Below are 52,110 nucleotides of genomic sequence, written 5' to 3'. Positions count from 1 at the left end.
TAACTTATATAAAGTTTTAAAAGACAGTTCCATGAAGATGCCTCAAGAACACTGCAAAATTTTGTTAGTGATTGATGACATTAAGCCTTCAGTTCGGCTCCTGAAGACCTACCTCACTTTGCTGTATCTACCTAGTTACCATAAATAAGACACGCACAAAGCAGTGGTCACTCTGCCACAGCAGCTGGGGCAGTAAAAACATGTAGATTTTAGTCCACAACTCCCCCGAAGAACAATGGTTATGTTGAATAAATTCAATCAATCTTTTCCCTTCACAGAATTTATTAGGAATTCTATAAAGGCCTGAGGGTTGCTAACCACTGCAATGTCTCCAGAACTGAAATATAAAAAGAGGAGGACACCCTATAAATTCACCTCATATTCTACATTCTACTAAACCCTAGATTAATAGGTACACCTTTATTATTGTGCAGTTAACCAGCAAATAGGTAGTGTATACATGTCTCATGCATGTTTTTCCAAATCTTCTCTGGCCCAAACAGCCTCCTAGCCCCGCGGCATTCTGTCTGTGGTGGATTAGTAATGCTTCCCCTCTGCCACGGCCTGGTGCATCAGCAGAAGGGGAGAGACATGGAGCGAACCTGTGCCAGTCCTGAGGAGTTCACACCCAGTAGGGACTCTGATCAGACTCATCATCTTCGTGCTTATTACATAAGTGCAAATAGCTCTGGTGGGCAGGTCAACAATGCTTTAGTCATGTGATCTGTCAACTTCAGTGATTAGAGAAAATCGTTCTGGAGAAACTCGCTTTATGAGTTCTAGCTGTGAGGAGAAGAAGCAGCCTGAGAAATCAGGTTCTAGTTTAGTTCTAGGCCATCCAGACATTGCTAACACTTGCACACACACACCTTGAGAACAGAATGCGATGCTCTGGAGCAGCTGCACATGAGTGAAATGTCTCCCCAAGAATCAGCTAGTGGGGTATAAAGCCTATTGAGGAGCAGTAGCATTTTCATTACTCTGTGATTGTCTTATAATACATTTGGGATGATTAGTGATGTTCCAGAACTAACTATTCAACATCAGTACATGACCTCACTAAGGGCTGCCATCAGATCCTCATAGCAATGTTCCACTGTGTAATGCAATAACTGCCCAGGAGAGTAAAGGCTGTACATAAGCAAAGCAGAGGAACCTCTATTCTGCCATTTCTCCACAGCCTAATGCTGAGAGGCTTTATATCCTTCCAAAGTTGGCGACTATGCTCATGTGCAGCTTCTCCAAAGGGTCCCCTTATTGTTACTGGCCCAGAAAGTGTATTCCAGTTCATCCCATTGGAAAAATGCACTAATTCTGGCATCTAGGAGTGGTCCTTGATCAGCCCTCCAAACCCTGAGAGCTCGTTTCAGTGATGAACTCAGTGGCAGACTTCTCAACCCACATACACAGCTCCCTCAGAGGTGCAGGAAAGCTCCCCGAATGGGGCCTAGGTGTTATCGCAACCTAGCAGTTTTTGTTTGTTTGTGCTATAACTCGAGTTCATAACTTTTCTTTGTGAAATTTGAGAAGCGACAGACTGGGGGAGGAAGGAACGATGACAACAAGACGACATGACACAAGGAAACAACAACAAGGGCTATAGATATAAGTGTGGGCCATTGATTCCCTTAACACTTTAAAATTCCATGAACACTTTCCAACATCTCCTTGGCTCTTTAACAGGCTGTTTCACTGTCTCTGAAAGGCTGGTACATACAAATCAGCTGTGCTCTGATTGGCTGACCCCAAGGGAAGGGATCTACACTATATGCTATACACAATATTATATATGAACATATAATGAACACAGAGAAAAGCAGGCAATGAGATGGGATGCTCTGGAGCTGCACATGAGCCTAAGGTCAAGATGCCATCAGCCCTGTTCTCCATTGATTCTTCTTCATGTTATAAGATAGACTTTGTACCAAACACCTTGTGGCCTAGAGATGGCAAAGATTCGGTACTAAATTTTTTCAAACATGGACGCCCCCATGTGGGGCACCCCCTCCATGGAACATAAAATCGCTTCATTCACATTACAAGGCAATTTGATTCTCCATATACACTGGCAGTATTGGTTTTCGAACTGAACACAAGTCCTCTGGTCAGGCAGGTGGTTCATGAGAGCCCTTCCCAGGTTTACAGTGCTCTCCCACTCAGACTCGGCCGATAACCCAAGGGCTGTGGGAAAACTATCCTTGATGCTCCTGTTTCAGACACCTCCTGGTTGGTTTAAAAAAGTCAGGGCACCTCAGGCCCCGATGAAAGGGGTGACCATCCAAGACTGTTGTCAGTCGGTGAGCTGCTCTTTCACATTGACCAAAGATGGGGTCTCAAGGTCTTCACAGAGCGCCAACTGCTCCTCAGACACAGAGGTGGCTGCCATAAGCTTGGGTTATGTGTGCATTCACAGTCTTTAGTCACCGGCCTCTGTCTGTGTGTGGGGGGGCTAATAGCATTGATACACAACATTCAAATCTGAAGGCGGCTCTGGCACATGAGTCTGCAAACGTGAGGGTTCATTCTTCCTGATACATTTGTGTGTTCTGAAGGAGATGACACACACACACACACACACACACGGCTTTGTTCAGGCTTGAGCGAAGTGCAAGAGGTTCTGGAGGGTTACATAAGTGTAGTAAGTCATCCCTCTGCAGGGGAGAGTGGCGGCTCAGTAGGAGGACATGATTTGAGGGGGTGATGGTGTGGTCACACCTGCTCTTCCTCCGGTCTCATCTGCGCTTGAAAACTGCGTTGTGCCTCGCCGGCAAACTTCACAAAGACCTCAATAGAAACACACTCATCAGCGAGCAGCAGGTGATCCGGAGGTGATGGTCCGTAACGAACGGCTCCATTTAAAAAGTGGAGGCAACTGAGGATGATCAACACAGCCTACTAATGGGTTGGGTCTGGGTTAATTTGGTCCTGTGTTTGGTAGAATATTTTCACTGCTGGAACACAACCTTCTCTTTCCATTTTTTTAAAGTCATTTCTGTAAGTCCCTTTTTACAGCACCATCCTGAAATCAAGGGGGATTGGGAGTGGGGTGAGGGTGGTTTCCTACCCTCCTCGAAAATTTACATAGTGAAGTCTCTGCAGTGCTGAGCTCCTGAGTAGCAATAACAGAGGCTCTATTCTCCCTATTAGAAGTCAGAGGAACATCACAATGATTTTGAAGCTGTACTTTTATGCAAAAATACTGCCTAATGTGGGGGCAGCCGTGGCCTTGAGGTTAGTGAAGTGAGCTTGAGGCCGGAGGGTCACCGGTTCAATTCCTGGGACCGGCAAGGAAAACTTGTCGGTGAAAACTTGCACAATGGTGCAGCGTGTAGTGTTGCGATCACACAGCTCCAGGGACCTGGAGGTTGTAGGTTTGAGTCCCAATCTGGGTGACTGTCTGTGAGGAGTTGGTGTGTTCTTAAAAGTGTCTGTAGGTGTGAGTGTGTGTTGCCCTGTGAAGGACTGGCGCCCCCTCCAGGGTGTATTCCTCCCTTGCGCCCAATGATTTCAGTCTCTGGACCCACCGCGACCCTGAACTGGATAAGGGATATTTACAGATAATTACAGATAATGAATGAATGAAAAAAATGACTACCTGAGAATGTGATTTGCTTGTGCTGTCATGTCACCATTTTGGAGATACAGGATTTTGTTCCAGCAATGCTGACACAAAGGCAAGACTGTGTGTTAGACAAATATTTATGTTTATGTAATTTGGCAGACTCCCATCCACAGCAACATCCAGTTACAACATGTTACAGATGTAAGCTCAGATGTAAACACAGCATTTGGAGTCTTGCCAAAGGACTCCTATTGGTTTAGTATGGCATTCCTGTGAAAAGGGGAACCCAATCCCAGTCTAGCTGTGCTACACACTAGCCTATACCAATATATGAAACTTCTTGTGGTGATTTTGGAGACACACATGTTTCTTTTACAATGAATAGTAGTGATTCTGTTAAGTGAATGTTTTATTTTTAAGTAGGGTTGTATATTTTGGTACAAGAATGTAGTATTTCTCACTGGGAGATTAGTAATCTATTAAAGATTTGAGAACTTCATACTGAGGTCATGTTCTAGACGTTTGTATAAGAGCAAGACTGGTGTTCTAGTGAACTAAAGTTGAAGTTTACTCTGAACTATATATAACATATGGTTTAATATGCGGTTGCTGTGAAATTGTCCTCAGGTGTGAGTGAGTGACGTTGTCCACAGATATCAGAGCGTGAGTGAGTGTTCTGTTGGTCTAAAGAAGCAGTTTCTCTGGATCATAAGAAGAACATAGGGATTTCTGCTGAGATAATATTGATCTGCTGAACATGGTAGGGTTTTTTTATTTTTTGGAATACTTTATCTATATCTATATCTATATTTAAAGCAGAACACAGAGGGGCACCTTAGTGAGGTTCTACTGATCTTAAGAACATTGGGTTTCTTATTAGAGTGCAAGAGCTAACAGCACATTCAATCTCGTCTCGTCTGAAACCGTTGGTCTGTCAGACGTTGGCAGCTCTTGTCCAAGTCTACACTCTGTTTATGAATGCCGTCATGCATATTTCATGACAGGGCCCTTAAAACTGACAAAAGATTGGCTGCAGATTGACGGTCCGGAGTTTGAACACATTAACATAACAGAAAAAATAGAAGTTCGATTCTCAGCCAGTCATCGCTGAGAGGGTTTATGTCCATGTTTTATTCAAGACTTTAAAATGCCTGCTCTGTTGAAGTCAAAAATTACAATGGAGGCCGGCTCTGCCGATGCTCCTTGTGGCTTAGATATACAAGCCACAGATAAGCAAGTGTATTTTTAAGTGTATTTTTTAATTACACTGAGTTTCAAGACTGGACTCAGACTGAGCATTATCAAAGGAGAGTGGAAATCCCTAGTGCTGTCAAAATAGTCATTAGAGGCGATTAGTTAAGGATATTGGGCTAAAAAAACATGGCTTTCAAAAGCTGAAAAAGGGTCTTCTCTACCCCAGCGCTTATGACACATCTGTTATAGTTCACATAACAGAACTGGGTGTCTAGTGTTCTCCTCCAAGCGCGTTGAGCTCCAGTGTCATTGTGTTAGCAGTAGAACAAAAAGAAGTAGAGTCTGGCTTCTCATTTCTCTGAAGAAACTACCTGCTAGTCTTCTCTTGGCTTCAGCTTGGTAGCATGTTGTGATTGAGGGAGACCTTGCTAAAGCATGGAATGAGCAATGACTAAGATTAAAAACTGAATAAATATCTCTTAAAATGCACAACCCACAGTAGGCAGTGCTTATGGGACAGTTGTTTGGGTTCACAGCTAAGCTGCCAAAGTGACCAAGCTCATTACTGGCACTGAGTTTGCTCATTTGTCCGGCCGTGTGTTCATACTGCGGTCCACAAAATGGCATTCGGCGATGTATGTTAGCATCAAAGGAAGAAAAGGTGATGAAAGAGTGTAGAGGACGATAAGCCGCTGACCAGTGTCAGAAATATTAAAGTGCGGTGAAGTGAAAAAGTTGCGTCTTGTTTTCTGAGGCTTGTTTGGAGCACTGCTGCGCATCTGAAGATGCCATGTGACTCATAATCGCCGCCGATCGGCCAATCACACTGAGTAAGCGTTGGCGCGTGCCAGCTGGACAGGACAAGACTGGCCACAAGTGATCATTGACTCAGAGGGTGTGTGTGTGTGTGTGTGTGTGTGTGTGTGTATGTGTGGGTTTAAAAGCATGAGCGCTCTCTCTCTGCTTATACAATATTTCCCAGCACTACTTTCCTCCCAGATGATTTGAAGCTCCATTGTGTTTTACTTGACAGATATCCGTTGAATAAACAGAGATACATACACCATTAACAACCACGTAAAGCCTGGAAGAAGACGAAAGCTTTCCAGATAAACAGTACCTGAGATACAATAGAAAACTCAGCTCCACCTGACATGTAAACATTTCATCGTCTGATTCATGAAACTTTTGTATAATGTGGAAACAAATGGAGCTTTGAGCGCAGTTGATGAATCAGTTTCAGTGTGTGAAATGAAGCTCAATCCTACAGGCCTCATTTACACAGAGACTCCTGTGAGCTTGCAAGGTGCTGACCAAATTTAAATTGACGGGGAGTGGAGAAAGTCTGCTGCATTGCGTTTACCTCGTATGTGGATGTTGGAGCTGGGAACGATGTCACACCTGAGCAGAAATCATTCGTTACTTTTCATTTTTAGCTTGTTCCTGGTTAGTACTGTTAGACATGCCGGTGGATACAATACTGTATACATCCAAACACCATGGAAATCCATCCACATACAGCCATTGGACGTTACTAAATGTATGACTGATTCCAACCTGATATCATGGCTGAAACGTACCTATGCTACTAAAAGACCACACCAGCTAAAACGTACATTTAACTACGTTTAACTTGATATGCGCCCCCTAGCCTCTAAGGCCGCTTGGAAAACTGCATGCTGAACCAAAGCATTTAAGAAGCATAGGTACGTTTCAGCCATGATATCAGGTTGACTGATTCAGTTAATCAGACACAAAGAAAAGCACTAATAATAAACTGTAATGATACCGCTGCTTTCAAATTGCTGATGTGTGAGCAGCCATCTTGTATTCTTAATTTGAGTTTGGTGAGGCTCCCCTAACTTTCTGAGTGGGAAATTTGACTTGTGGGGGCATTCCAGTTTAAATTTCCCACTTGCAATTCCTACATCCGAGTTCAAACAGAGCACAGCAATAAACACTGGTGTAAACAGAGGGTGTTGATTGGCTGAAGCTGATAGAATGATGTGAAGTTGGGGTGTGATTGTGTTCCTAACATAATGGATGTTGTAGGAACAGTGTGTTATTGCAGTAGCTTAGAGTGTTATTGTTTTTGTCTATTTCTGATCCATGGCTGTTATTGATGATATGGAAACGCTTGGTAATTAATAAATTATTAATTAATCAGGGTGTTTTATCTTAGAGTTAAACCAAAGATGAAACTGATGAAGGTCAAAAGAGATCAGTGAACTTTGAGTGTGGATCAGAATTAACCAAATACAACTTCCCAAGCACTTCATAACCGGCAAACAATTTTCCACTCTCACTGTTTACACTCTGGTGCTATGCAGATCCTTAAGGTGCTCCATCACATTGTCTTTGTGGGGGTCTCTGATGATTTCCCTGTGTGTCACTGTGGTTTATGACTGAAGGGAGACTGGGGTGGATATTTGCACTCGTAGATTTGTTCAGATCTGGCATGAGAAGCGAGAGTGGAGCTTGACGTTTTCACTTTTCTCTCTCCAGGTTGAAAGTCTTGAGTGCTGTTTACCTGGGGAGAGGTCTTGGTGGCCTTGCACTGAACAACAGGCTAAAAGGGGCTAGCTAAAAAGGTATGCAGAGCAACTGGTGGAATGCAGTCTGGAATGATAGAAGTACAAAGTGCAGCTCAGTGGTCAGCAGAGCTGATAAAGTGATGATGAATGTAGAAACAAGCCAGGAATTTTAAGGTCAGGATGTGATCAGGGGGTAAAAACAGTACCCTGTGCAGTGCAGGTGGGCTACAGGACTGGAGCCGCGGGGCATATGAGGATTGTAGTAGCAGAAGTGTGTATTTCTTAAAACAGGAGTTCATTCAGTTTGTTTATTCATCTGCAAAGCAACACTATAGTCACAGCCATTCGCACTCTCAATCTGTCACAAACATGAGCTCTTTCTCTCTCTCTCTCTCTCTCTCTCTCTCTCTCTGGTGATTCACAGTGCTGTAACTGTTACAAAAAATTGGGAATCAAAAACCCTCAATGGGACAAGAAACTGAACACTGAATCTGCAATGAAAACTGTAACTATTAACACTACACCTCTCTCTCTCTCTCTCTCTCTCTCTCTCTCTCTCTCTCTCTCTCTCTCTCTCTGCACATGCTCCCATCTTTCCAGAATCTCAGTAGCGCTGACCAAGACCTCATTTGCTCTCTCTCTCTCTCTCTCTCTCTCTCTCACACACACACACACACACACACACACATTCACCTTAACTGTCATTTTCCCTTTTTTAATCTCTCACCTTCTCACTTTTAGTAGCCCCTCCCACTATCTCTCACACACTCTCTCTCTCTGTCTCTCACACACACTTTTCTAGCCCCCCCCCCAATCAGGTGTGATAAGGGGGATGCTCTTCTGCACTCCTCCTTTCTTGTGTTTTCTCCCCAGCGCGCGCGTGCATCTCTCCAAAACTACCGCGCGCACCAGAAGAGCAGCTCGAGCTCACACTCTCCATTCACTGACCGACACGCGCACTCACTTTGGACTTCGGTTTGTTTATCTGCACGCGCGCACACTTCTGCGAGGCGAAGATTGCGGCGCGCGAGACGATTACGGCGGCGCCCAGGCGCGAGCCAGCGAGGCTGGGTGTACGGGCGCGCGCGCTCGCCGCCGGCTTGCTGGCCGTGGTCATGGTGCTCGCGCTGGTCGTGCTCATCCCGGTGCTGGTGCGCGCGGCCGCCGGTTCCGCCGCAGGATCCGCACGCTACGAGGCGCTGGGCGCGTGCAGGATGGTGTGCGAGCCGTACGCGAACGGTCACGCGGGCAGCGAGACGCCCGGCACGGCGCTGCAGCCGCCGCCCACCACGCTGATGCGTGGCGCGAGGGGCGAGCCCGGGCGCGCGGGGCGAGCAGGACCACCAGGTCCCCCAGGACCACCGGGGCCACCAGGGAAAACGGGAGAACCGGGGGCTCCAGGTAAGCGCACGACTTTAAGTGCTTAATCGGTCATAAATACCCCAGGGCACTTACAGCCAACAGTTACACCTTTTTATTAACGACTTACAATTTTTAATTGTTATTACTGATGATTTTACACCTATAACACCTTCAGTTGAAGTTTTACTGCAAAAAAATATTTGAAGTGTGTGAAATTACCCACAGGTGAGAGTGTGTTTCAGTGAGTCCAGGTATGACGTGGGTTCAGAATTTAACAATAAATAGTTATTAAATGCTTTGTTAAAATGCAACTACAAACTTATTACACTCCACCAACCTCCAGGAACCCACAGGAGATGAAAAAGATGCTTTGAAGTCTCTGGATGAACCAGTCTCTGCTCCATAGAGTGGGTCCCCACATAAGGGTGGCCATTTTTCAAACAGGTTTAGCACTGAATCACGGCTACATCCAGGCCACCAGGTGTCAAAAGAGTAACTGCTATATACCACATGGAACCACTGGAGAAAACAATGGACCGCTGTTGAACTCCAAAGTGTATATTGTGTAAATATAAAGTATATTATTGACTTGTTATGATCTAACAAGTATTTCAAATGTGTCCAAAACCTAAACAAACAGGCCCTCCAGGACCCCCGGGAGCACGCGGAGTGACAGGTGTGATCAGCGCAGCCACATACAGCACAGTGCCGAGGATCGCCTTCTACGCTGGACTCAAGAAGCAGCATGAGGGCTACGAGGTGCTCAAGTTCGACGATGTGGTCACTAACCTGGGCAACCACTACGACCCCAGCACGGGCAAGTTCACCTGCTCCATCCCCGGCATCTACTTCTTCATCTACCATGTCCTCATGAGAGGTGGGGACGGCACCAGCATGTGGGCTGACCTCTGCAAAAACAACCAGGTACGAGTCGGGTTTTAAACTTGACACCTCACACCAGACTTTGGCTCGCTGGGCATTTTATAGAAACACTTCGCTGGTGCTTCGCTAACGTTGTGCTTCCACAAATGTCCATAGCATTCAGCAAAGTCAGCATGCAGCCATTAGAACGTTGCTATGGTGACAGCATTACTGGCAAAGCTAGATGAGCGTCTGTGGAGAACTGTAGGTTCACAGCTTATTAAAGGCAGATTAAACCAAGAGGACTTTCTGTAACTAACACAGTGTTTCGGCTTCAGGGAGATGTTCCATGTCCTTGGCTTATTTGACTGCTCCGCTGGCACCTTTGGAAGATCCGACCTAGTTAGCGTCCATACTGTGGGTGTAGAGTTAGAGTTAACCAATCTCACTGGTGGCTTTATTAATAATATCTTCATATGACTTTCACTCATTGAATACTTTATTAGAAACAGAGCCTTTGTGTTTCCATGGAACTGGCCACAAAATTAGAAACACACACTAGTCCTTGATTATGCCCCTGATATGACTTTGCTGTCCAAGGTTCTGAAATTTTGGCACGTTTTCTGTAGTTGATTTTGGAACAGGACAAGCTTGAGGAATGTGTAAAGGATTGGATTGGCCAGTTGGTATGGGAACATACCTTTAGACACCTGAAAAGAGTCTAGCTCCCAAATAATATCATATAGCATTAAGCAGCTGGGCTGGCAGCAAGTAGTGTCGCAGTCACACAGCTCCAGGGACCTGGAGGTTGTGGGTTCGATTCCCACTCCGGGTGACTGTCTGTGAGGAGTTGGTGTGTTCTCCTTGTGTCCGCATGGGTTTCCTCTGGGTGCTCCAGTCTCCTCCCACAGTCCAAAAACACACGGTGGATTGGTGACTCAAAATTGTCCGCAGGTGTGAGTGAATGTGTGTGTGTCTGTGTTGCCCTGTGAAGGACTGGTGCCCCATTTTACATTACTGTAGTCTTGTTTTGCGGTTAAGAATAAAGGATAAGTTCTAAATTGAGCTTGATATCTGAGCCCTATGGGGCATTCCACAAAGCATTTAGCTAGATAACATAAGCCCAAAGTTGAGGACTGCCCAGCTCTTTTTCTATTGGATGGGCTTGACTTTGGACTTATTTAAAGTTATTTGACTAATTGAGAAATCCTGCTTTGTAGAATACCCCCGATTGAAAACCGTTTTGGGACCACATACAAATGATGTAACTCAGAGAGAAAGGGAGGAACCCAAGGAGAAACTCAAAAGAAGGAAAACAATGGGAACCCAAGCTCTAGAAACTGGGCCTTCAAGATTAGTGAAGAAAAATAAAATTTCCTGAAGAAATGAGGGGGAAAAAATGAGGAATGAGCTCAAAGGGTTTTTTTTTATTTTTATATTATTTAATTTTTGTAAAAGGGAGAACAAAATAGTTCTTGGCACAGAGTACGGCTGGGCAGTTCATCGAAAATTAATTTAAAATCGACCTTAAGAACTTCTAATCGACATAATTTTTTGTGTGTACTGTCCCTTTAAAACCATGCTACCAAGATGCAGTCATGTGATTCTGCTCCTATATGCCACATGGAAGCAACCTAAATGCAGAGGTTGACCAAGCGACTCAAGCAGCTCGTACCAAAGATAAACACAGCGTCTGTGGTTTGGACGTGTTTTGCTCTGACTTTAATTAAGACGACACAATCAAAAATTAGTCAAATGTAAACACTGAGAAAAAACAGTTTCGGCGACCAAAGCACAATCACACACCAAATATAAACAGTGCTCAGAAAACAAGAGAGGAACAAGCTCCCGTTCGAAAAAATATCCCAGCTTTAACACTGGAGCATATTTACAGCCCAAGCCTCGTCACTGAACTGTGAGTCAAAAATACAAAAGCAAAATAATCGTTCGTTAATTATAATCGTGGTAAAATGTACAATTAATCGTGATATTGATTTGCGCTCATATCGCCCAGCACTAGCTCAGAGCGCGCAACAGAAGGAACCTCGAAAGAAAGCGAGACCCAAGAGTAAATACTCAGAGCAGCTACCAAAATTACCATCCAAGTCTGTGTCAGAGCTGTGAAACACCAGGACTGAGCACAAAACTGTGGGTGAGCTTGGCTTTTAAAGGTGTCGCAAATGGCCTGTGATTACTTGGGCGGCACGGTAGCTTAGTGGTTAGCACGTTCGCCTCCCAGCGCTGGGATCTTGGGTTCAAGTCCCATCTGGGTGGAGTTTCTATGTTCTCCCTGTGTCTGCGTGGGTTTCCTCCGGGGTCTCCGGTTTCCACAGTCCAAAAAAAAAAACATGGAGGGTAGGTGAATTGGCTTCTCTAATAACTGTCCTGGTGTGTGAATGAATGAGTGTGTATGTGAATGAATGTCTGTATTTGTGAGTGAATGTGTGAGCCCAGATATGGATTGGTTAAACCCTAGTGCCCGATGCAGTCCTCCAGGTGGACGGTCGTTCCTGGTCGAGAGTGCCGCTTCTCACCAGTGTGTGTGTTCTGAGCAGTGTGGATTGTAAAGCGTCCTTGGGTGTCTAGAAAGGCGCTATATAAGTGTAAAGATACATACATACATACATTACGGGGCTCGTCCCTTACAAATGCAGCTTAAATCTGATTGGAATGAGTCTGTTCAGATCACGGAAAATCTGTCCTGCTCAAATCAGACATGCAGTATAATCCGATCTGAGCTACCTGTCACCATAAGGCCTTGATTACTCAGTGTGTACTGTTAACTCCTGCAGGTGCGGGCGAGCGCCATCGCTCAGGACGCAGATCAGAACTACGACTACGCCAGCAACAGCGTGGTGCTTCACCTCGAACCCGGAGACGAGATCTACATCAAACTGGACGGAGGCAAAGCCCATGGAGGAAACAGCAACAAATACAGCACGTTCTCAGGGTTCATGCTTTACGCTGATTAGTGCTCGTCCAGAACTCAGGCACGGACTGAGGGACAGGCAGACGGGTGGATGGACAGATGGATAGAGATCTGGTGCTGGAGCTTAATGCTTCACCCAAAGTCTGAAAAAAGCCTACGTGTGAAAAGACGAGGGACTAAGCTTTCACTTCAAATCTTACCATCTACCATCATTAAAGCTGGACTAAAAGTGTCTGAAACGCCACGTCATCTCGCGGACACTGATGTGGAGTCCGAAGCGGTCAGCAGCTGGATGCAGTGACCCGCATGTGACCCCCAAACTGCACCCACCGGTTAGATCTTAGACAAATCACTGTGACACTTAAAAAAGGCTCAAGAGTTATTCGTCATCTCGTGTTTGTTGTTGACAAGGAGCTTACTGCTCTGTAGGCTCTGATCCTGTGGAAACTGGTTATTAACAGCAATTATTTATCAACACGTGTCATTAAGATGTTTCTGGAACTTCTGGTAAGATTTTTTTTTTAAATAAACCTCATGGATTTGTTATCTGATGTCAGGTCAAGTGTCAAATAAAAGCATCTTCCTCAGCTGCGTCTACATCATTTTACTTTGTATTTTCATGAGTAAAGAAGATTATAAAAATACTGCTTTGTAAAACAAAAGAAACTAAATGTTTGGTGTGAAATGACAGAATCACAGAAAAATTAATAACACCGGGGAAGCTTCAGTTGACTTTTCACAACTTAATTTCCTTCTTCACCTCATAGATTGATAACCTAATCTGCAAAATTCACCGGTTTGTGATGTCACAAGTACATACAAGAGGAATGTTACGGTATAGGTATGAAATAAACTAATTTTTAGTGCAATCACCCTCAACTTCTTTACATTTCTTAGATCTAGCAATTAGCTTTGCAATTCGCTGAAAAAATGCCTTTCATCTTCTATGAGTTGTACTTAATAAATAAATAAATAATAATAATTAAAAAAGGGCGGCACGGTGGCGCAGCAGGTTAGTGTCGCAGTCACACAGCTCCAGGGGCCTAGAGGTTGTGGGTTCGATTCCCGCTCCGGGTGATGTCTGTGAGGAGTTGGTGTGTTCTCCCCGTGTCCGTGTGTGTTTCCTCCGGGTGCTCCGGTGCTTCATCCCACAGTCCAAAAACACACATTGGTAGGTGGATTGGCGACTCAAAAAGTGTCCGTAGGTGTGAGTGAATGTGTGAGTGTCTGTTTTGCCCTGTGAAGGACTGGCGTCCCCTCCAGGGTGTATTCCCGCCTTGCGCCCAATGATTCCAGGTAGGCTCTGGACCCACCGCGACCCTGAATTGGATAAGCGCTTACAGATAATGAATGAATGAATGAATAATTAAAAATATGGTATTTCTTCAGATCTAGGAGCAGGTAAAATCCCGTAGTAGCTGAGTGAGTGCAGGCGTCTGTAGAGTAAAGGACTAATATCCTGGAGTCCACAGTCAAACAGCACCTCAAGTTTCCTCAACACACATGTGCTAATTAGAATATGTTAGATTTGTAGCAATTACAACAAAACTAGTCATAGAAATGAGCTGATGTTTTCTTTATATCCCCTCAGAAAGTCCCTAATATGCTTCCATTCTGTGTACAGCGGTCTAGCTCCTCCTTTTCAAAATCAGGACAGAGTTCATTAAAATACATCAGGATAAAAAGAGATCGGAGTGGTTGTGTCACTAGGAATTATGACTGTTTTGGGAACACAAACTCAAATAAGTGGACCTAGGAAAAACATCAGTCATGAGATAAATGAAGGATACAGGCCCTTTAACTCACGTTAATGGAATGGAAGTGATTTAGGGCCCTAAAATGTCTAGATGTTCACCTGCATTATCCACATTATCTTTTCAGCTGAAGCCGAGAGTGATACTAGTGCAGTTTCATCTTGATTCCTCCTGTATTTAGAGAAAGAAAAGTCACTTTTCCATGCCGTCTCCATGACAACCCACAAACTCTAGCAACTCTCACGTAACGCACAGGGAAAGCGCTCCAAATGGGTGTTTTTCAAAACAACACTCTGCTGCGATGGCTCACTCCGTGCGCGTTCGTTTTTAACCTGACGCTGTTTCACTCGCCGAGAGCCAGTGACAGGGCCGTTTGTTTTGAAGGGAAGTCACTCAGAGAAGCCACCTGCTCCACAGATGACGTATTCACTGGATGTAGACGCCTCAAACAAAGGGCTTCATTGGCCATTAGTTCCAAACATTCAACTTTTAACAATCCGTGTCCCATTTAAATTAAATTGGCAGTGCAATTAAATAAACTGATTAAAGACAGACAAGAAACTGGAATTGCTTTGCAGAACGATGAACACGCTTTATTTCCCTGTTGTTAGTAGGCGTAGTTATTGCTATTGTTAGGCTGCATTTCTAATTAAGCTTTCATCCTTGTATATAAGAATGACAATCACAGTGTGTTAAAGTCTGAACATTGCCCGGATGTGAATATCCTTATTATTCAAAGTCCCATTCAAGAAAGATGATTATGAGAAAGCCTTTATGTGAATCAAAGGACACCTCATTCATCTTCGTGTGCGTTTGAAAATCAGTACGTTTCTTCAAGTGAAATGTCCTTGTTTTATTGAGCTCAGGCTCTGTGCGTGGCTAATTAATCAAATCAAGCCTCTTCCTCGTGGAATTACACAAAACACAATAAATCAGGCCCTGCCTAAAGTCTATTGTGATTTATTTCACTTCTATAATAGTGTTGCAAAGGTAAAGTCTCTACTTCATGGTTTTCATGAGGTGTTGAAGCTCGCAGAGATGAATAATCATCCACAGCTTCATTTGCATGAAACCTATAACCTGAGCGGAATCTACAGTATGTTTGTGCTAAGACACAGGCACCTGATTTTTATCAAAAGCAGTTATAATGCACTTAGGTGTTGAAACCCGATCTCCAGTTTATAGCGCGGCTAATTCATGATCCATTCCAGATCTACTCCAGATCCATCTATTTAAAAGTGAGCCAGCGCTTGGGGTTGTGGATGAGTATTTTGTCCACCTGGCTCTGGGTGATGCCCCGAGAAAGCATTTTCGGCACAATGTTGTTCAGGATGTGGGAGTAGCCGTGGCCCCCGTACTTGGTCAGACGGTTCTTGGTGTGAATGTCGTGAGCGATGACGATCTTGTCCTCATAGCCCTCTTTGATCAGGAACGCCAAGCTTAAAAAGTAACACAAAAAAAAGCTTAAATCGTTCATTAAACATATTCATGAAATGGCATAATTCACTGGCAGCCAATCAGCTACATGGAACTAAAGGTGAAAATTACAGGGCGATACATAAATAACTTTTATAATATACTACAGTAATTGGAAATAAATTGACCTTCAGAGATAAAAACCGAATATTACTCACGTCTGGACTCTCTGGCAGTCACTGGGCATGTCTACAGCGGTGTTGAAAGTGTAGTTCAGCATCTCAGTGCCAAAGAGGTCATACTCGAGGTAGCTTCCCTTCTTTGCAAACTCCAGCAGCTCTGCAGAGTCATATATAGACCTGAGAAAATAGAACATTAAAGAGAAACACAATGGCTCAGCAGCACTGGACGAATGAAACTCTCACTCCCTGAAGAGTGATATTAGGGCTGGGCAATAATTCAATATCAATTTATATCTCAATATAAATACAAATATATATATATATATATATATATACACACACACACACTCATTATCTGTAACTGCTTATCCAGTTCAGTGTCGCGGTGGGTCCTTCACAAGGCAACACACACACACACACATTCGCACCTACGGACAATTTTGAGTCGCCAATCCACCTACCAACGTGTGTTTTTGGACTGTGGGAGGAAACCGGAGCACCCGGAGGAAACCCTCGCAGACACAGGGAGAACACACCAACTCCTCACAGACAGTCACCCGGAGCAGGAATCGAACCCACAACCTCCAGGTCCCTGGAGCTGTGTAGCTGCGCCACCATGCTGCCCATTTATATATATATATATATATATATATATATATATATTATTTACAGCATCAGTCACTAACTGATGGTCATTATGGGGCACTGTTGTCAGTTCAGCACTCGATTTATATTTAATTACAATTTTTAATATTGACAAAGCCAAGAGGTTTATGTTTAATTGTGATGTCATGTTTCTTGTTTTTTCATTTCATTTTCATATCAACCAAAATTAAGAAATATATAGTTTAGCACATGTAGATACCAATCGAGGTAACAAGAGTGTTAGAGAGGGGATTGTACATTAATCAGTTCTACATTATTTTATGGCAGAATGATGCTGCGAAAAGGACAGTATCATAACAAACTAAGATCTGAGCCAGGACACAAGTGCAAAACAGCTTTTTGGGAGGAAATGAGGAAACAGAGGCTCACTGAAGGCAGGTCCATTATAATACAGAGGAATCAGGAAGCAAGCGACAGCAACTCAGAACTCAATAAAGAAACAACACTTCCAAATAAGTGGAACAACAACAGAAAAAAAAACACATTTTGCTGTGTTTGAAATTACTCTGAATCAGGAAGTCAGAGCTCACAAGAACTACATGACTGACCTCTGTGTGCCAAATAACCTTAACCCTTTCTTCACAGCGACGTAAAATACTCTGTTAAATCTCAACTGCCCTTTCATGCCTGTGCTTTTTCAGCACTAAAGATAACGATGTAGAAGCATCACACTGCGGTTTAATTCCTCACCTGTCCAGATGAGACATGACAGTTTTGGAGATGTCCCCTCCAGCCTCCTGGAGGATACGAATGGCCTCTCCTGGCGCAGCACTGTCCCGACCTGGGTGGATGATGACCGGACAGCCCAGCTGACTCTGAGCTTGGGCAGTGGCACGGAGGACTTTTTTCTCACTGTCTGTGATAGGCCAGCTGCATCCAATCTCTCCGATCACACCACAGCGGATATCAGTGCCGTCCGCCCCATGGAGCACCTCACTTATGATGATATCAGTCAGCTTTAATGGAAAAGAAAACAGGCATCAGTCTGGAAAAAAACAAATCTGAGAAGAAAGTTAAACTCATTTAAACAATGAAATAATTAATTGTTTGACTGATTGTCCGTAAGCGCTTATCCAGTTCAGGGTCACAGTGGGTCTGGAGCCTACTGGGAATCACTGGGCAGGAACACACCCATGAGGGGGTGCCAGTCCTTGGCAGGGCAACACACACTCACACTCATGGACACTTTTTGAACCACCAATCCACCTACAACGTGTGTTTTTGGACTGCGGGAGGAAACCGGAGTACCTGGAGGAAACCCATGCAGACACAGGGAGAACACACCAATCTCCTCACAGACAGTCACCTGGAGCGGGACTCGAACCCACAACCTCCAGGAAGCTGGAGCTGTGTGACAGTGAGAATACCTGTTGCACCACTGTGCCACCCTAGAACAAAAAAAATCTAAAATTATATTAAAAATGTGGCTTCAAGGATTAATTAAATATTTTTAATGTAGAAACATTAGCGATCACAAATTATTCATTAACTAACACAGAACATTTGGTAATGGCAAATTATTCTGTAACTGCTCTGAAGTTTTCCGTAACCCTAAACACTTGAATAAATGGGGTAGAATACGTCCCGGTTATTCACTCAGCCCTGGAGGAGGTGGGGATTGTATTATTCACCCTTAAATATGAGGTTTTGAGTTTACTTGTAAATTCACATTTTTTTTTTAGCTCTGCAGGATGACAGAGTAACAGAAGAGTAACAGAAACACACCTTCTCTACACTCAGTTTCTTCGTCTCAGCAGAGTGTGTGGCATCCAGGTAGTACCCTGCCCCTGCTACAATGTGGACCCCTGTGTCTTGGGATAACTGCTTCATCACATGCATGTTGCGAGAAATGCCTGTAGTGGTGTTCTCCACGATTGTTCCTCCTCCAGCTTTTTTGTAGTTAAGCAGCTCCTCTTTCACAGCCTCAGTCTCCTGGACCAGCATCAGGTTTTCCTTGTGGCTGTAGGGGTTCTGCTTCAGCCAGTACAGATTCTTCATCTCGATGGGGGCCGTGGCTAAGGCTTCATCCCCTGGGGCTGGAGGACAGTAGCAGCACTCGTAGGACATGGTCAGATGCTCATGGGTCATGGTGCGACCCAGCAGTTCTGGATCCACCAGGCCCAGCACCGTTTGGACTTTTCCACTCAGACCGGACATGGTTCAGTTGATGCTGAGTGAATAAAAAAAAAGGATAAACACTTTTATTGTTGAAACAGTTGGGTTTCATATTCTAAATAAAAAATTAACTTCACACATATCCCTATTGTGCCCAGCTTACAGTCAAGTGCAGATCTGTAAATTATAAAGAGACAAGAACTGTTAATGCCTGAGGCCACTCCATGAGTTCTGAACTTTGAACCCTCTTAAACGAGCAAAGGACACTTCATCTACTTCTGATACTTGTGTAAGATATTCTTCAGTGGAACAATATGATGACAAAATGTCTATTTACAAAATCCACTTCAGAAAGTAAATGGAACAGTTATGGCCTGCCATTATTAATGATGCATGATAATAATATAATATAATAATAATAATAGTTTATCCAGGTGATTCAAAAGTCTAAATTTGAAAACTCTGAAATGTATTTAAACACAAGAACCTGAATAAACGTGACCCGTTACTACTCACCTTTGGGAAAAATAAGAGGCTCAGAGGTACACACCCTATATGAAGTGAAAAGGCATCCTCTTTGGAATATTGCTGAAATTAGGTTTATATATAATATATATACATTTTTAATTCTCCCTTAAACGGAGGAGCCACCATTCTAATCCGTTAATGTTATGGCTGCACGATTTAAGATGGAACAGAAAGTTTAACGAGAAACAGGTGAATAAATTGTCTACCTTCGTAAATTACGAATATATGAGTTTAAGCAGGTCTGCGCCGTTAGTAAAAGTACTGGTTTGCACCGGAAACTTTGCTAAATGTAACATTATATCAGTCAATGACTGTATAACTGCAGAAGCGATTTAATAAACCTCACTGTAAAGTCTATGGGCTGCAACCACAACATCCCGGAAGCCTGTATAATATTTATTACTTTATTAAATTATATATAAAATCGTAAAAACATGCATTAATCATGTAATACCTACAAGGAAGCGGAGCACTGGTCACTCTCGGCTCTGGTAGCGTCCAAATAAGTTCAGGGGTTCAAAGTCGCGATATTTGAATACCGAAATATCGCGAGACTTCATTAGTAAACCGTAATCACAAACTACTACAAAGGAACAGAGTGAATTATTACTATTAATATTTAACTTAATGAATTACTTTAAAGAAATTATTTTGGGGTTAATATTTTTTTTCATTCATTTACATATGTATTTATTTAATATTTCAATGTATTAATCAGTTACTCAATAACACATCTTACAGTACAAACGTATTGTGAAGATGCCCCCTACGATTTATTATATTTCTATGCAAAATGGCTAAGTTAAAGAAATAAGAAATGTTAGTGGATTAAAAATAAGTTGATCCATATTCATTAAGAAAATGTAAATAAACATTTTTATTTATTAAAACGTTGTAATTCTATAATTCAGACTCTAGTCCATCTGTTCTTCTGCATACCTTACATGTCCTCTTTCACCTTGTTCTTAAAATGTTTAGAACTTCCACAAGACCACCACAGAGAAGGTATGATTTGGGTGGCGCATCACTTCCAGCGCTGTAAACACCATGTCCACTCACTGTCAGAGACAGTAATCTGTTGCTGCATAGGTTGTGTTGATCATCCTCTAGTGCATCACTACATTAGTGGACTATTCTCAATTCAGCAGAGACATTGAAGGGTTTAAATGCTGTGTCTGATCCACTCATATCAGCACCACACATACTAACACAGCACCACCACGTCAGTGTTGGGAATGATCCACCACCCAAAACTGAGCACACTGAAGAACAGGGAGAAATAAATAAAATCACCACATAATTCCTCATTTGGCTGGCAATGACATAAAAGTGTGGACTCTGACACTGGCTCAGTGCAGTAGGTAACTCATACTCTGTTATAAAGAATGGCAGAAATGCTGAAAGAAAGACAGATATTTTTGGATGATATACTGACCAGTTGTTAATAAAGCTATAAAAACGTAGTGTGGAGGTGATGTAATGAGCAGTGACAGGTCCCAGGGCGTCATCTGAGAGGGCTGTGATTACCTCCATGCAGAAAATTAACCAGAGACAGGAGAGGTATGAGGCCTATTCATTAGAGATGATTTACAAATGATGGCAGGCGATTTCAATTCTATCGCCCCTTTGACTCTAAATAAAACCACACACAGCAAATACAGCTGTTTACAATTTTATCATAAGACAATATATAAGAATACAGGTCTATAGACTTCCTACGTTTTGGCGAACTCAGTTCCACCATTTCACCATCTGGACTGTGAAAAGCACAACAACTAAGATGGAACTGTAGCAAAAGCAAAGCGTGTAACATGGTGCTCTGCCTATCTTGTTTATCTCACGTCCATGTGTTCGTTATTGTTTTGTTATTCGGTCCTTCTCTCCCCCACATCCTCATGTGCTTCATCTGGGAGTGATAGGATGCCATATGCTCCGAGTGGTCTCCTATCCTGTGCATTTACACTTGTCCTCTTAACATGATGTTGTATTATTTGCTAAGGCTCTTGTAAATTCTTTGCTAAATGTTTTCTGCATTTTTAATGCATGGGGGAAATTAAATAAAGGCTGCTCTCTGACTTTGCCCACACACCTGCTACTCAATTTCTCCTAAAAGGTTTGGATTACTATATCACTGCAAGAGTGTCTCCATTTATACGCAGACACTTCAGAAAGTCATAGGAATCCGACAAGGCCTGCTGCAGCGTATCTGGATCCATTCACACCCTGTGGACTCAATGCTAATGTGAATTCTGAAGCACTGAACCATATCACAAGCCGAAAACAACACAATCTCCCTCGGTTCTAATGAGCCTATTTTGTGCTGTGGTGACGTACAATCTGCTTTTCACTAAAACATCACTGGCTCTGACCAAAGACCTCAGCTCTTTTCCTATCATGCACGCTTGACTTTGGACTGAAGTTTATGCGGCTGAACTGAGAAATCCTGCTTTGTGGAATACCCACCCAGGTCACAGCAAACATTTTGTCACGTAGATGATTTACGTCCAAAGCAGCCATGTCTGGAGCTGGTGCCGAGATCACAAAGTGTCAGTGATGCTGTATCAGCAGATGTCCTTCAGCAGAATTCCTTTTTTGCTGCTCAACATTTCCTACTAATTCACAACAGTAAACAAACAGAGTTTGTGCTCGTCAGCCACTTCACAAATAGAGTACATAGCTTTGTTTTTCACAGCTGTAAATCTGGGCCTTTCATCTCGTTCTGCAGTTTTGATCTCAGCTGAAAAAGGGCTTTGTCCTGATTGGTGCATCAAGTTTATCTGTAGATGCCGCGAGCGCTGGATTATCCGAACCTTGCACGGTAGCTCAACTTCAGGTGGGAATTAGTTCAGGATTAATCTCTCCATCTCGCCCGGTTGTGCGCTGAGCCATTCCGAATCAGTTTTTTATGGAAGTGAGGGAGCGTCAGGAGCGCGGTTATGTCACAGCACATGTTTAGCTCGGAGCTGAGTTTGCTCCAGAGGATGAGCTCATGGCTGAAGCGCCTGATGCCTGATGGCCACGGTACCTCGGCCACATGTCTGAGAGAAGGGAGACATCATGTTAGGTCAGGTACTCAAATCTGCTCCTGGGAGACAAGTCTGGTTCTGTGTTTTTCTGAGCACAGAGGGTTACTTCGACAATCTGCGCAAACAAGTGATGGCTTTAAATGGCTGGAAAATTAGCAGCGTCTATTTCACCTTCAGAAAATGTGCTTGTAACTTCCATGCTGTTCAGAACAGAAGGCACCAACTGATATCCTTACATAATACAATTAAAGCAACCAAAGGTATTACTTCTACATTCAACAGCTTCAAAATCACTGTGATGTTTCACTAAGCTGTAATAGGGAGAATAGAGGCTCTGTTGTAGCTACTCCAGGCTCAGCACTGCAGAAATTCATTCATTCATTATCTGTAACCACTTATCCAGTTCAGGGTCGCGGTGGGTCCAGAGCCTACCTGGAATCATTGGGCGCAAGGCAGGAATACACCCTGGAGGGGGCGCAAGTCCTTCACAGGGCAACACAGACACACACACTCACACCTATGGACACTTTTGAGTCACCAATCCACCTACCAACGTGTGTTTTTGGACTGTGGGAGGAAACCGGAGCACCCGGAGGAAACCCACACAGACACAGGGAGAACACACCAACTCCTCACAGACAGTCACCCGGAGCAGGAATCGAACCCACAACCTCCAGGTCCCTGGAGCTGTGTGACTGCGACACTACCTGCTGCACCACCGTGCCGCCCACTGCAGAAATTGCACTCTGCAATCTTTCTGAGGAGGGTAAGGAGCTTTTTATTTTGTAGTGTGTGTAATTTTTAAAGCATCCATCCTATGTTTGTATCTGCACACACTATGCATATGTATGCTAAAAAGAATCTTGCACACTATAACGTCTACCTAGATGATAAAAATCATATTTTCACAACTCCCTGGGCACATGGATGAGGCTCATTATACAGTAACTCCTGTTGTAATCAGTCACTGTGATGGTGTTGTTCTGAAGGGAAGGGAGGAGCTGTGATAGACTGATGACTGAAATCGCTGCATTCACCACTGAGAGTTCACAGTGAGACCTCAGACTAATTTATGAAGTGCTCTCCACACTCAGTGTGGGTCTGAGACTCCGAGAGTGAGGAGAACACTGCTCTCAATAACCTTTACAACTCTCAAAGTACAAATCCCCCACTGTGTCAAAGAATAACTCTTATGTCTTGTACTTTTAACCTTCTTGTACCTTTAGGACTGATATACTTTGTCCTTCAGAAGAACAAAATGTGTCTGAACGCACACTAGGCAATTGAACTGCAGTGCCTTTCTGTGTTAGACTGTGCCCCCTGAACCCTGACTAGTGCATGAGTAAATTAGACTGACCTCCAGTGGCCAAGTAGGCGAACCACAAGCACAGAGCCAGCCACTTCAGTCCAGATATCTCTTCATTAAAAAGGGTTTTCTAAGGCACAGAGTGCACTGGTGCTGATGTTTGTTATTTTAATCATGTACTTTGTGTTTATTTGTACTAGTTAGGAAATTAAATCAAATCACCATGTACAGCTTTAAGCACAAAAGCAAAGGAACAGAATCAATAAAACTCCACTCTGAAGAGTACAGATGCTCTTAGTGATAAACAAGATAAGGTTTATCACTAACTTGAGCTGATTTTGCACTTTATCTGAGAACAGCGTTACTTCAGGCCTATGCTCATTTTAGTTGGGATTTTTAATGCGTTGCTGTCCTCTAGTGGTGGAATTTTTAAGTGCAGCTCACATCTAATTCCAGACCAGACCTTGGAATGGAGCTGATGGAGGACAAAAAAATACAAGGCAAGAATATTGCCTAGAGTCCAAATTAATGTATGATAACTTCACCTGAGATTCTTTTGTTCTTTCCTGATGTGTGTATAAGTGCGAATTTAATCACATGTGTTTTATACACAGAATATAACGCAGTTAATCGTTGATCGCACTCTACCCTTACATTACACCCACCCACATAACTTTGTGGATTTTTTTAAACTTTAGGTCTAATAATTGACTGTATTGTTATGATGTTATCAGTGCTTACATAAACGTTTGCTCTTGGAAATATATTTGTGAAATAAAATGTATAAGGCTTTTCAAAGTATGTATACTATGGCTTTAAACTTGCATAGAGTATAGAGTAAACCTAGGGTGACCAGATCTGAGATGATACGTCTTTCGGGAGGGAGGGGGTTCGGCATGAGCTTTGCCTGACGTAAACAAGGACTACTGACGTGCAGACTGACCAATTAAATGTTTACAGAGAAGGTTATCGACCAATAACGGTAGCGCTACAGTCAGACCGTCCAATCAGAAGAGTTTAGGCTACTTCACCACGCCCCCTTCTCACTCAAGCGAACCAATCGGAGTAGGGGAGGGCGGGACTAGTTTGTGAACAAACGCTTCTCGAAGTTCTATGTAAGCTCTAGAAAAACAAAATCCCAGGCGTTTGTGAAATTCCGCCCGGACATTTTTTAAGTCTAAAAAAGAGGACGTCTGGTCACCCTAGTAAACCTCTAGGCAAGGTATTTTTACACAGAATATTCAAATTTAAATATGACTACTGCCACTTTATAATGCTGTACTCGAGGACTATATTTGCACATTGGTCATAGATTCAGTTTTATTGTTTAATCTACTTTTATCAATCATATTTGAATAAAATCTAATAAAGAAACTGCTAATTTAGTTTTAATGTACTAACGCAGTGACAAAAATATATTCTGGGCTACAGAAAGTTTTCACAAGTATGAAGTTTATCTACAGTGCCTCCAGTGGTAATTTGGGAATCTGACATGCCTCACTGTAATCCGGACTCAGTCATAAATGTGAAGGATTTCCAAATAACGATGCTTTCACTTCTCCTCCGGTATATTAGAGATTAATCCACTTTTACCATTTTAACCACACATTCATGTCGTCCACGTTCAGCTCATGAAAGCTCTACATTTCCCCCATGTCTCGCGCATTTATTTTAGACTAAGGATCCAAAAAAGATACAAACATCTCCCATACGCAGATAGATATGAAAGCGACAGTTACTGGTTAAACCTTGGAGGCAGCTCATACACACCAGTGCAGATTTAAACACTTTAAATCTGACGAGTTGTGCTACCTTGTCGAAATGTGGTACTTTGCAGCTCTGCGCATGCTCAGACCCATATGTTTAATGTGCTTTTTTGTGATAAAGCTGTTTTTCTCCGGTGCATTAAAAAATACAAAATTTAGTCGAGTGTTAGTCGAAACTGTACACGGCGTATTAGATATAATAAATAAATACATGTAAAACCATTTCTTATCACAGTAATTATCTTATAATTTCTTTAATAAGAGGATTTAAGCTGTGCATATCCCCTGCTTTTACTTCTGTAGGCAGCATTTTCTGATACACTATATTTAGCTTATCAGAGGATCTTGTCTACTGTCCTATTTAAGCAACCGTACGTATAAAAGTACTCCATGGCAGCACAATTCAACAAGGTAGCACACCTCGCAGTTTTGTAAATACTATGCCTCGGGTGTCTTATTTTATGAAAGTGTAAAGGTAAGTGCTCAGTCTCAGGGGTTAGGTTTGTACACAGGACTGTATTTATGTTAAGAAAGGTGTTGCTTAGATATTTTCCTCTGTCTTTTCCTCAGCATTCCACCAAATGTAATATTTCATGGCTTTATAGCATCATAACTGCATTACTCTTACTCAGGCCCAAAGAATGAGTACTTCAAATAATCCAGACACTAAAGCTAGGATAATGGATTTGGATTTTACTGTCAAATATAAACTATGATGAATAATCCCATTGTCCCTGTGAACTTTAAAGTACCAGCAGGATCAGGTACAGCAGATATAGTGTATAGATTATTTCACACTGAAAAGAAAGACACACACACAGCACCGGTATAACTGATAACTTAGTATTTATGTACTGCATAATCTGCCCCTCACATCCATATTCAAGACACTACATACGATATATACAGCACGTTCAGATATACACATCTGGCTCCTCTGGCAGAGATGAGCTCATACGTCAGAGAGGCGTCACATGGCAGACAACAGGACCCTCGTATTCACACCCTTTCCAGACCTGTGCCAGATGTTAATTGGATAGAGTGGTGTCAGACGCACTTTAACAGCCACACATCCCTTGCCAGTCCTTAATGAGCTCAGAGGACGTTAATGACTTCTGAGAACAGCAGATCAGTGGGTAAAAAAAAAGAAAAATGAAAGAACCGTAGAAAAAAAAGGCATGTGACAGTGAGGCAACACTTCTGGTGAAGGGCTGAGAGCGAGCTGAACAGAATGCCACTCTGTTTCCAGACAACAACCACTGAAGCAGTGGTGGTAAATTAAGAGTTTTCAAATGGTCCATGGGTTCAAGGTTGAATGATGTACAGTACTGTGCAATTAGTTCCAGTCAAACAGCCATTAAATACAAGCTATTAATTTTTCAGCATCAGGAAACACAGCCAGGTACATGTACGTATGTAAGAGAAAAATGCAGAACCTCAAGAACTAAATATATTCTCATGGTCCAAGTAATCCCAATCCCAAATTTAACCAGAACACTCTGAAATCTTCATCCACCATCTCAAAGATTCTAAAATAAACTTTACATGTTTGGGCCTAAAATATTTAAAATTGTAATTTACAAGAATCGTTTTGGTGCTTTATAATGTCTTGCTAGTGTCTCAATTTCCTATAAATCGTTTAATACTATTTGAAAACTTTAACTTTATTTTCCTTTAACTCTAACGCTTTATGTTCAGGTTGAGATCTAACATCCTCAGAAGTATCTCCTGATGGCTACTGAGTTGTGCTGGGCCTAACATTCAGGTATCACCAGCCGTTTGAAGCCAGAAGCTCTTTGAGTAGAAAGGGTGGCCCTCCTTCTTCATCACAGAGAGCAAAGTGCTATATATCTATTCTTAATTGCTTGGAATTAATGAGTATTTATACTGGAATATGAATAAACTGATTTTTCAGTTCTGTATACTATATATAATTCTCTCTTGTTTAAACCATTCCCTTTAACTGATTTTAATAACCAGGCTCATTATATTAAGCAATGAACCCTGCATTAATGCATCTCCAAGTATGATTTTAACCCTTAGAAATCAGAGCTGCTGCCAGTGGCAGCAAAAGCAGGCTGTAATTTTACTACGGATGCATCAATAGGGGAATTCTAGGCCACTATCCTTTATGACTGTATTTGTCAATGCAGATACATAACCATTTACAGAATGTAAACTTTGGAACTAAATCCATTTGGTTTAGAAGTTCAGGTTTCAGGCCCATTACAGGGAAATATAACAATTTCCATAGGGTTACAGTAAAATGAACCTCTTCTGGAGTATAATACTTATACCAGCAAATACTGGTTTTAAATATTGCTCAAATCTATACATCTGTCTTATATCAATCAGTTATAGCTTAGGTTTATCTCAGAGAGTTAACCTTATCTTCCCTGTATTTACTGAATAATAAGCTTTAAAAATCATGTGTTTACTTAGAAAACCAACAAAGCCTTTAATCTGACCAGGGTCACAATACATTTTTGCATACACCTGTACGTTTAAAATAAATGTAGCCCAACTCTTTGATTTCTATGGGTTAATTGTGCACTTCATTGTGGTTGTAGGATGTAATATGACTTATTTTGCCTGTTTCTGTATGTGGATGTATGACGTTAGTTGAATGCAATGACAGATCCAATGTAGTGCCTCTCAAGCTCTACTAATCTCAATGGGTCCAACGTGGCTACATGGTTACATTACAGACACTCTGTAGTCTATATGATATTAGAGAATATAATAGGGATTACTCAGGGATTATGATAGACAATTTCTTCAGACATTTTCCATAAACTGGAAGCACTTTCCCCATTCTCCATTTTATGCGAATGCTAGTTTCAAAACCTTTCAAAAGCAAGTTTGAAGGTTATGGATAGCAGCTGGCCCTGACTTGAGGTCCTTCATCATACACGTACAGAGCAACATTCACACAGGCTCACAAACACTGTTACACACAAAAGAAAAAGAAACACAGTAGATATGTGGTTAAGGCATTCAACGAAATATTGCAGGTAGAGTTTACTTTAATCTCTTTGTCTGAGAGAGATTGCCATAGCAGTTCTTTTTCTGGTTGATTGCCATGAATGACCTTGTAGACAGCGAGCATTAAACCTGAAGATGAATGCATGGTCGATTCACACTCAAACGAAGATCAAGAGGGGGCAAACTGCTTGGAATATTAAACATGAGCAACGCAATCCTCTTTGGAAACAAAGGGCGTATTTGGTTGGGTATCAGTTCGTCAACATAAATCAATATTCTGGAGGAACATGGGAAGGGTCCACACATACAGAAGTAGTCCAAGGATACATCATTTTGAGCCGAAAAGGTCCCTCCTTCTCTGACTTGTTCTTTGAGAACTGTCAAGATAGAGTAATTCTGAAGTTTCAAAATGGCTTCAGACGGCATCTACACAGAAGCTCTTGAAGAGTGCATGCTGTCTGTTTTCTTCCTCTTTCCACCTATCCACCTGATTCTGAATTGATAGGTGGTTTACATCACCCATTTGGCATGCCCTTCTCTTAAATGCCAATAAGTCTTGGAACGAGGGTAGATGCATCCCTTCCTTCAAACCCATACCTGCACTGACATTTGGAGATTTGACAGAAGGTCTACACCACCCCTTTTGTGCCTTGTGTTTTAGGAGGTTTCTCAGATAACAAGTCTGGGACCATTTCCCTCCCAAATTCAAATCCTGCAACGACCGTTTGCAGATTGGACAGAAGTTCGTCATCACCACTTTTGGCAAGAAATAGTGACATGTCTCTCATATTTAAAGTAGGGTTACCAAACCGTAAGTCTTGGAATGGGGAGCTGGTCCCCCTCCTTCTCAAACCCATTCCTGCATGGAGCGTTTGCAGTACAGTATGTGCCGCTGAGTGTCCTTCCTCTTGACACGGAAGACCGTATGCAACAGGACCATCATGCAGAGGGCCAGAACGCAGGGGATGGCGATAGCCACAGCTTTCTCAGTGCCGCCTGTGCTCTCCAGTTTACGGACGATGTCCACATCATCATGGTCGTAGTGTGGAGGATCTTCATCTTGTGGTGGGCTCCAGTCCCAGTCAGGGTCCGAGGGGAGGCCATCACAGCCCATGAAGTCCCGCAGGATAGACCGGGGGTAGCCAGGCTCCACTCGCAGACGATGGTTGTTGAACTTCCAGTATTCTTTACCCTTATAGAAGTATGTGAAGCCTGTGATGGCCACAAGAAACAGGATTTACTCATAAAGCAATGCCCCCCTTACTCTAAATATGTTGAATCATGTTTGGTATCCAAAGTTAGTTTCTTTGATTTTGCACTAACTAGCACTGCAAACGTAATCATACATTTATATTCATTCATTCATTCATTCATAGTCTGTAACTGCTTATCCAGTTCAGGGTCGCAGTGGGTCTGGATCCTTCCCAGAATCACTGGGTGCAAGGCGGGAACACACCCTGGAGTGGGTGCCACTCCTAAACAGGATGACACACACTCACACATTCACTCACACCTATGGACACTTTTGAGTCACCAATCCACCTACCAACATGTGTTTTTGGACAGTGGAAGGAAACTGAAGCACCTGGAGGAAACATGCGTGGACACAGGGAGAACACACCAAACTCCTCACAGACAGTCACCCGGAGTGGCACTTAAACCTACACCCTCCAGGTCCCTGGAGCTGTGTGACTGTGACACTACCTGCTGCGCCACCGTGCTGCCCATTTATATATATTAATATATACAGAAAATTATTACCTAAATATAAATAGTAGTAGCTGTCATCTTGAAGTCTAAATATTACATTTGTCTATGAAAGAGTATGTCAAAGGTAGGCAAGTCTTTCACAGTAAATACAATATTGATTTATTATAAAGTATATGGACATTTCATCAATAATATTTTCTGACTTTAATATTGTCCTTTATATTTACTTGCACATTTGTTTGAATAAGAATCATCAGTATTTTAGCCGCTAACTCTGTTAGCCATTTTGTGGATTTGTTCATAACAGTGGTTTTATTTTATTTATGTATTAATTATTTAGGATATTTAAGCATTCTGTAATATTCAAGTTCCAATGCCTGAGTATTCAAAATTTGATCGCTCTTTAAAGAGGTATAATTGCATTATTACCCTCTTATATTATCATTATATCAGTGGCATGAAATGGTCTTAAAACCACAGTAATGTCTTTTATTGCAGTTATTTCTTGGACAATATATCAACCACAAAAAATAGCTATTGTGACAGGCCTAATCAAAAGCTAAAAGAGTATTTCACTGACAAAAACATCCTGTGGTGAATGATCTGTTGACATTAACCACAGCAATTGGGAAACAGACTAACAAGGACCTACCATTTGCCTTATCCACAAAGGCACCTTGGGGTGAGTCTGGGATGCCCTTCCACACCGTGATGGGTTTGGGGTAACCAGGGTCCATGCTCCTCATATCCTCACTGTACCTCCAGTATCTGAACCAAAGTGAGAGGATCTCTTTACTTACATACGAGCAAATATAATACAACAGAATATTTGCAATTGAACTAATTTATTTGACCTTACCTAATTTAATAATTTTAAGTATTGTGTGCATCATAAATAATTTGGAGACTTGGACAATAAGCAATTTTGAAAAAGTCAATAAACCCTGGAAAGCTACCTCCATGCTGTGATAAATAATTACTGTTCAATGGAATTAGTTCCAAACATATCTGATTCAATTAAGGACAACTCAAATGAGGAATTACAGCCACTTCTTAAGAACTCTGATATTCCTCTAACAGTTTTACTGACCTGTCGCCTTTGAAGAAGTAGGTTTTGGCCACGTCTTCCCACCACACCGCCGTCTCGATATTCTGAGTGGGCATGCCGCTGCCGAATAGAGAAATATCCTGAGGAAATGTGGGCTGCAGAGTAGTATCCTTGAACACCCAGAACCGATGACCTTTGAAAAGAACGAAAAAGAAATTCACCTCGTCAGCAGAGTTTGTCAAAAGCAACATGAACTTTGAAATGGCATGAAACAAGGTATTCTGTTTCAAATGCCTGAGACAGAAAGTATTATATAACGTCTAGAAGACAGCTCTAGCATGAGCTTAAATCAATAGAGTGCTTTAGAGACATAACAACAGACAAACAGCTTGGAAAGCAAAATCTATTTCAGTCAGACCTTATGACATTAAACAATTAATAAAGTCTGAAAATGCTTCATCTGTGATCCATACTTTTAAACATTTTTTCCATTACTGTGATATTTAATAGATTTTGTTTTCTTTTAATTAAACAATTGATTCTCTGGCAGAGTGTAACTTCCAGGATGAGTTCTCACCTTTGAAGAAGACAAACTTTCCCTCACTGTTCTCATAGACAGCATCGATTTTAGGAGGTAGGCCTTTCCAAAAGTAGCTTATCTGCATGGGGTAGCCAGGCACCACTGAGTTATCCCTCACCCTCCAGAACCACTGGTCCTAATGACAGAAGACCATGCATTTAACACATGAAGGTTTACACATTTTTATTTGAACAAAGTGTTACACTTGATAATGCTTGGGCCCTAATGGAAATGGCTTGTAACTCAAACACTCACACACATAGGCCCCACTCTCTCACATTTAGAAGCTGCTCCATAAGGGCGTGCTATTCAGTGCTTCACATTCAAAGTGTTTTATGCACAGGAAAAAAAAAAAACTCGGAAAAGTGGAATAAAGAGACAGATCTTCAGTTGATATTTAAAAGGTTCAGATGTCTTGACATAACATTAAAACATCAGGCTTTCTGAAAATTTTCACAATTGCCTTGTATTCTAACCATGTTCTAGGCTAAAGATTACTATAGCTGTTGGTAAGACTAACAGAAAACATTTTCAAGAGGATGATTTGGGGCTATGATATTTTTGGAAAACAACAAAACATAAAAACGAAACTCAGCTTTCGCTGTGCTCTTAGGGAACAACTCTCTGAAATGTGTTGAGTATGCCTTCTCCCTAGTCACTAATCCATCACGGAGGAAAAGAGAATTCTGGCTGTTTTTGAACACAAAAATAGCTTACCACAATCTGAATGTAAAAGAGTTGTATAATTATTATATATATATATATATAATATATATATATTTATTTTATATGTATATATAAATCTGTCTCAACATGTTAACTGATTCTCTCAGACTTTTGGGTTTTCTCAAACTCTTCTGAACCTAGCTGTCAAGCAAATGCATTAACCCGCCCTCTGGAAGCACATCCTACACTCTTTGAATTAGTACATGTGGTACTCCTCGTGTTTTAAAAGCTGTTGTCCCCTTAAGGACCACAGAGAGGCCAAATCGGATTAAGGCTGAGAGATCTTGTGAAGTTGCAGCGTTTTTACCTTGAAGACAAACAGCTCTTGTCGCAGGATGGCAAGTGTGTTGAAGCCTCCATCGCAGATGCTAGGCTTGGAGTTGGGGTTGGAGGGTTTGGACCTCTGTGGCGGTCGGTGAGGACGGCTCTGACGGTCATGCTTTCGCGGGTCAGAAGGAGGATGGAGGCGAGGAGGCGGGGCTGTAGTAAGTAATCTAGTTGGCTGAGGGTTTTTGTCTGGAGGACCTAGAATCAGTCAAATGAACAAAGACCATTGAAAGTACACCACCCTGCAATCTAAAACCAGCAGAATCTGTAAATAATTTTTGGACCATGTTCTACTATTTCTTATTATTTTCCCCTGAAGTCCACTATGATAACGAATGTCTGTTTTTATTTAGCATAATACCTCTATTATATATGAACATTTTATTTACACTTTTTATACCATAAAATAAACAGGCAATGTTTGTTATTGTGCCTGACATATATTTTGTGCCTTGTTCAAAAAACATCTGAATCAAAATTGGCATTAAAGTGAATTTCAGCTTCTCTTTAATGATATGCAGAATCTTTTGGATAGCCGTGATAATCCATTTGTGTCCTGGCAGGCAGGAACAGGACAACGTGTAATTGTTCTCTCATATATTCCACTCCATAAACTCTGTTACAGCTTGTCAGCTGCAGGGATGATCATATTATATGTTCAAGCTTGAGATATCATAGACACGATTTATCCAAAATGACCTGATTTTGCAGCCTAAATCCCATATAATGCCTGTATATTTTCACATTTTAAGAATCCTTACAGAGTAAATCAACACTTCATTGAAAGTTGATGTGCATCAGTGTTACAAAAACTACTTTAGGATTTCACAATTTCACTCTCATACTATACCATATATTTTCTGGATGCCCTGCAGGTCATCGTGAGGCAGTTTGAAACTTTCTGTGTCCATGTATTGGTAGAAGGGGGCCATTATAGCAGTGGGGTCATTGGAGTGCTCCAGTCCCAGAGCATGGCCCAGTTCATGCACCGCCACCAGAAAAAGGTCATTGCCTGTGATAATACAGAAGGACAAATGAGACATATAAAGCACACTCTCTCTCTCTCTCTCTCTCTCTCTCTCTCTCTCTCTCTCTCTCTCTCTCTCTCACATACACACACAAACTAGATTACTGTAATAATAATGGCCATACACCAGTTAATTTCTGCATTTTGTCTACTGTTGGGTTTATATTGTCATATTGTGTATAAGTAAAAAGCAGCATCTGGCTTAGTGGTTCAGCAAGTTCAGTGTGAGATGTGCATACGTGTGTGTGCATGCAGTCAGGTATAATCATGTCTGTAATCTGCAGCCATGGCATTTCAGTGCACCACATGCTTGGAGATAATATCCAGCAGTAAAATGCTGGAAGCACAGGAGGAGATCACAACATATGTGTGTGTGTGTGTGTGTGTGTGTGTGTGTGTTTGTGCATCAAGCTTTGTAGTTATGACTCGAAAAGATCAACATTCAAATGTTCGCCTAAGGGAGAATGCTGCTACATAACAAGCCATGTGTACATGCTGAAAACAACACACAAACACACACACACAGACACACACACACACAGACACACACACACACACACACACACACACACATATACACACACACATATACACACACACATAACATAACATAGGCATGCATCAAGAGGCTCATGATTCATTTGACTCTGTAGTGTGTATTCAGGCTTGCCTCTGTGTCCAGTTTTGTCCAACATCACTGTATTTCCTGCTGCTTACAGTGAATCTTACATTGAATGGAACATACAGCATTTTGGCCAAAACACAAGTTAATTATTCTGAGTACTGTTGCATGTAATTTAAATAAATAAATAAAGAAACAAACAAACACACACACACAGTTCCAGAGCCCAGTGCCAGGGGACATTATAGCTCTCAAAACGCCACTTGGCATTGAGCATGATGATCTCAAGTTACTGCTGCGAGTTTCCATTTTCTTTCATGCAAACTGTACCAGTTTAAGCACCCAGTCCTGGAAAATCCATTGGTAATCCATTCAAACAAACAAACAGCAGCCTGGCTCCACATATAGACAGTAGAGAAATATGTGGTCCGTATCTGCAAGAGTGCGGTCCCCTTTAAAGCTGGTTAATCAGGGGTGGTGTTATCTGAAGCACATGATAATGATAAAGAGGACAACAGAAGCCGATCAACGAAAGTTAGAGTGTCTAGGTGCTATGAGGCCAACAGGCAGTGGAACAGTGGGCAGACGGCCCAACGATTTGTGGAAAATATCTAATTGAGAAGCATGAATGTATGTAATTTGCCAGAAGGGCAGTTAAGTTGAAATTATTCCCCTTAAAACGTAGAAAATATAGGACAGATTTTTAACCTCAAGGACCACATTTAATTAACAACTTATTTATCATTAGAAAGTAAGAAGGCCCACAGGCCCACTTTTATAAATAAAACCTTTTTTTTTCAACAGAGCTGTTTTAGTTTTGTAGCAAGAACAATGTTTGTATGTTACTGATAACATATAAACAGAACAGATTAGGCTAACGAGTGCATGTGATGTACTAGAAATTCTGAAAAATGCATTAAAAATAGTATATGGAGTGCTATATTTGTTGCCGTTACTGATCACATAAAACATGCTGCCACTCAAAAATAATTATATATGACTATATTTATCACATAATATGCCATCGCTGACCCATTGGCTGCCCTCTATATAAGCGCAAGAACCACCAGAGGGTATTTCTCGACCCATTTGTGATCCATGCCTTAGTGTTTTAGAAACCCTGATGAAGAACATAATTAAAAGATTGCGATTTCGATATAAAAGCGATTAATCACTGAGCCCGAGGCTTGCAGAACTGTCAGTATTCATTAGGGGCATAGCTGAGGTGCTCACTGTTGGCAGGAGATCGACTTAAAAGCCCTCTGTGTCCAGCGTTATTAAAGCTGAGTGCCTCAAAGTGCGACTCATGGCAAAGTGAAGGATCTGATTACCCTTCGGCTAATGGATGCTCATTGCAAACTCGTAGTGTCAAGCAACAACACCAACACACACACTGACTGGCCTTAACAAAACCACAAACAAAAACAGTGCAGCTCATTAAAAAACGAATTAATCACTGCATGCAAATGAAGTGATTATGCAAATCAGTGGAATTATGCAAAATGTTGCTGCTTTTAGTTTTGACACCACACATTTTTGTGATTCAGAAGTGCAGAAAATAAACCCTGACTGTACAGCTTAAATAGATTGCAAGGCTCAGCAACATAGCTCAATATCTTGCCATGAAATAGCTGCTGTTAACCATGCAGTGATTCTCACTATTGATAATCATTACCTACAATGCTGTATATGGCCAGATACCAACTTTTCATATATGTTGTTGGCCTGAAGTCATGAAATTATTAGTGTTCTAACAAATTGCCAATTGCTGTCCAATTAAAAACGTGTACCTCCCAAATAGTAAATTTGCAGGAAAGGAAAATACTTACCTTAACTTTCAGTGGAAATGAATGTACAAAGAATTTTGGAGCATTTCTATTGTTGTGTAAACCAGAAATTGACAAATCTAGAGATACATGTTTTTTCTCAAAAATAACTTTAAAATAAATAACTTATACATAAGTATAAGCGTTTATGAAAGCGATTACAAATGCAACAGTATTTTGAAACTTTACAGATTTAGTCCATTAATCTAATACTAAAGTCTTAATATTTTAAATAAATTGTACAGAGGACATTTTTGGCACAATGTTCTATTATTTGCAGACATTCCCTTCAAATCAGCAACCTTTTTAAAACTTTTTGAATTTAAGATACAACAACAATTTAAATACAAACAGTATGTAAAAAAAAACACCCTAACCTGCCGTTCTCTCACCATCATGGTTGGGGTTGCCCAGGGTCCATGGTTCATCGGAATCAAAGTGAGTGTCGCCTCCTATCCCAGGCCCGGGGAAGTAGGCGTGGGCCAGGAAGCCTCCTTCTCCATCAAAGGGTGAGCTATCGCCATGGAAACCAGATGCAAAAATGATGGTGATGTCCACATCTCTCTTACCGCTCTCCAGAGAGCTGTAAGGGACAGCTTCAAAGTTCAGCGGCGTAACACCCTGCCACACGTCGAAGGCTCGTCTGATGGCCTCGTGTGTCTCACGGGCCCCAACCTTAGGAGTCACATTCTTTATGCTGAAGAGAAAAACCATTAGCTGTTAGCTAGTTATTGAAGCTGTGAATAATCAATCAATCAAGTTGGTTATTCTTAATCTATACAAGCTTTATGCTATTTACCATAGTTACATTGGTTTGTACATAGTTACATTAGTTTGGTTATGTGATTTTTCATGTGAAATGAATGATAATAGAACCCTGACACAGAATAGTATACTTGCAGAAAGGAAGAATAAAGTCCAAGACCAAATCAAAGTGTATTTACATAGAAATAATGGGGTAATAAAAACTGGGACTGAAAATAAAACAAAGGATGATCTCTGACTTTTGCACAGTGCTGTGTAATCTCAAATCAGTTGTTTGGGCTGAGATTATGCTGCTGGTTAATATCGACCTGCCAGCTCCAGTATCCCAGACGTTCTTGAACTTCAGGGCTTTTGCACTTCAATTTCATAAGATTTACAGTTGTAGTATTGAGGGTAGTTCAACAAGCACTAAATTGAGATAAATAACCTACATCCTAATTACATCCACATGGAACAGCCCAATATGAGAATGATCAATAAGTGTGCCGCTGTAGAGTAGGTCACTCTGCTAGAATATGACCAGGGCTGGTATGACATCTTACCACTGCTTTAAAATAGAACTGAGGGTATATTGATTCTTTATGCTGCTGACCCAGGAACAGCTGCCTCTTTCCAAATCTTTATTCTAATAATCATAAAAGTTACTATAAAGCTGGACTGAGAATAGCACAAGGCTGACCTCTATAAACACCAAAACAGGAGCTATTAAAAAGATGGACTGCCACATAAAATGAGAAAACAACTCAGAAACGAGAAAAGTGTTTTTTTTTTTCATCCGCATTCCCGAGCGCTCAGAAACGAACTCTCCGAAGTGGCCCTTCCACAGGCGGCGGCTTTGCTGAACTTTGCACATTGAAGTCTTTATCTCTCGCTGACAGACAGAAAGAAACTGAAAATCTCCTTTGGCTCCTCCATTCACTTCTCGCTCTTTAGAGACCTGTCAGCAGACCGTTCCCGCCTGACAGGCCCTGGCCTCATTTACATTCCATTTGCATAGTTGTCCCATCAATTAAAAAAAATGGATTTGAATAAATCATTTCCGTTATCACCTGCTAAAACCAGGCAATTCTAAATTGAGGTGAGAACACCTATTTCCTCCAAGCCCTTCAGAGCGTAATCTCAAGGAAATTAAAACAGGTTCCTTGAAGGTTAAAGAGTCAATATTCCAGGGTATTTTATGCTTCACTATGTCTCCACTGCTGCGTGAGATATGGGCCAGCAGAGCTGAAGTTTTGCTGACTGCTGGCCTGATCGTTGTCCTAACTGTTCTAAGGGGCAGTTTGTCAAGACTCTGTTTCTGGCCTTTACACTTAGCACTTAGCATGATATAGTGCTTTTAAGTAGTCTTATAGTTTTATTTGAAAAGCTATTGTCACGGAACGTGCAAATGCCACAACACGCCCCTACCCCAATAGCTCCTTTCAACGCTTTCTCTAAAACAGAGCTGTCATGACTAAGGTTACACTGACTCTCTCACCTGTATGTGATGTGCGTGCGCTGCCACTTCTGACCAGTCAGAGCATATCGCCGTTTCCTCGATCGCGAGCAGCATGAACTTCTGACCTGATCCGGCACCCCACATCTTGGCTTCTTCATCCAGCTGTGAGGTAATAAATAAAGAAATAAAACTGCCACGAAAAAAAACTGAAGTGGCACAACCCAAATGTCAATGTGTAAGACAATGCGAACCAATTATCTGCCACCCCTGCATGACACCTATCGACTGGTTTACAATGTCAATAATGCTACTAATGCTGTATCTCTTCTCTGACATAGGCTTATGTGTTCATTAGTTGTTTATACTCATATAAGATTCAACAAAATAAAAATAAATGTGAATTAAGTAAGAACCAATATACAAGACTGTATTTTTCTTGTGAATCAGACACATGAGTTACAGTCACCTAAAGAAACAATGTGTCTGATTTTGTTAGGTTTTGAGTCATGTTATTAGCAAGTGGCCTTATGCACAGTTTGTGGTCCTTTGTGTAGCTTTAATAACAGATTTTATTGAAGGTTGATTTTAGATTATTCATACTGTTGTTGAATAAGAGCTCTGAGCATACAGCACTCAGTTCTCTTATGAAGGTAAACGTCTGATGATTTATTGCTTTTAGGCCTCTGTTATTGATTAGAATCAGAGCATATATAGTAGTGTGTGAGTGCCTATTGACAGTGTTTGTTTGTATGCATGCGCACACGTGCATGTGTGTGTGTGTGTGTGTGTGCGCTTACGCTATAGTGCTCTGGTCTAAGCAGCCAGTGACATTGAGGCCATAGATACGCTGCATGGAAGCAATGGCAGATTGGACGGTCTGAGCTGAACGCAGGTCAGCCATGTTGGGTTCAGCTTGATGGAGATAGCCATAGCGACTTAACCAAGCCTGGAAAAAAGTGTGTAGGGCATGTTTATACCTCAATATTACACCTATGGCCTCAGTATAATAAAATAAACCTCTGTTCAGTTCAGCATTGGCCATATTTTCTAAAACAATAAATAAATAAATAAATAAATAAATAAATAAATAAATAAATAAATAAATGATATATCACAGTGCACAATAAAATCACTGTGGGCATTGGACACAACCCACAAACTAAACATGCATGTTTGGAATAAAATGACTTAGCAGCACAATGTAAGATTTGGTATTTTTGCTCGTGAACTCACCCTAGAATTGTAAAGTGTTATTCACTTGTCCAACTTGAAATCAAGTCACATTTTTTCCTCACTTCCTCTACAGTTGTTAATGTATATGGCTTGTGATGTTAAGCTTTACACAGTTCTTGGGCTCTCTGATATAAAACCTTTACACAAACCTTTATAATATTTGCTTGTGATGCACAGACTAGTAAAGGATGCAGTTCTCTCACTCTTGGCTGGATATCATCTATGCTTGTTTTCCAGCATTTCTCAGCCTCTAGTCAAGGCCTTTGATCTTGCTTGTTACTTTGACTACTCTCCTGTTTTTGGGCCCTTGGGCTTAGTTGCTCTTGTTTGGATTACAGCAGCAACCAAGCTCAGCCACTTTTGGAATTATGGTATAATATGTCCATATATTTATAGACACACTGGATAATTAGAGAATTCAGTCTCTTCAAGAAGATTTTTGTTTGCACTTTAAATTTTCTGCTTCATCATTATAAAAACGTCATGAGAAGGCCTGGGAGGACATTTTCTTACGGCCATGATATCTGCATATAGACTCCTATTAAAACAGCATGATGTTAGAGAAACATCTGACACATTTAATAAGACACAGCACATTCTGATTTGGAGTAGTTTTGTGCTTACACCCAAGACCTTGTGTATTTATGCTACATGGGATATATATACATGCAATCTTATCTTAGATTTGTGAAGAGAATAATGTATGGTATATTTGCATTTAAATTCCAACATCGCCAATGTGATAAAAATTGAGTTGTGATTGGAAACTTATTCCGCAGGCTGTAAGTTACCTACTGCCCAGAGTTGGCGTGTCATGGGCATCCACATTATCATACCAACCGTGAGATATAATATTACAGTTTTGATTTGTTTCCTCTGCCATGGAACAGCCTCAGCCATAACTGACAGCTTGTATATCACAGCCTACCTGGCATACCATAGTCATGTTGGACTTTAATAAGCTTTCACAATGTCTGCAGGCTACAAGAGTCAGATCAATAACATAATACCCGAAGGCCAAAGCTTCAAACAAAAAACGCAGTTCACATTTTTGATGCTTGATTCTAGCTTTGACCAGTTTTCTCCGGTGAGGTCTAAGACTAAATATAACACAAAAGTGAAGTGAAACTGTCAGAAATATCAAGGGGCAAAGGGCTAACAGCTCCCATATTCAAAACCTTGTCCATTAATGCAAATATATATCAATTGTAGAAAACTCATAGAACATTGGTATGACTCCACTATATCCTTACGTAGAAATGAACTGTTTGCTGCTGTTATTCTCACATGTCTGTATTTAATGAAGAACAGCCAGAAAATGTTACTGTCTATTGATATTAGCTCAGAATACCATAGGGGTGACAGCAAAAATATCATAGCAAAGATATCACAGATATATATATGCTCTGTTGGTTTTGACAGTTTTTCACAATTTTGGCCCAAAATGTGAAATGCTAAGCCTTAACAGGCACAGTTCTCCGATGTTGTTTCCTACACAGGGCATATTTCAGAATTGGGAAATTAGTTCTGTTAGAAACACTTCATTTAGACTTTTATGCACCAGAATGCTGAACCTTTTTTAGATACTTATTCAAATCAAATAATTATATGAATCAATTTAATTATAGGGCGCCACAGTGGTTCAGCAGGTAGAGTGTCGCTGTCACACACTCTGGGTGACTGTGTGTGAGGAGTTTGTTGTGTTCTCCCTGTGTCCGCGTGGGTTTCCTCTGGGTGCTCTAGTTTCCTCCCACAGTCCAAAAACACGAGTTGGTAGGTGGACTCAAACATGTCCAGGTGTGAGTAAATGTTTGAGTGTGTGTCGCCCTGTGAAGGAATGGCGCCCCCTCCAGGGTGTGTTCCTGCCTTGCGCCCAATGATTCTGGGCCCACTGCAACCCTGAACTGGACAAGCAGTTACAGACAATGAATGAATGCATTAATTTCACTATAATGGAGCTGGAAGCATAAGCCTGGTCTACAGGAAGGAAGCAAACTGATATTAGTAACTATAAATCGCTATTAACATGTCTCTGATAAGAAGCAAGAACATATTTTATATGGATGAAGGAGGCTGCTGTGATTAGTGGTGGAAAAGAATGGGGCTGTTCCACAGTTGACACAAGCAATTCATTTAACTGGCTTAGGTTCTGCTTAGAATTTGAATATTAATGTCATATAATGTGCAATGGCAATAGTAAAACACGTGGCAAAGGACAGTGTGTAAGTGCTATTCTTTATAGCTCTCGTTAATGGTGCAGTGCTTGAGCTTCACCCTGATTCTCAGGCAGGGGACATAACATTGAGGCCTATAGCGGAGCGAGAGAAGCTGATTACTTCTGGCTTTTAATAATTCATCAGGAGAAAACGCAGAAGCAGCAGGGGTTTGGCTTGTGTCTAGATACACAGAGGAGTGTTACCATGGTGAGAGCCATACATGCAGTCAGCTCTGTCGTCAGATCCTCAGCACGTCTCAGTCATGCTGTCTGGCCCACTTGCTTTAAACACACACACGTAAAGCCACCACTGAGAGCCAATAAAGAATGAATTTACCAAATGCAATATGTACACAGTGCAAAATCCGAATGAGAATTGGGGACACGCACGCTTTTCCCATTCAGCCTTAAAGAATGCAATCAGCAAATCAACTGCAAAACCAACATCTATTTCCCAGCAAACAGAACCATTAATAGATCCACTTTCATTTGGTAAACACGTCAGTAATCTTGATCCTACACATCCTGACTTTAATAACAGGGCCGTCACAGGATGGAACAGAATGAATAAGGCTGCACTATTCTCTAGGTGGACCAGAGTGGTGTAGACCTTCATCGCCTCTGTCTAACTTATACAATGAAAAATGATTTCTCTCCTATCTATAATAATGGAATACAACGAGGGCTGAGAAGCTATATTAAACTGTTATTATTCAATATTATGAATCTATTTCAGACCATTGCAAACTATGCCATAGTTTTTTTTTTATCTCAATCCCAGGAATTCCCTGAATTTGGGAATGAGATGAATGTTATTCAACCTTCAGTACATTGCATCTAACCTGTGTAATAGAGTAATACAGTTCAGTACAAAGTTCACTGTTTGTATACAAAAAGTACACAAGTGTCTAACAGCCTACTGAAGGGCGGAAAACAAGGACCATGAGTATAATAGCATTATATTCAAAGCAGGACCATATATTTTCATTAGCAAGTATGGCTATTAAAAAATATATATACAAAAACACTATAATTAAAAAAGTATATGTCTTTACTGATATCCTGTAACTCTGTATGCATTTCAAAGAGTTCTGCCTTAATATAGACTACATAGCATCACCCAGTTCATATAAAATTTAAATCAGCTTTCTGATTCTGCATCCAATCAGTCCATCTTGCAAAGAGTGATTTAAAACTGCCTAGAAATGAGGAGTTAAGTCTGCTGGATAAGCAGCAGCTTTCACCAAAATCAAGCGTCATTCTTTTGACGAAAGGAAAGTGTAATTGGACACAACTTGATGTTAATCCATGTCCATCATTTCATCTTATCACTTTTCGTATGGAGATAAATGTTGAGCCAGTGAGCTGGCTGGTGCCGTGTTCAAAGTGCTTTGTCATGTCGCTCGCCTCCAGTTCCTGCCTAATTCTCATCATTTAATGACAACATAAAAATTATCAGCATGGGAAACCTACAGAGATGTACTTGTGGCAGATGGTGTGAATGAAAGAATAACAACTAAAGCACTTGGAAAAATGACAAGCCTATCTCCAATGTGCTGTACGACAGCTCCTTTGAACAGTGCAACAAACAGACATACATACATCGATCAGCCATAACATTATGACCACCCACTTGTTTTTACACCCACTGTTCATGCAGGAGCACTTTGTAGCTCTACAATTAAAGACTGTTGTCTATATGATGCTTTGCATACTTTGTTTCCCCTTTTTCACCCAGTTCTTCAATAGTCCAGACTGAAACAGAGCAGGTGCAGTGGCACCGGCGTAGTGGTGGTGTGTTAGTGTGTGTTGCACTGGTACGAGTGGATCAGACACAGCAGTTCTGCTGGAGATTTTAACTACCTCAGTGTCATTGCTGGACAGGGAATAGTTCACCAAACAAAAATATTCAGCTGACGGCATCCTGTGCCCACTGATGGACTAGAAGGCAACCAACACAACTGTGCAACAACTGTATCTGACCTTACAATGAGGCAGGAGACTGGAGAGTGAGTGGACACGGGATTTAAAAGCTCGAGCAGCCCTGTTGTGTCTAATCCACTGATACGAGCAAAACACACACTAACACACCACCACGTCAATGTCACTGCAGTGATGGGAATAATCCACCACCAAAATCATACCTGGTCTGTGGGGGTCCTGATCATTGAGAAACAGGATGAAAAGGGGTGAACAAGTGTGCAGAGCATCAGATAGACTATGCTATGTAATTGTAGAGCTATAGAATGCTCATGTATGGTTAGTTAAGCTGAGAATATGGACAGTACATGTAGAAACAGGGGGGTGTTCATAATGCTATATTGGCTTGATGTAAAGGCTGCATGTAAAGGAGTTCAATGCATTCTGAAAGAGTCTTCTGGTGATGAGCCAATGTCAAGACAGATAGGACTGTCATAGTCTTTGAGTAAACAAGAGTCTCAGGGCCACACAAAGACATGCCTGGTCCCTTGAAAAATTCTTTTGAATGAGGTGTCTCTCTCTATTTCTCTCTGTCAGCCTCTCTCCCACTCTCTCAAGTCAAAGATACCAGCAGGTGTTTTATTAAAAAACATAATCTCAGCTATATTTCATATAGCTGAGATTTTTGGAGTCCTTTAATATTAAGAATGCCTGTGCTCCGTTATTATAAATATTTCCTGATTACTTGCTTGCATTCACATTTGCATTTCAGTCTGCCATCTGAAGCAGATCATTTGATTGCATCATATGAGAAAGCGTCTGTGTGGAATCTTCAGCTGGAAGTTTACAAATATCCCTACACACATATGCATCTAATTTAACTCAATAAATTGTTGTTGTTTTGTTGGTTTATTGTCAGCAATTACATATTCCTTCCTTGGCTGGGCTTGTCACTTGTGATCCTGTTACTAATTGGTTTGGAACATATTAAGAGTTGTGGCCTGGGAGCAAAACTAAAAATTAAAAGTAAAAACCCTTTCCAGAAGTTCATTCCAGCAGCCTGATTTTTTTTTTTTTTATCTCAAACCAGCCTCAAACATGTCAGGGCAGATGAAGCAAAATTCTGGGGTAGATTTGTACGCCCTCATTCATTCATTTAAATTGATAGTGTGCAATTTTTCATTGATTTGGGAAATACAAGAACATCAAATTTCATTTTTTGACAGCCTTAGACAGGAATGAGGGGCAAAAAAACCCCAAAAAACATAACCTGAAGATCCCTATGGAAAAAAAAGCAATAAGCCATTCTCCTTCAGAGCACTCAGCCTATTTCTCGTCTCTGCCTCTCCACTCTCGTTTGCATCTTGCAGCAAAACAGCCAATCAATGAGGGCAGCTATGCGAGGCAGAGTAGCGAAATGGAGCTGCTGCCCAACATTAGCTGCTACTGTTTCCACACAAACAAAGGAACTGCCACTTTCTCTGCTGAGAAGCTAGCATTAGCTCAAAACATAAATATCCACATTTCCTCAGCCATCACCAAAGAGAGCTCCCCTGCTCAGGTAGTGAGACTGTGAATTGGCCAGAGGTAGCTATCAGAAACGGGCCAATTGTGAATTCAGAATCAGAACTGGCCAAGGGCAGATCGGCTTTGTCCACAGCTTTCTAGCAACAAACGGCCACCAAAGTAGGAAGCATCCAGCTGCAAAGACTCAGATATGTACCAGTTAATACTTCCTAGCTCACATTCTATTTTCCACTGTCTGTATCTATCCTCTTGCAGCAGTTATACCAAACATCCTATTTTACGTGACACAATATAAGCTTTGGAGTCTTTAAGACACAGTGGATCTGTTTTGTTTTTGTAAAATACAGGTAAGCATTCACTAAACTAATAATGAAATCACTCCACAAAGCCATTGCAGATGCAGATGCATTAAAAGTGATCATCCAAAATATGGCTCTCTATATCTCTGTAGTCTTTCATAATTGTTTTACTCAATGCCTCTCTATCGCTATCCTCTGAGCCACAAATAAAATGGGCCCATATTGAGGCTGCTTTAGAAAACTGACCAATGGAACTATGTTCTCTGCAGCAATGAAACTCCTTCCAATACCTTTGCAATAAGATGGATAGGATCACATTCAGGACTAATGGTCCAACATCATCTTACATACTTGATCTCACTAATGCTTTTCTGGGTGAATGCTCACAGCAATCTTCTAACATCTAGTGTAAATCTATCCCTAATGTTTAGAAGCTGTTACTGCAGCAATGGTGGAAAAAATACACTATCAATACCCTTTCTGTCAAAAGAAACATTAGGTGCAACAGTGTAAACCATTATACTAAAAAGTATGTATTCTACCTCTTGTCCACAATTAACACAGTCCTGGGGTCTTCACTTGCTTTGTTCAAAATACCCCAAGGGTCGAACAACTCAGCCACTTCTATTTATGAGCACTGTTTTTTATTTCTTTGCTTTACATAAATACAGGTCCAGCACTGTGATTGGTGAGACTCAGAAGAAGAAGCGGGACAATTCTGAAGTGCATACCATCTGTTTAGAACACAACACGAAATCAGAACCACTTATTTTAATTCATATTTTCTGACTGGTTTGTCTTGTTTCACAGTATCTGGGCTGGTGGCATCCAGATCCCCACATGAATGGGTTAATGCACTGAAAAGGGGGGAGTCTATTGTTTATAATAAGTCCCTTTTAACGCATATCAAAACATGGTTGTGCCTACTGAAATCCTAAGGGAAGGCCATGCTCTGAGGGCATCCAGGATGAACAGCTGCCTCCTTTAGCCCAGCATCCTTTAAGCTAATCCTGGCTAAAGAAAAGTTCCACCTGCTGAGCTGCCCTTCACCATCCCCTTACTCATCTCACACACACACACACACACAGAGAAAGAGAGAGAGAGAGAGAGAGAAAGAGAGAGAGAGAGAGAGGGAGAGGGAGAGAGAGAGAAAGAGAGAGAGAGAGAGAGAGAGAGGGAGAGAGAGAGAGAGAGAGAGAGAGAGAGAGAGAGAGAGAGAGAACCACACTGAAGTCCAGTGACCTGTGCACTCCCGACTCAGCGGCTGCCAACCACTGTAACTTTGTCACTGGACGATGCGACAAGACAGCAGAGCTTGCATGAGTGACAGAGAGAAAAGGGAAGGTGAAAAGATGTGTTTATGTGAACTTGTTTTTCTATCTTATGTGAATGAAAATGCCCTAATTTTCTAAATAAATAAATAAATAAATAAAACAAGATAACAAATGTGTATATGTACATACTTATATAAATCTTTATATATCCTTTATACATATATTTCCAGTCAAAACACAAGGAACTACTCCTCACATCTCAACTGCCTTGTAGAATCTTTCTCATCTGAATCTTAAATCCCTGAAGAAGGAAACTGGGAAGAGAATAATCCACTATGGAATAAGGATATGGAATAACGGGAGAGTCAAAGCATAATACATTGAGAAGACAAGGATGTATACTTTGTGTATATCCTTCCACTGAGAAGGCGCAATTCTATAGGTATTAAACAATGTAGAGCTGTCAAACAGAATAAAAAGGACACCTAGGGTCTTGGTGTGAGGCGCTAAGGAACTGTGTATGACTGTGTATGTAAGTGAGTGAGATACAAGCCAAGACCACATTACATGTCACATGTAAAAAAATGGAGTAAGGTTAAATTTGTGATTTCAGTAAAGGACTTTAATTTGTATGTATCAATATATCAGACAATATATCAAACAGGTGTGTGTGCGTGCGTGTGTGTATGTGTGTGTGTGTGTGTGTGTGTGTGTGTGTGTGTGTGTGTGTGTGTGAGAGAGAGAGAGAGAGAGAGAGAGAGACTAAAGAATGCTTACAGTATGATTGGTGACCCCTGCTGTATAACATGAAGGATTAATGGTGAAATAGTAAGAATGAATTATATCAAGCCCAGGGCATGACCTGACTTTGACTGCCATTGATTGGCATGACTCGACCTGATTTAGTGGCACAGAAGAAAAAACATGTATCAAGTGTTTTCTTTCTGTTCCATGACAAAACCTTTACCCACTACCACCACCACTGCAAGCCTGACAATGGGAAACATATTCCCCCAGAATGATTATAATAATCCTCCGGGCAAGGTTCTCTTTGAGAAAACCCACTGGTGCTTAGCGTCAGGTTTCGGCCCGCTCTGGCCCTAAGGAATATGGGCCAAAGAAACCAGGCGAATTACATAATGCGCTGGAGCTCCTCAAGTCTTTATGTGGTACACATATATCATTACGGCACTGAGACCAGGTAGTTATTCAAAGCCTGATGTTCCATTTAATATCTAAACTCAAAAAGACTTGAGCGTACAACAACCTACACTCCAGTACAAAAGCAGCAGAGTGAAAGAGGGTCTGGGTCAGAAGCAGAGCAACACTGCAGCTCCTGTACCTCATCCACCCACTCGCTGCTGCCTGGGATCTAAAAGCATACACAGTTATGAGATATGTATAGGCTTGGCTTTAATCTCGCTAAACGGTGGTCAATTCTCTACACTAGCACAGACAGCTTTACTATAACCTACTTGATATGACAGTGCTGTAAGCTTAATGCGGAGGAGTCTGCAACTGACTGTAGGTGGATTGTATATTATAGAACACAATACAGTACAGTACAATGTAAGTCATATTACTATTTTAACATTAACATTTACACTGTGGCCTTCCTCTCATTTTTGTCTAAGCTAGACTTCAATAAACACTGATATTTTACAGCAGAGATTCATCAGTGTAGATGAGTAGCTACACTTCCACTTTAATACATGATAATTCAACAGTGTTGAATTAACACATGCCAGTGTTCAGCTGTTTATTTGTGTCCATCTGGACTTAAATAAACACCACTGTTTAAAGGTCTGATACCAAGAGAAAATGATGACCAATCAGGTTCAATTTCAAAATGTATAATTGCTCAATAGTACATATGATCTACACGCATCCTACGCTGGAAACAACATGTGTAAAATGCATTTTTTTTCTGTCAGGGTCGCAGTTGGTCCAGTGTCTATCCGAAATCATTGAGCTCAAGGCAGGAACAAACCCAAGGAGCACCTATCCATCACAGAGCAACACTCACCTAGTCACTCACACACTCACACCTAAGGACACCAGAGGAAACACATGCAGACACTGTGAGAACTAGTGCTGTGCCATATGTGCCGTATCGTTCACAATATTATTGTCATAATTTTTAAAACAATTTAAAAAAATTTATATCGTGATTTTAGTGATATTCTGACTTGTTTATGTAGTGATGTCATTCAGTTACCCATAATACAGCATGCGCTCTTTACATGAGTCATTTAGCCACAGTGAAGTACGGTGGAAAGTGGCTTGTGGAGGTGGTTTGGTCGTAAAATATCAGATGTACAATAAACCATGGTATTATGTTAGAAATGAAAATTTAAGCCTTTAATTTTATTAATAGATATCAAATATGTAATTTAATACAATTCATATTAATATAACATTAATTTTGTTGCTGTGTTTTTGAAAGTATATAAATAAAATGTATAGATGTACTACTGTAATGTGTAATGTATTAAATACCAGCGTTAATTCAGGGCTCTAATGTCAGCTAGACACTCATTCAACATTTTAAAGTTACCTTGTAACTGTTAGTATTAATTTAACACTATTCTTAATTTGCTTCAACAATGTCCTATTAGGTAAACATTAGCTACCATATACACTTAAAAATTATGGCTCTTAATCAGGCCCTCTGAAATAGCTTAAGACAAATATCTAGGTATATATTATGTGGAGTATCTTTAAACTTAAAAGTTTTTCATTTTTATTCATTTAAAGGTACAGTCAGTTTTGACAGAATGCCGATGTGTGTTATTGTAGTTCACCTGCGTAGCCACCAGAGGTCGCGTATCACGAATCCCACCCACTGCCATAGTGCCTTAACATTATCTCCACTGGCAAAGCAGGCGAACCACAACAACAAAGATAGCCAATGGAGTGTAGTTTGCCACACAGGTTTTCTCAGACAGGGATGTGCTGATACACTGCCGAAATACCCATGTTTAAACCACGTTCTTTATTTTAGTTTTTCTGTACTAGTAAGAGAATTAAATGAATAGTGTACACTACTCTAAGTCATTTTGTTGGTAAGAGAACACTGTAATTAGTGCCATAATGTTACTGTTGTATGAGCAGCATCTGAATTTGACACTGTAATACTAGCTTCATTCAACATTTTTCGTAGCAGCATTAATATTAGCTTCAAGATCCCATTTAAACCAATCATAGATTTCTTGCCTAAGGTTAGACATTCTCAGTAACTGTTCAAGAATGTATTCACTAGGCTTAAGTTGGTTCCTTATTTGGATTTATTTATTCCACCTTAATTGAAAATAATTAGGATGATTTTGGCGCATCATAACTACATGTCAATAGATTATAATATTAAAAGAAAGGAAGGTGTATAGTACAGGCCGTGGAGGCTGAACGCTTGAGATGTCAATACAGCACTGCTGCACCATTTAAGGTGGAATGGAAAATAAGAAAGAAATCAGTCTCAGCTTCTTCCACAGCCTTGTTTTCTTCCACGGCCACAACATCACCGTACAGAAGAAAAAAATTGGGGATTGGGTTTTTACCTCGGCGTTAAAATGATCCTCTCCGCCCGAACACGCTACGAACAGTGGAACGATGAGCCACAGCAGCGCCGCGAGCGCGACCTCGAGCCTCGGCGCCGTCACGCGCATCCTAACGGTCGTTCTCCAACGGTCGTTCCGTTCCTCCTCGAATCAAGGGCGCCTTGCTGGTTGGGTTTCTCCTACTCACTCCGCCACACCGCCTATAATGAGCAGCATTTCTGAACTTAACGAATGAAAATGGTCTTTTTAAAGTCTCCGACTCCCCGTTAACCGCATTCCCTGGCTGGACCGAGAGCCGTGCCTGCTGCTCGCACACATTCCGAGGCTTTTCTCCCGTCAGCCGCGCAGTAGCACCGCGGCCAGCAGCAGCAGCAGCCTCAGCAGCAGCGGCTCGCGGCTTGGCAGGATATGCGCATGTGCAAGCAGCAACTCTTCACCACGTTCATTCTCAATCTGTCAATTCATAAATAACACACACACACACAGAGCGAGAGAGACAGAGAGAGAGAGCCTATTCTCAACGATCCGGAGTAAAGTGGTTATGCAAATGACATAACGTATATCTATCAATCTATCTATCTACCTTGCTTGCCTGTCTATCTCTATATGTATATAAATAGCGTTTTAACTTGATATTTCATTGTTACAACAACAATAACAACAGTAATCTGAGGCTCCTGCTGGAAATAGAGTTAAGTGAACAGAGACAAGTAAAATAAAAAGTTATGGTATCAATACTATTTGCGTTTATAGTTATATTATTGTTTTCATGACCAAATTAACATGACTTGTTCAGATAAACAGATTTATATATAAATAAGTCATTCCTTTAAGTAGACTTTCCATTTTCAAAGGAATCCGCCGGGATGTGGCTTCTGTAACCATTTCTTCCTGATCAGGCTTGCAGTGTGTTTACAGACTACCCAGGAACACACTGTGGACAGGGCATCACACACACACACAATCACTCTCACGCTCACACACAGGGACAGTTTCATACATTCGACACCTCACATACCACCATGAGCTTGGAGGAAACCCACACACTCACAGCCCTCACAGAAAGTGACCCAAGGCGGAGAGCGAGCCCACACAGCCCCAGAACCCTGAAGCTGGGTGTCACTGACACTCCTTGCAGAGCCTCCATGCCGCCACTAACATAGTTTCAATCAGTGAATAATTAGTGTGAAAATCTCTAGAAAGCGGAAATTGTCAGATCAATCTGTGACTATAAGCGTCGCCACTAGATGGTGCTATTTCACTGTGGAAATTTGGTGAGTGACCTGACGAACACCACAAGTCTTTATTATTAATATTAGCAAAGGGAATGAACTTGATTTACCCGCACTGTTTCTTTTAGGCTTAGTAAAGCATTACCTAGAAACAAAACACTGCATTTTGAGGTTTTAGGTAACTATGGATAGGTCTGTAGGAGCACTGTGTTTCAGGTCAGTTCATTTAAACAGAGCTCAGAGCCTTATAATGTGAGGAAACTCAAATAAGTCCAGAGGCTTCATCAGGAGTCTGACTGTAGCATCATGTATTTAATTTCCAGCCAAAAATTCATTTAAACAATTTATACATTTAAAAGACATTAATCCCAAGTTATTCAATACAACATGCTATTCTCTTTAAATATCTGCCTTTCTTGAGACACCAAAAAATAACAGACAGCAAGAATAACTTTTCTATTATATCTGTGGGAATTATATAATGAGAAGTGACCGATATTTCTGCACGGTATTCTATGAAGAATAGAGAATGATACTAGAAAACTGTGAATCACAACAACAGCTGTTTTACAGCTCCAGGGTCTTGGGGTTGTGGGTT

At 41.3% G+C, this 52,110-nt stretch overlaps 3 protein-coding genes across 5 annotated transcripts; 1 reads left to right on the top strand and 2 right to left on the bottom strand.

The window, feature by feature from the left end:
• The first annotated feature begins 8,293 nt into the window (after positions 1-8,293).
• On the top strand, positions 8,294-12,707 carry LOC136675870 (complement C1q-like protein 3). The gene is made up of 3 exons (XM_066652664.1): positions 8,294-8,691; positions 9,293-9,576; positions 12,306-12,707. Exons 1-3 carry the CDS (start codon positions 8,406-8,408, stop codon positions 12,483-12,485), a joined length of 750 nt encoding a protein of 249 aa, XP_066508761.1. The 5' UTR covers positions 8,294-8,405; the 3' UTR covers positions 12,486-12,707.
• A 2,064-nt stretch (positions 12,708-14,771) lies between these two features.
• Positions 14,772-19,630, bottom strand: LOC136675925 (phosphotriesterase-related protein-like). 3 transcript variants are annotated; one of them, XM_066652738.1, is made up of 5 exons: positions 19,562-19,630; positions 18,186-18,630; positions 17,151-17,416; positions 15,831-15,971; positions 14,772-15,635 (listed from the first exon to the last, which is right to left on the bottom strand). In XM_066652738.1, exons 2-5 carry the CDS (start codon positions 18,615-18,617, stop codon positions 15,425-15,427), a joined length of 1,050 nt encoding a protein of 349 aa, XP_066508835.1. In that variant the 5' UTR covers positions 18,618-18,630; positions 19,562-19,630; the 3' UTR covers positions 14,772-15,424. The 3 variants fall into 3 exon arrangements, with proteins under 3 accessions (XP_066508835.1, XP_066508836.1, XP_066508837.1); XM_066652739.1 differs by having other exon boundaries at positions 19,558-19,595; XM_066652740.1 differs by lacking the exon at positions 19,562-19,630 and adding an exon at positions 19,092-19,108.
• An 8,983-nt stretch (positions 19,631-28,613) lies between these two features.
• LOC136675569 (matrix metalloproteinase-16-like) lies at positions 28,614-50,393 on the bottom strand. Its single transcript, XM_066652188.1, has 10 exons — positions 50,281-50,393; positions 39,053-39,201; positions 38,295-38,417; positions 36,445-36,749; positions 33,428-33,589; positions 32,558-32,775; positions 31,522-31,660; positions 30,987-31,137; positions 30,549-30,664; positions 28,614-29,398 (listed from the first exon to the last, which is right to left on the bottom strand). The coding sequence occupies exons 1-10, from the start codon at positions 50,386-50,388 to the stop codon at positions 29,034-29,036; spliced, it is 1,836 nt and encodes a 611-aa protein (XP_066508285.1). The 5' UTR covers positions 50,389-50,393; the 3' UTR covers positions 28,614-29,033.
• Positions 50,394-52,110: the final 1,717 nt, after the last annotated feature.

This window comes from Hoplias malabaricus, chromosome X1, assembly GCF_029633855.1.
Source record: "Hoplias malabaricus isolate fHopMal1 chromosome X1, fHopMal1.hap1, whole genome shotgun sequence".
In the NCBI taxonomy this organism is placed as follows: Eukaryota; Metazoa; Chordata; class Actinopteri; order Characiformes; family Erythrinidae; genus Hoplias; species Hoplias malabaricus.
The sequence above is the reverse complement of the archived record's forward strand: the minus strand, read 5'-3'. Positions and strand labels throughout refer to the sequence as shown.

Bases quoted from the DNA above. Each gene is read 5' to 3' on its own strand.
- LOC136675925 (XM_066652738.1), bottom strand. From the start codon at position 18,617: ATGTCCGGTCTGAGTGGAAAAGTCCAAACGGTGCTGGGCCTGGTGGAT. The intron at 17,417-18,185 runs GTGTGTTTCTGT...TTTCCATTAAAG, and splicing joins AGAAACTGAGTGTAGAGAAG to CTGACTGATATCATCATAAG. The intron at 15,972-17,150 runs GTGAGGAATTAA...CTATTTTCTCAG, and splicing joins GTCATGTCTCATCTGGACAG to GTCTATATATGACTCTGCAG.
- LOC136675870 (XM_066652664.1), top strand. From the start codon at position 8,406: ATGGTGCTCGCGCTGGTCGTGCTCATCCCGGTGCTGGTGCGCGCGGCC. The intron at 8,692-9,292 runs GTAAGCGCACGA...CTAAACAAACAG, and splicing joins GGGAGAACCGGGGGCTCCAG to GCCCTCCAGGACCCCCGGGA. The intron at 9,577-12,305 runs GTACGAGTCGGG...TAACTCCTGCAG, and splicing joins ACCTCTGCAAAAACAACCAG to GTGCGGGCGAGCGCCATCGC.
- LOC136675569 (XM_066652188.1), bottom strand. From the start codon at position 50,388: ATGCGCGTGACGGCGCCGAGGCTCGAGGTCGCGCTCGCGGCGCTGCTG. The intron at 39,202-50,280 runs GTAAAAACCCAA...ACTTTTTTCCAG, and splicing joins AGGATCATTTTAACGCCGAG to GCTTGGTTAAGTCGCTATGG. The intron at 33,590-36,444 runs GTGAGAGAACGG...GTATTATCACAG, and splicing joins GGGCAACCCCAACCATGATG to GCAATGACCTTTTTCTGGTG.